Source organism: Talpa europaea (genome assembly GCF_964194135.1).
Source record: "Talpa europaea genome assembly, chromosome: 9".
Classification (NCBI taxonomy): Eukaryota; Metazoa; Chordata; class Mammalia; order Eulipotyphla; family Talpidae; genus Talpa; species Talpa europaea.
In genome coordinates this window covers 40,478,013-40,533,696 of record NC_140076.1, presented here as the reverse complement: position 1 = coordinate 40,533,696, position 55,684 = coordinate 40,478,013, and the positions used below count along the sequence as shown (strand labels likewise).

Sequence of the window (55,684 nt, the reverse complement as noted above, 5' to 3'; positions counted from 1 at the left end):
CGCAGAACCCTGCTCCCCTCCCCCGCCCACAGAGGCGGCACTCTCCGACCGGCAGAGAGGAGGGAAACAACAAACCAAAACGGCCAACAAGAAAAACGGACACAGCAAGTGGGACTGTGAGTGGAAAGGAACTATTGCAGCCACCACACCCCGTGAACGGGAGCTGAGGCGAACCCTGCAGGATTCGCCGCAGCGGTGAGCGAACAGCTCGGGCGCCATTAGAGAAGAACAAAGACCCCGGGAGACGCGCACACAGCCCGGGCTGCCGGTAAGCTTGCGCGGAAAGTGGCGCGCTCGGCGCGCTTGAAAAGCAAGTGCAGACCAGGATGGCGGCTGCCCAGGTCCCCGCGCCTGCGACCTAGGCTTGGGAGATGACCTAGGCTTGCGGGGAGACGCGCGGAGGTCCTCACTGAGGTGAAGGTCCCTCCCTGAGTAAGCAGGAACCAGGCGCCCAGGCACGGGAGCGGTGCAAAAGGCGCCATTCCCGCGCCACTGAACTGGGCTACAGCCCGCGTCCTGGAACTGAGGGCTTTGGAACTGAGACCCGGGGCACGAAATTAGGGGCGTGGGTTCCCCACGACGGTGGGGCACAAGGCAGACACAGCACCCCAAAGCCGTTGAGGTGTACCCTACCACCCCGCTTTGCTCCCTGTCCCACGGGGTGGAAAATCAGCTCCCCAAGGGCTCTAGGAGAGATCTTTGGCGCCACCTAGCGACTTGTAGCCAGCACAGGCTCCTGAAGGAGCTAGTGGCCAGCTGGGGAGTTAGCCCACACCCGGCCCCTTCCGAACAAGTAGTCTGAGCCCACAGGGAGAGCGAGCACCCACAGCCAGGGCAGACCAGGCGCGCAGAAGAGTGTGCCTGACACCGAACACGCAGGGAGTGTGTCCCACATCACCATTTTAGAACAGGGACATTTCTTCAGTAAAGACTACCTGCAGAAGGCTTCCTCAGGAGCCAGAGGTGAGCGGGGGAAGTTCGCCCACGCCAGACCCCCTCTGGCCTGCAGTCCAAGCCCAGAGGGGGAGCAGGAACCCACCGCCGGGGCAGACCAGGCGCACAGGGGAGAGTGTCCCCACATCGACATTTCAGGACAGGGACCTTTCTCCAATAAAGACTGCTTGAAACTGACAGATGACTCCTGGAGGAACCAGAGGGGAGCAGAGAAGCTCACCCAAGATGCCGGCCAGTCCCAACTACACAGTGTCCCAACGCATACGGCAAATTAGAAAACAGACAGTAGGGAGGAGAAGAACCACACGCAACCTAGCAACTCTCCAGAGAAAAAGCACACCACAAAAAGAAAACCAGCCCTCAGATTGCAACGACAGTAACTTGGAAGAACTTCTGAGCCTTCCAGAAAGAGAATTTAAAATTGCCGTGATTAAAAAACTGACAGAAGTCATAAAGGAAAACAATGATAAGGGAAAAATAATCAACGATCAGAAGAATGAAATTGAGTCCCTAAAGAGGGAAGTAAAAGAAATGCAGGAGATCAAAGAATTAGTGGAAGAACTAAAGAATTCTGGGAAAAGCAATGAAAGCAGAATTGATGAAATGGAAGAACGAATAAGTGCTCTTGAAGACACAGAAATAAAAAGAACCAAAACAGAAAAGGAAAGAGAAGTACGAAGGAAAAAGAATGAAGAAAGACTTCGGGAACTATCTGACTCCATGAGGAAAGGAAATATAAGAGTTATAGGAATACCAGAAGGAGAGGAGAGAGAAGTAGGAACAGAGAAAATATTCAAAGAGATAATTGAAGAGAACTTCCCAAATGTGAAGAAGGAGCTGAAAATTGATATACAAGAAGCAAGAAGAACACCAAACTTCCACGACGAAAGAAAAAATACAGCAAGACACATAATAGTAAAGCTCCCAAGAATCCAGGACAAGGAAAAAATAATGAAGCTGGCAAGAGGGAAGAAACAGATAACATTCAAAGGAAAGCCAATCAGGCTGACATCAGACTTCTCCGAAGAAACACTACGGGCAAGGAGAGAGTGGAGGGACATAGTCAACAGACTCCAAGAAAACAGATGCCAACCAAGAATACTCTATCCCGCAAAGCTCTCCTTCCTCTTTGAAGAAAGAATATGGACCTTCCCAGACAAACAGAAACTCCGGAATTTCATTGCAACTAAACCCCCACTCCAAAAAATACTACAAGGAGTCCTAAAGCCAGAACCTCAGAGGGACGAATAACAATGAAAGAAGGCCAAAAAAAAAAAAAAAGTTATTAAAAGAATAAATAAATAAAATCAAAGGAAAGACAAACACAATGGCAAATACAGATGTTAACATATCAATATTAACTCTAAATGTAAATGGACTAAACTCTTCAATAAAAACACACAGAGTTGCAGCCTGGATTAAGAAACAAAACCCAACCTTTTGCTGTCTCCAGGAAACACATTTAGCGACAAAAGATAAAAATAGGCTCAAAGTTAAAGGATGGAAAACAATCCTACAAGCAAATGGACCAAAAAAGAAAGCAGGAACAGCTATACTTATATCAGATAAAACAGATTTCAAACTCAAAAAGATAAAAAGAGACCCCAATGGTCACTACATTATGATCAAGGGGACAATACTTCAAGAAGAAATAACACTCATTAACATATACGCACCAAACGAAGGAGCACCAAAATATATCAGACAACTGTTGTCCTCTCTGAAAACAGACATCAGAAAAAACACATACGTAGTGGGAGACTTCAACACACCACTATCAACAATGGATAGATCAACAAGACAAAAAATAAGTAAAGAAACCAAAGCTCTAAATAAGGACCTAGAGCAATTGGGCTTAACAGACATCTATAGAACACTAAACCCCAAAAAAACGGAGTACACATTTTTCTCAAGCGCACACGGATCATTCTCCAGGATCGATCACATACTGGGGCACAAGACAAACATCAACAGATACACCAAGATTGAAATCATATCAACCATCTTTTCTGACCATGAAGGCATCAAACTAGAAATAAACCATAAAAAGAAGGCAAGGAACTTTCCTACCTCATGGAGATTAAAAACCACACTACTGGAAGACCACTGGACTAATGAGGAGATCAAAGAGGAAATTAAAAAATTTTTTGAATTGAACGACAAGGAGGAAACCAATATCCTAAATGTATGGGATGCAGCAAAAGCAGTAATAAGAGGAAAATATATAGCAATAGAAGCTCACATCAAGAAACAAGAAAGAACTCAAAGAAACAACCTAATCTCGAAGCTCAAAGATCTAGAAAAAGAACAACAAAAAAACCCCAAAACCAGTGGAAGAAAAGAAATAATAAAAACCAAAGCAGAAATAAATGAAATTGAAACTAAAAAAACAATCCAAAAGATCAATGAAACCAAGAGCTGGTTCTTTGAAAAAATCAATAAAATAGACAAACCCCTAGCCAGGCTCACAAAGGAAAAAAGGGAGAAAGCACAAATAAACAGGATCATCAATGAAAGAGGAGAAATCACAACTGACAAAGCAGAAATCAAAAGAATAATCAGTAACTACTATGAACAGTTATATGGAAACAAGTTTAACAATCTAGAGGAGATGGACAAATTCCTACAACTCTACAATCACCCAAAGCTAGATAAAGAAGAAATAGAACACCTAAACAGACCAATTACAAGCAGCGAAATTGAAATGGTAATCAAAAACCTCCCCAAAAACAAAAGCCCAGGACCTGATGGATTTACAAATGAATTCTACCAAACATTCAGAGATGAATTAGTGCCTATCCTTCACAAACTCTTCCAAAAAATTGAGAAGGAAGGGACAATACCAAACACGTTCTATGAAGCCAACATTACACTAATACCAAAACCGAACAAGGACAACACAAAAAAGGAAAACTACAGGCCAATCTCCCTAATGAACACTGATGCAAAAATCCTCAATAAAATTTTAGCCATCAGAATCCAACAATGTATCCATAAGATAATTCACCACGACCAAGTTGGATTCATTCCAGGGGCACAAGGATGGTTTAACATCCGAAAATCAATCAACGTTATCCAACACATCAACAAAAAGAAATATAAAAACCATATGATAATATCAATAGATGCTGAGAAAGCTTTCGACAAAGTGCAACACCCATTCATGATAAAAGCCCTTGAAATTCTTGGGATACAAGGAACATACCTCAACATCATAAAGGCCATCTATGACAAGCCAACAGCCAGTATCATTCTCAATGGTGAAAAGCTGAAAGCAATTCCATTAAGATCTGGAACAAGACAAGGACGTCCACTCTCACCACTGCTTTTCAATATAATACTGGAAGTCCTAGCCAGGGCAATAAGACAAGAGAAAGACATCCAAGGAATCCAAATAGGAAAAGAAGAAGTCAAACTATCACTATTTGCAGACGATATGATATTATACATAGAGAACCCCAAAAACTCCACAGAAAAGCTAATTCAACTCATCAATCAGTTCAGTAAAGTGGCAGGATACAAAATCAACATGCAAAAGTCAGTAGCCTTCCTATACACAAACAATAAATCTGAAGAAGAAGAAATCAAAAAAAACATCCCTTTTGTTATTGAAACAAAAAAAATCAAATATTTGGGAATAAATCTAACAAAAGAGGTAAAGGACCTATACAAAGAAAACTATAAAACACTGTTAAAAGAAATAGAAGAAGACACAAAGAAATGGAGAGACATCCCCTGCTCGTGGATTGGAAGAATAATCATTATTAAAATGGCCATCCTTCCAAAAGCAATATACAGATTCAATGCTATTCCAATCAAAATTTCAATGTCATTCTTCAAAGAAATAGAACAATTATTGATGAAATTCATATGGAATCACAAAAAACCCCGAATAGCCAAAGCTCTCCTGAAAAAAAAAGAAGGGAATGGAGGCATTACACTCCCAGACTTCAAACTATACTACAAAGCCATAATCATCAAAACTGCATGGTATTGGAACAAGACCAGACATACAGACCAATGGAATCGAATAGAAAATCCAGAAATAAACCCACAGATTTATGGTCAACTAATCTTTGACAAAGGAGCAAAGACTATGCATTGGAGCAAAGAAAGTTTGTTCAATAAATGGTGCTGGGAAAACTGGGTCGCTACATGCAAAAGAATGAAGCTTGACCACTACCTCACACCATACACAAAAATCAACTCAAAATGGATTAAAGAACTAGACATAAGACCTGAAACCATAAAATATATAGAAGGAAATATAGGCGAAACACTACGTGATTTGCACATCAAAGACATCTTTACAAACACATCACCCAAAGCAGTGATAGTGAAGGCAAAGATAAACAGCTGGGACTACATCAAATTAAAGAGCTTCTGCACAGCAAAAGAGACAATAACAAAAACAAAGAGAAACCCCACCAACTGGGAGAACATTTTTGCACCCAACACTAATGATAAAGGACTGATCACAAAAATCTGCAAAGAGCTGATGAGACTCAACAACAACAAAGAAAATAACCCAGTCAAAAAATGGGCAGAAGAGCTAAAAAGAAACTTCTCTGAAGAGGAAATGCAAATGGCCAACAGGCATATGAAAAAATGTTCAACATCACTTGCCATCAGGGAAATGCAAATCAAAACTACCATGAGATACCATCTTACACCAGTGAGAATGGCACATATTAAAAAAACTAGCAACAACAAATGCTGGCGAGGGTGTGGAGAAAAAGGAACTCTTCTGCACTGTTGGTGGGAGTGCAAACTGGTCCAACCACTGTGGAAAGCTGTGTGGAGATTTCTGGACCTACTAAACATAGAGCTTCCATATGATCCAGCAATTCCACTCCTAGGTATTTACCCAAAGGACACAGATACATCAATTCCAAAGAACACCTGCACCCCTATGTTTATAGCAGCACTGTTTACAATAGCTAAGCTTTGGAAACAACCCAAATGCCCAAAAATAGATGACTGGATCAAGAAGATGTGGTCCATATATACCATGGAATATTACTCAGCATTCAAAAAAGATAAACACATGCAATTTGCAGCAACATGGATGGCGCTGGAAGGGATCATGATCAGCGAAATAAGCCAAAAAGAAAAAGAAAAATACCGGATGGTCTCACTCATAGCAGGAATCTAGAAAACTTAAATAAGGGACCAGGAAAATGAATAACTATAAGAAAGTGAAAATCAAAATCAACAAAAAACTATGAACCAGAGACACTTTTAGGGGGGCGGGGGCGGGGGCGGGAGGGGAGGGAGGGATTGGGGTCAGAATGGGGGGGCTGCAATTGTATGGGGAATATAACAATAAAATTTATTATTAAAAAAAAAAACAAGATAAAATGAGATGATGTAGGAAAAAGGGATTTTGAAACAATAGACATCAATCAAATGCTAGTTATGATTGTATGGAGTGGATATGTTCTAGGATTTGAGGGGTATTTTCTATTGACATTTTTCATAACAACCACGTTACATTTTGAAAAATATGTTATAGCACATTATGTAAAGACTGCCACACAACAGATATTCAATACATATATCCTGTCTTAATTTAAAAAAAAAAAAAAAAAAACTTTCAGATGACTTGTCCCAGCTGATATCTTGACTGCAACCTCTTAAGAGACCCCAAACCACAATCACTCAACTATGCTGCTCCTGATTTCCTGACTCACAAAAGCTGAAAGGTAATAAGTGTTAATTGTTGTTTTAAGTCACTAAGTTATGGAAAGTTAAACAGCAATAAGTATCTAACTTAGATTTTAATAAATCTGAGGTTTAAAAGAAGCCATTTAGGGCCTCCCTGGTGATCTAGGGGTTAAGTCTCAGTGCTATCACCACTATGGCCTGAGTTCAATCCCCAACTAGGGGGCTAACCCACATATGGTGCAACAGACGTCTCCTGTCTCTCTTGCTGCTCCCCTCAGCAGTGTATTTCATTCAATCTGCCTGTTCTGCTCCCCACTCTTCCTCTGGTGAATTCTCTTCACCCCTGCACTTCTGGCCTACACTCCAGTTCTTCTAACAAATAAAACAAGCAATTTATCCAAATTACTTGAAATAAGGTTAATGAAAACTAACCTAATTTTAAAAAAGGTGAGTAAATGAAAGAACTTCCTTCCCAGATGTCAATACAATTAATACAGTAATAAATGTTGTGTGTAATTGCACAAAAACAAATACAAAATGTAACAGAACAGAAAGCTCAGCAAGGTAAATTGATGTCTGATAAAGGTAATCATAAATAAATAGAAGAAAGATAGGTTGCTTACCAGATATTATTAGTCAACATAGCTCAATAGATTCAGAAGGATAAAGTAAACCACAGGTGTTCAGCTCAAAGGTATTACAAAACATTCCATCCCTCTTGTTTAAATTAAAAATAATACAAATCATCAACCAACTGAACACTGAACTCAACTTGTACACAATACTTGTATAGCAATTAATTTTTTAGGGTAGCCTGACATCTAGTGGAACGACTGTAGTCATCTAAAAGATTTAACATGCGTACTTTTATTTAACATAAGCACATTTCAATAAGTAAAAGAACAAAATCTAATGTAAATGTTTAAAATTAAAAAAGAACATCAGCAAATATTGTCTGTGTCAAGCACTCTATCTATTAAAATGTTTCCACATACTTCATACCACTCATTAGTTCGAAATCAGTATTTAGTGCCTGCTCTGTGCCACATATTATAGAGAAATATATTTTAAAAAAGCAGATATGATCTCTGTCCTTTCGGGTTTATAAACTAACAAGGGTTATAATTAATACAATTACAGATTGTGTTTAGAGCTATGAAGGACTTTATGCGAGACTTTAGCAGTAAGTTCAGTAAGACATCTCTGAGTAAATGATGTGTGAGCTGACTTCTAAAGAATAAGAAGAAAGTGGGAGGGGCCTCCCCAGTGGCACAGTGGGTTGACCTGTGGACCTGTCCGCAGCCTCTGCAGCGCGGGTTTGATTCCCGGCCAGCCAGGGAGCTACCCACATGGCATGGCACACCTCTCCTATCTCTCCCGTTGCTCACCTCAGCAGTGTTTTCGGTCCATCTACCTGTTCTGCTCCCCACTCTGTCTCTGGTGAATCCTCTCATGCTCGTGCCTCTGGCCTATATCCCAGTTCTTGTATAAAAATAAGTAAATCTTAAAAAAAAAAAAAAAAGAAGCAGCAGCAAGTTGGAATTAAAACAGAGGTACAGTACATGTGAAGGTTCTGAGGTGAAAAAAGGTTTGTTGCCAAAAAAATTAAAAGAAGGTCAGTGTGGCTGCAGTTGTAAGGACCAGATGACTTGGGGAGGTTTCTGCAGTTCACACCAATCAGAGCCCTGTGAAAAAGAAGGCCATGTTAAGGATTCAGGATTTTATCATTTTATCATTAAATGATATAATGGAAGCTATTTGAAGTATTTATATAGAAAGAATGTATGATGGAATATGTGGTTGAGGAAAATGAAATGGAAGGGGATAAATGTAAATAAACAAGGGCAGAATAATTAAGGAGAATATTTCAATAGTCTAAACAATAGATGGTTTTTTTTTTCAGACTATACTGGCTGCTGTCGAGATATGTTTTGAAAGTAGATTGAGATGTGAGAAGTAAATTGGATATTGGAAGGAAACTATGGGTAAAGGACAACTAAGTACTAAAAATATTCTCAGATTTCCATTTGGAACAATTGAGTCGATGGAAATATTAAGGGAAGAAAGAGTGGAGAAAGAACAGAAATGAGAGTAAAATCAAGCTTTCATTATAAATGAATAACTCATAGACATTCATTTATGTGCAAATTTTTTCACAAATTTTTTCACAAGACTGTTGTCAAAGAACAATGTTAAACACCATAAGATACCTTCTTATACCAGTGAGAATGGCACATATCAAAAAACTAGCAAAAACAAATGTTTGTGAGGATGTTTGTGAGGAAAAGGAACTCTCCTGCACTGCTGTTGGGAATGTAAACTGGTCCAACCACTGTGGAAAGCTGTGTGAAGGTTCCTCAAACTGCTAAAAATGGAGTTTCCATATGATCCATTAAATCCACTCCTAGGTATCTACCAAAAAGACATAAAACCATTAATTCAAAAGGACACATGCACCCCTATGTTTATTGCAGCACTATTTACAATAGGTAAGCTATGGAAACAACCCAAATGCCCAAAAATAGATGACTGGATCAAGAAGATGTGGTACATATACACAATGGAATATTACTCAGCAATCAAAAATGGTAAACTCATACCATTCACAGCAACATGAATGGAGCTCGATGGGGTCATGCTCAGTGAAATAAGCCAGAAAGAAAAAGAAAAATACCAGATGGTTTCACTTGTAGGAGGAATGCAGAGGATCCAAATACCAAATAAGGGCTCGGGGGAAAAAGTAATTATAATAAAGTAAAAGTCAAAATCAACAAGTGGGGGGAGAAGGGAGTAGGATCAAAACAGGGGTGGGAAGAGCACAAGGGACTATAGTGATGGTACACAGGTGAATTGGTGGTGGGAATTTCACGGGGACTATAACCGAGATGGGAAAGCATACATTGTACAAAAATGAAGAATGATGTAAAAAATTTATAAAATAAAATTTTTTAAAAAGCTAACTTGCTAAAAAACAAAAGAACAATGGTAAAAATTATACTTATGAGGGGAAAAAAACTGCAGTCTAGGAAGAATGAGTCTTATTTGTATGTCTTTAGAGGTAAATTAATTAGCTGATAACAAAGAGTTCAGTCTAAGAAGTCAGTCCTTGTGAAAGTTTTCAGAGAGCAATTTTAATTATATTGGATTCTCCCCAAACTCTGACAGCTTGTTTGAAGTATACATGGCAGGCTGTGCATGGGTTATGTCTATCAAGGTCCTTCCATTAGCATCTTTGCCTTAGCTGACCCAGGCACCCTGCATTATTTTTCTCATCAGTATTTCTCAACTCTCTGCTTTTGGTCAAAACGAGCACCCCAAAATGAAAACTTCATCTTGAGGATTTCAGATACATTTTTCACTTAAATTATCAGTTAGATGTCACTCAGATAATTGATTTAAGACAACATTTTAGATCTCTACATTTGAGCCTATCAATTTGGCTCACTAGAGAACCAAGACAAATCTTGTAGGGTTGGTGCTTTGCAGATTTTGCTTATTCCAAGACGCACAAGAAACCACTAAAGCTTTGCAACCAAAAAAGTGACTTGATTAGAGCCTGATTTCAAAAATTGCTCACTAACTGGGTATTTGCTACTATTGAAGAACTACTGTTAGTATTGTTTTAAGTATGACAATAGTATTGTGGTTATGGTTAACTACAAAAAGAGTCCTTAAATATTAATGGATGAAATGAAAATAAAATTAGGAGTTATCTGTATAGGCAGATGTATATGAATGGAGGTGATTAAGTGTGAGAAAGAGTAGAGTGAGAAATAGTAAGAGTAGAATAAGGATTATGCCTTGAGGAATTTCATCTATTACATCCAGAGAGATAAGATTCAGCAAAAGAGTAAAGAGTGTCTACTTGAGAAGAAGGAAAGTCAGAGGCATGTTATGACATGGAAATCAAAGGAAGAAAGGTTTCAAGAAAGAAACACTACATGCAACAGTTCTTAATATAGTGCCTAGCATACGGCAAAGATTCAATAAATGCTGAATTTATTATAATGATGGATTGGAAGGAAGTGGTGCAGAATATCAAGTAATGGTAAAAAACCAAGACAGAGAAAGGTAGAAGAGGTATGATCCAGAACACACAGAAAAGGAGTGATCTTTAATGGGCAGAGTTCTAAGAGCATAGTAGGTTAGTTCTCAATCTTGGCCTTACATTAGAATAATCTGGGGGAATTTCTAAACAACCCAATGCCCAGTTTACACTCTGGGGATGGGGTCTCACCATCAGTGGTTAAACTTTCCAGGAGATGCCAGTGTGCAGCCAGCTTTAACAGAAGAGTGGCTGTGCTCAGAAGCAAATATCTGAGACACATGCTCCTTTGAAACATCCAGTAATAATGAAGGGAGGTGTGAGGAGAAGGATAAGAAGTAGAAATAATGGGATTCGGTTGAAGGAGTTCCTACCACATGGGTTGGTGATTTATAGTTGCTCTGTAAAAAGAAAATATCAAAGGTTAAGAATAAACACATATGAGAATTGAGCAGGCATCTTGAGAGAGGCAAAGATTTGCAATTGCAAACAGCTTTTTAGGAAGAAGTAAAAGCATTTCTGGGTAGCTACAAGGGCTCAATAGAAATGAGGGATTATACAGCCATATATAAGCTGTGTAATTTTCTCTGACAATGCTTGACAACTTGACAGCATGAACAGAGAAAACATTCAACTGAGAATGTAGATTGGTGTGTCAGAGGATGGAGGGAACTGAGTGTTGATGAGAATTTAAAATAAGGAAAATAAGAATGAGGCATATGATTGCTGACCTTGGTAACACACTAAATGAGTAAAGGAATCAGAAATTTAAAAGGACAGCGAATTGTGATCAAAATGAGGTTTTCAAATTTAAGATTTTAAGATAGAGTGTACATTGTGACTATACAATGAATTGTGGCAACAGACTCTTATCTGATCTTCCTATCTGCTTTTGCCCCTCTACAATCCATTATCCACACTGCCCAAAACATGATCTTTCTCAGTTAAAAGTCTGAACACCTCTTTCCACCCCTCAAACCTAATCCGCCAGATGAATTCAATAAAAATTCAGCTCAAGAAATCTTTATCCCTTCCTCTGTCTTGATAATTAATACCCACTTCCTCTATGCTCTGTCACTCTCACCCTATCTTACATGAGGTTTTATAGTTACAGCTCTTGAACTGTGTTTTACTTTACACAACAGCTTCCCCCACTAGATTTTGAGTTCACTGAAGGTTGGAATCAAGTTTTACTCATTTTTTATCCAAATTTCAACAGTCTTCCTGATAAATACAAGTAGAAGACGGCTCTGGCATTTCTCATTTGCTTATGCTTGTATTGTTACCTTTAATGTCTGTTTCTTTGGGGGGAACTCTTTAGGTTATTTGTCCATCTTTTGAAGGTTCATTTAATGAAAACTATATATAAGATATAATGTACAAATCCACTTAACCAATCACACAATATTATGTGACCATATGTTAAAGGAAACCATTAAAGGAAATAACTAATTTAAACTCAAGTTATGGCATTCCACTATTCCCATAGGACAGCTCCTGTGTTTTATTGTCTGTGACATCTGTCTGTCTGATAAATGAATGCAAAATGAGGACACCAGTGTTAATCATATTTTTTAATTAATGAAACAATATTTTGTCTAGTTATTAGATAAAAATAAATAGAAACCAAACTTCTAATATTTTTTCTGCCCCCAGTAGATCATCTTGTCGATCCCATAAAGTAAATGTACACATCCACTTTAGATGTCATTGGTCCAGACATGAGGTTATGTCAGCCACAAATCAAAAACTTAAAAAAAATTAAAATACAATTTAAAATTCCACTTTTCAAAAGTTTTTAAAATACCAAACATTTTTGGGAGGAGTTCAGATAGTCAGCATTTTGTATGATTTAGAAACCTTACAGAGAGTTCAAAGCTACAAATTAGAATTCATGTTACTAGTTACAAGGGGAGGTGAACATTTAGGGTACTGTGGATTCCTCCTTGACATTTCGTCACACTTATAACTATTTATTCAATTTCTCTCTTAGCAGATTAATTATAGCTCATTTGAGAGAAAGGCTATCTGTCTTATTATCCACTATATTCCTAGGCACAAGAACAATTCTATGTGGCACACAGTTCAAATGAAAAAAATATTTACTAAATGAAAGAGTAAATTAATGAAGTGGTATAATTAAAGTAGCAATTAGGAAGCTAACTAAAGAAAAAAGAACAAGAAGCAGCCGTAAACATTCAAGTTTGAGGACTATCTACAGTAAAGGCATCAGAAATGCCAGCAGAAAGAATGGGAAAGTTCAGGAAGTAACAGGAAAACCAGGAAACAATAAGGCCCTAAAAAGATGCATGTTTTAGGAAGGGAGTGAGTTGAGTCATTGTGGAAGTCTGAGAAAAGACCATTTGTTTAATCAAGATGATAATTGGCAACCTCAAGAATGCTACCGTGGTATCGTTATAGAATTGGAAGTCAACAGTTCAGTAAATACATAGAACTAGGAAGAAAACAGATGCTAAGGAAATAGAGGCAATACACTAGTCTTAGAAATTTGTGATTAAAGTAAGAGAAACAGTATTCTAGCTATAGAAGTTTCAATAGGAAGAAAAGAAGTTTGGGTTTTTTTCCCAAGTCTGGGAAGATATACATGTTTTAGAAAGAGGATCCAGAGGTTTTGTCCTCTAGAGACTGTGATGTGACCATTTTATAAAAATGGATATCGATTATGTTAAATATACTATTCTAAAGACAGATCTGAAAAGAGAAAGGGTAAATGCTTTCCCTCAAAGAAAAAGTAAAACAGGAAAATCCAGCAAGATGGCACAGAGGGAAAATGCTGGGCTTGCCTTCTCCATATACTCATAACAGCAGAACAAAGCCAAACACCCCAAAGAAAAATGAATGACCACAGCACACTCTGTGAGCAATGGTCTGGTGCAAAGTGGCAGGAAAAACTTTGGGTAAACTGTGTTTACAGTGATACTGAAACAGGGGTGGAGAGGCCTCTTTTTGAGGGTGGAGTCCCTTCATGGTTGCCAACTGAAGTAGGGGTGGAGAAGGCCACAAAGGAGGCCACAGGGTCTCTGAGACCAGAGCGCCACCAAAAAGGCCCCAAAAGGCCAAAAACCAAAAGCTAAAGGACAGCACCCAATAAGAGGACAAGTTGCTGTCTGTAGGTTCTCACCCGTGAGCACAACTGCAAGAGACCTTAGACTCCAGGAACAACAAACATGGGGTTTATTTACAAATGGGAAATAACACGCTCACTGTACACACAAGTGGCGACCGCCTCACCCGGGTACCAACAACAAACAGCTCTTAGAGGCACCAGGCCCAGGGCCTTTGGTGCTCCTTTCAGGCAACGTCAGAGACAGGACCAAGGCCCAGTCTGAGGCCCAGTACAGCTTCTCTTCCTTCTCGGAGGGCGGCTGCTGGATGTTTCTTTCTTCAGAAGCTGGAACTGTCTTCTTTTCTTCAGGGGTCTGGCGTGTCCAGTCCCACCAGAGTTGCCAACTGAAACAGGGGCTCTGGGTCATCTCCTTTTTCTGGGGGCTCCCTTAGCTCCCTCCAACCCAACCCTGGCTTATATCCTCTCTCACCCACAAGTCTGATTGGACCTTTTAGCACCAATCAGCTCACAGCTTACATCTGCTTGGTCCATTACAAATGGCAGTTATTGAGCTCTGAGGAACAACTGCCACAACTGACTTCTGGTGGGGCAGCAGGGTCAAAAGGATATCACTGTCCTGCCAGGTCCCACAACTGAGATGGCTGGGTGCCGGTAACAATACCAGGGCAGTACAATCCATGAGAAGTAGGGGAGAGTGTTGTGAAGAAGCCCGTTTGCTGACTCGAGGGGCATAAGACAACATCTTGGACTCTTTAGGTCTAGCAGTGCACTTGATAAGGGGGTAAAAAAAGTGGGTATCAAGGGTGGGGGTACACTATGGATGAACCATAGGATCAGAGAATAGAATGAATATTACTGGCTCGAGCCTGAGGCTCTCAGTACAGAATAGTTGGAGCTTAAACCATTTGGGGGAAACAAGTTGGATCATTTGTGTCTCCTCATAGGAGTGGCTACTGCTTGGAGCCAAGATTAGGGTATTCAAAGCACCTCCACCTCAGAGCTAAAACTAAGAAAATAAATAACAGTTGCATAAACCAGAGTTTAAATACCCATCAACAACAAGAACAAGTACCCAAAGATAAGCCTCTGTGCTGAAAAAGGAAATAGAACAACTCCTGGTCTGTGACCCTAGATCAACTATCTGTGACCCCCAGATCAACTACAGCCAGTACCCAGAGCTGCATCTACTATTCAAAAAACACCCTACAGGTAGAAGCTGACCTGAGACTCTACAAGACACTTAGACCAGACCACTTGGTCTAGAGAAGGGATCCCCATCACAAAATTCTGGAACCCACAACATAGCAGGAAACCTGAATCTATGACGCTCACTGGAAAGTAATCATTCAGTATCCTACTGCCCCAGTCCTTATCTACTACCCCTTGCTGGTACCAGTTTTCTTATTACTTCAGCAGTTACAAAAGCAACAGTCTGCAAGTATATTGCTATTACAACTCATAAAAACTGAAAATGAAGAGACGGAAGAATATAATGTAAATGTTGAACAAAAAAACCCAAGAGGAATCTCAATCCAACAGAACATTTCTGAAGAGGAGTTAAAGAAAACATAACAATGACTGTGGGACTAAAAAAAATACATACACATTTATAAAACAGGAATAGAAAAAATGCAGAAGAAAAAAATGAGGCAATTATAAGTAGATGTAGTAGAGCTAAGAAATTCTATAACCAAAAAGAAAATTCAAGTGAGGCAACTGAGGCCCTCAACAGCAGATAAACATAAGCAATGGAGAGAATTATTAAGCTTGAAAGCACAATTTCAGAAAACACACAAATAAAACAACATAAAGAAAAAATAATTTTAAAAGGTGAAAGTAGCTTTGAGATAACCTAGAGAGAAGTAATATCTGTATAACGGGGGGTCCAGGTGGAAATGAGAAAGAGAAAGACATCAAAATTTTATTTAAAGAAATAATTTCTTAAAAGCACCTAAATCTAGGAAATGAAATCTAGACATTTGGATCCAAGAGGCTCAAGGAGTTCCAAAAACAAATAATACCAGACAGACACATATCAAGATCTATTATAATAAAACTGCTGGACGTCAATGACAAGAACTGAAATCTATACTAAAAACATCAAGAGACAAAAGGGTAACCTATAAGAGAACAGAATCAGTCTGTTAGCAGGCCTTTCAGTGGAAACATTACAAGCATGAAGTAACTAGCAGAGATATTTAAAGTAAAAAAAAAAAAAGATTTCCAGTTTATAACTCTTTTCCCTGAAACATTAACATTCAAGACAGAAGGGTTAAGAGCTTCACTAAAAAGCCAAAACTAAAAGAATTTATCAACACCAAGTCACACATGAAAGAAATCTTAAAGGAGTTATTGCAAAGCAACAGGACAACAAATACAGAGGTAACAGGTATCGAAATTATGTAATATAGAGAAGGTGAAGGAAAGAAACAATGTGGCCCATCAGAACTAATGAGAGACCAGACTATCCTATGGACTGACAATCTATCATATACAATTTTTTGCAGAAACTTCAAAGAAAGTTTAATGGAAATAACACAAAAAAAGAATGGAAATGGTACCTAGACAAATTATGAAAGGAAGACTCAAAAATAAAGACAAGAAACATTTTTTTAAAGAAATAATAATGCAATGGCAATAAGCACTTATGTCTTAATAATTTCCTTGTATGTAAATGGCCTGAAATCACCAGTCACAAGGTATAGAATAGCTAAATGGATTTCAAAACAAAGTCCAACCTTCTGCTGTTTACAAGAAACCTACCTCATGGCACAGACTTAGAGTTGAAGGCTGGAAGACAGTCCTACAAACAAGTGGTAATTTAAAAAAAAAAAAACAACAGCAATACTTGTATCAAATAAAACAAACTTCCAATTAAAAAGGATAATAACAGATACACATAAATACATTTGCACTATATGATAGAGCACTGAGATACAATGATAATTAAAAACAAGACTACAGATATAGATTGACAATAACACAATACTACTAGGGGATTTTAATACCTTATGGACAGAGAACTATGAGCAGAAAAACAAGTCAAAGAAAAAATAAGGAAATTATAGTCTTAAATGAGAAGTTAGAACAAATAAGTTCAACAAATATCTACAGAACACTCCGCATAAAAACTGCTGTAAACACATTTTTTTCAAGTGCATAGGGAACATTTTCAAGAATAGACCACATCTTGGGACACAAGTAAATTGTCAATAAAACTACAAAGATCTAAATTATACCCACTACTCTCTCTCACCAAAATGTCATAAAGCTAAAAATCAAGTATTAAGGAAAAAAAAAAAAAAAACAGGAAAAACTATGACTACATGGAAACTAAACATTATGCTGCTTAGCAGCTCTTGGATAAAAAAGAAAAAAAAATTTTTTCAATAACTTGAGATGAACAAAAATGAGGGTATAAATTACCAGATTCTATGGAATGGAAGAAAAGTGATCTGAAGAGGGAAAATAATTATAATACAGGCCCTAATTAAGAAGCAAGAAACCCGCCCCCCCAAATAACATATCATACCTACAGCAACTTGAAAAAAGAGAAACATGACCCAAAGCAACAGAAAGAAGGACATAGTAAATATTAGGGTGGGGAAAAAATAAAGATCAAAAAGATGATTTTTAAAAAATCAATTAAACTAAGGTTGATTCTTAAACAGATAAACAAAATAGAAAAACTTCTAGCTAAACTAACAACAATAAAACAAAGTGATAAAATAGTAATAAAGTCACAAATGAAAGAGAAGAAATTACCACAGCTAGCCCAGAAATGCAAAGTATCTATAAACAACTATGGCAATGAATTTGATAACCTCACAAATTAAATATCTAGACAAATATAATTTACCAAGACTAACCTAGTCAGAAACATATGACTTGAACAAACCAATTCCAAGCATAGAAATTGAAACAATTTAAAAAATCTTCCCAAAAGTAAAAGTCTAGGACCAGACAGCTTTATAAATGAATTTTATTTAGCTTTTAAAGAAAAACTAAAGTCCACCTTGCTCAAATTGTTTCTAAAAATCCAAAAAGAAAGTTCCCTAATACATTTTACAATACCAAAATTACCCTAATAATGAAGCCAGATAAAGACAGCACAACTATATTATTGGCAAATAAAACTGGTGTAAAAAAATCAACAAAACTCCAGCAAATTGAATTCAACAGTATATCACAAGGACTATACATCATGATCAAGCTGGATTTGCCCCAGGAATGCAAGGATGGCTTAATATATGTAAATATCAATGTAATATATCATATTGACAAAAATAAGAAAATCATATACAATAGTATCAATAGATGCAGAGAAAGCATTTAATAAGATTTAGCACCCATTTATGATAAAAATTCTAAAAAAGATAGGTATGGAGGAAGCTATCTAAATATAACAAAAGCCATGTATCACAAATCAACAATCAGTATACGATACTTAATGGAGAAAAACTCAAAGCTTTCCCCTTAAGATCAGGAATAAGATAAGGATGCCCATTGTTACCACTTCTGCTAATTTTGTATTAAAAAGTCTGGTCAGAGCTATAAGACAAAAACAGGAAATAAGTCAGAAAAGAAGAGAAACTATCACTATTTGTAACAATATATTATATACAGAAAATCTTAAGGACTCCATAAAAAATGTATTAGAAATAATAGATGAATACACCAAAATGGCCAATTACAAAATCAACATACAAAAATCTGTAACTTTTTTATATATAAAAATAAACAAGCAAAAGAAATAAAGAAAATAATTCCATTTATATTTGCTTCAAAAAGAATTCAATAGTTTGGAATTACCCCAACTAAGGAGATAAAGGACCTATACAATGATTTAAATAGCAACAGAAGGAAAGATATCCTTCAGAGATGGGGAGAATTGACATAATCAATGACTATCTTGCCTAAAACTATATATAAATGTAATGCAATTCCCACCAAAATACCAACAACATTTTTTAATAAAATTGAGCAAAAAAGATTGAAATATTTTTGAAACCATAAAAGGGCTAGAATTGCAAAAGTAACCCTGAGAGAAAAAGGAGAGAAATGGAACATTACCTGACCTCAGTTGTACTATAAACAACAGTATTAAAAACAATATAGTACTGGCACAAAAATAGATACATGGCACAATGGAGTATAATTGAAAGTCTGGAAATAAATCCATGTACATATCAGTACTTAATCTATGATAAAAACAATTATGTCCCTACAAAGGGAAAGGACAGTCTCTAATAAATTGTGCTGGGATAATTGTAAAGCCAACCCTATTACACTGTTGTCAGGGCTATAAACTTATGTAAACATTATGGAAAGTTAAAAAATTAAGATGAAAAAATTAAAAATGGAAACCCACAACCTAGCAATCCCATTCTTTGGGTATTTAGCCAAAGAATGTGTAATCATCAACACACACACACAAAAAACCCTATTTATGTTCTACAATGTTCAAAGCAGAGTCATTTACAATAGCTAGGATCTGGAAGCAACCTAAACATCCATCAGTAGGTGATTAGGAAGCAACCTAAACATCCATCAGTAGGTGTTTAGGAAGCAACCTAAACATCCATCAGTAGTAGATCAGCAAGATGTGGTATATCTACACTACAGAATACCATTCTCATACGGGGAGGTGAAATGGAGCCATTTTCAGCAAAATGGAGGAAGTTTGAGAGAATTATGTGTAGTAAAGCAAGTCAAAATGATAACATACTGGATATCCAGATACCGATGATTTGGCAAAGTAAAATACTTACAAAAACTAGTGGACATTAATAAATATTGTGAGGGTTCTGAGGTTAAGAGGAGAGGGAGAAGAACAGCTGATGCAAAGGGCGGTGGTAAGGAAAATGTTAAATGGACAATAAAGGAAAACCAAGATTACTTTCTATATATTTCCTTATCCATATTACTGAAAAAAAACAAATTGAGATGAAAGATACGTGGATTATTTTTTGTCTGGGAGATTCATGCTACTAGAATTACTTTAGAAAAAAGTGGTTGCTTCTCAACATGGATGGAGCTGGAAGGGATCATGCTCAGCAAAATAAGCCAGAAAGTAAAAGAAAAATACCGGATGTTCTCACTCATAGCAGGAATTTAGAAAACCTAAATATGGACCAGGAAAAAGACTAATTGCAATAAAGTAAAAATCAAAATCAACAAGCAACAGAGACACACTACAGTGGGGGGCAGAGGGAGAAGAGGGATTAGGGTCAGAAAAAGGGGGTGGGAATTGTATGGGGAATATAACCAAAATGAAAATGCATACATCATGCAAAAATGAAAAACGATGTAAGAATTATATAAAATAAAATAATTCATACCAAAAAAAGTGGTTGCTTCTGTAGCCACCCAAAAGAATAAGAGCACATTAGCTTTTAACAACAGCCACTGCTTCTGTGACTGCTGGGTCAGTAAAACACTGAAGGCTGAATGTGAGCTTATTTCATTGCCTACTGCACCTGCATTTTATAGCAGGTCACAAGCACACAAAAGGTCACAATGACACACAAAAAAATTCTCTCCTTCATGTTTGCTCCTATTTATGACTTAGCTCAAACAGATTTCATTGTGAAAACTGTTAAGAAGTTACTCGAAATAATAGGCTTGTAAACAGATTTCACCCTATCTTCTTACTTTGTTGTTAAAATTCGCCACATTGACTCATCTCACTCACCAGTTTATACTTCTTTGAGTCCTTCACTTGGCACTTGGGTGTCCTGGGCCCTATGCTTTGCACACAGTAGGCACTTAGTGTTGTTCCTGTACTCCAGGGCGTGCCATGCCACCTTAAGACAGTCACAGACTCCTTGTGGCAGCAGAGAGTTACAAACTTCTAATGGGGGGGTGGGGGGGACGATAACGCCCCCCAAGGTTGTCAAGGAAACTGACAGCTTCTTGAGGACAGGCTTAGAGTCTTGCTCAGCACGGTATCTCCAGCACCTGAGTCAGCACTGCGCACAGCAGCGACTCAACGATGCCGAATAAACGAACAACAGGCTGCCTGGAGAGACTCAATTCAAGCCTATTCTGCCAGCATGAGCTGAGCACCACCCTGGCGCCTGGGACCACCGAGGCGCACGCGGGTACCACACGGATGAAACGAGGGCTGGTTCTAATTTCAGAGGAATTGTAATTCTACGCCATAAATTCCATATTTTCTCTTTTGTGACGGGGGAAACGCGGACAGGCCCGCGCTTGACCCTCAAGGGAACGGCCAACGGGCGGCGACCGGCGCCCCAGCACCGCGCGCCCCAGCACCGCGCGCCCCTCGCGCCGGGCGCGCCCCTCCCTCCGTCCCGCCCCCCGTGGGCGTCGGCCCAGCTCCCGGCGCGCCCCGCGGCCGCCCCGCCGCGCTCCTGCAGGGGTCGCTATTCCCGCGATAGCCTCTCCGCAGGCTCCGCCCCGCGGCCGGCGCTCCGTTCCTCCGTTGGGAACCCGGCCTCGGACGGCCGGGCCGCCGTTCTGTCCGTCTCTCCGCGTCCCCCCGGCCCAGGGCCGGCGTTACACCCCCGGCCGCACAGGCCCGGCGTCCCGGCCGGCGCCCCCTCTCGGGCGTGCGGCCCGTTTCGAGGCGCTCATCCTCCCCCCTCGCCCCGCCCGCCCTGCACTCCCCCCTCACGGAAACGACAGCTGCGGCGGCGGGGCTGGCGCCGCCTCCCGCCGCCTCCCACGTCTGCCCCCGCCGCCCGAGCCTGGCGTCCGGGCCCGACCGCGGCGCCTCCGCCTCCCTGCTGGGTCAGCCGGCGGCTCCGCCCGGCTGCCGCCCAGGATGAACATCATGGACTTCAATGTGAAGAAGCTGGCGGCCGACGCCGGCACCTTCCTCAGCCGTGCTGTGCAGGTACCGCGCGGGGTGGGGGGCGGCGGGGGGCGGCGCCCGGGAGGGCCCCGGCGAGGCCGCCCGGCTGCGCGGCCGAGGCGACGGCGCCCTGCGCGCCCGGGGTCGCTGGCCGCCCGACGGGCCTGCCGCGGCCGGAGGCCGGGGTGATGGGCGCGGCCTGGCGCCCCTGCGGGCCCGGCAGCCGTTTCCCGGCCGCTCCTGTCCAACCGCCGCTGCCCGGGAAGCGAGGCGGGGTGGGGACGGGACCCGGGGACCGCTGGGGTTCGGCCGGGGTTCGGCCTCGGGCCGCCTCCCGACTCCGCGGCGACGGCGCTCGAGTGACCGCCCTCCCGGGCGGGCGGAGGCCTGGCGAGCCCCGCGGGGTAGCTGAGACGCGGACCCTTCCTGCGCCACCCCCACCCTTTCCTTTCGTTTCTCCGACACGCCCCGCCAAGTCCAAGAAGGAAGTTTCCTTTTCCTGCCCCTCAACCCAGGGAGCTGCCCACGGTTCCCTCCAGCCTTGTCTCCCTCTGAAGGGGCTGTTTCTGGGCTTGGCGGTCGGTGGGAGAAACGGAGATCAGCCCTTGCCGGCCAGACTTTGCCACGGCCGCGGAAACTGGAGTTCGGGGCTTCCCACTTACTCTAAAAATAGGAAGCAGTCACAGGGGGGCAGGGAGAGATGGGGAGATTTTTGTTGTGTCTGTAGTCAAGTGACAGTGGTCTGTTTCGAAGACGCTGGAAGGGGGGAGGTTAACTCTCTCGCAGTATTCCGCAACCCCCCGAGGAAGTGTCATTACTGGGGCGCTCTCGGACAGTTTTGTGCAGTCATCACCCACATTACGCCAACTCGGTTAAATCTATGAACAGATGTAAATTTCACCACCACAGAGTTTATAAACAATCTGGTGTTTAAGTGAAGGACAGAGTGACAGTCGCAACATTCTCTTGTAAAGAGAAAACAGGAATTGTTTTCTAGTGTTGCATACCAACCAGATTACAAATACTGAAATGCACATCGGTTGTATTGCTTTACTACTTTCCTTGTCTCCTTTAACCCAGTTTTACTGACAGAGTCGACGTTGTGTTGCTGTATTCTTGCCATTAGAATCATAGAACTAGAGTGAGGTAACAAACTCTGCATATTGTGGGAAAAAAAAAAAAAAACAACTGTCAGACTTTTTGCTGGGCATGTGACAGGTTATCTCCAGTCCTTTCTGTAACTTTGCCAGGTAGATGATACTAAACCTCTTTTATATATGAGGAAGCAGTACCAGAGAAGTTAAGCAACTTGCTTAACTTGCACGGCTAGTAAATAGCTAGTAAATAGTTCACTGCTGTCTCAACTATTACTGCAAGCTGCTTCTCTCTTCCTGCCTAAGTATTGCAGGTTTAGAATATAGAGAAAAATAAAATGCTCCAGCCTAGACAGACCTTAAAGATCATCGAGTACAACTGGAGCATTTCAGTAACACTTAAATAAATAACACTAAGAGAAGAGAAATTCCTTCTAGGTCTTGATTTACAAATTCCAAAATCTGCATGGTAAGTAATTAGGTTAGCTGCCTTAACCTTATTCTTCTCCTCCTCCTCTACTAAAATATAAGGATTGTTGTAAAAACATTAAAACTTAAAGCTATTTATTTAAATTAACCTACTTATAATTTAAAAACAAGGTGCAATGAATGATTGAGGGCCTAAATTAATTTTGATTTGTCAGGCGTAATGTTGCCTGTTTTAGAGGCAAAGCCTTTGGTGTTATCTAAGTGAGGATTCCCCTGACTCTATATGCTGAATGTGGACTTGTCACTAAATAATGCCACTGTTAAATAGTTAGATACATTTCAGGTATATAACCCACACTGCTTAAATAAAACACATTCTAGAACTTCAATTATCAGCAGGCCCTCCTTTTAAAAAAAGTAATCTGCAAAATGCTCAAAGGATACACTTCCTAAATGAAGTTTAAATTTGTTTAAAAGTCTCTAGGAAAAAAGTTTTTAAATTCTATCCTGATTTATTAGCTATCATATAATTTTCATACCTTCTCCATGTCTGTCACTACTATTCAGGATACTGGTAATACAGCAGTGAATAAAGCAACAAAATGCCTACCCTCCTATTGCTTACAGTTTAGCAAGAGAGGACAACGAGTAAATACATCAGGTGGTGATGGAAAAAAGACAAGAGCGATGGCAGTTATTGCCATATTGTATAGACATGATGGTCAGGACAACTCTTTCTAGTAGGATCAAATTCAAAAAGACCTGAAGATGGTAACTTATTGCCAGTTTTTTGAAGGAAAAACATGTCAGGCAGAGTGATCAAGTACAAAAACTGAGTTTGCAGAGATATTAGAGAGACCATTGAGAACCACAGCTGATAATAAGACAAGCAAAAAAAGGCAGTGTAACTTATGTATAAGTTAGCAGGAGAAGTTAAGAATCTATCCAGCATTGTTTCTTAGATTGCTTTTGGGGTGTGAGAAAAGGATGAGTCAAGGACAACTCCAGGGTTTTTGCTTGAGCCATTTACTGAGAAGAGACAAATTTCAGGAAGAACAGTCACCTTTAATGTATCTTTTTTATTAAGGCTATATCTGTTGGAGATATATTTTGAAATATTTGTGTATAAACATCCTATTCCTGAGATTTGTGTTAAAATATTTCAGAAGGAAAATCTGAGGAGGTGATAATTGAAATAACATTGGACAAAATGTTGAAATGTTCAAAGCTGGGTTATGCGGTTTCATTATCTTATTATGCTTTTGTATATGTTTGACATTTTCCACAACACTTTTTTAAAAATAAAATATGTGAGGAAAAGATGGCTTCAAAATGTAACATGTCAAATTTGGAATGCTGTGGTACTTTTCAACAAAACACTGCTTTCTCATTTCAGTATTTAGTCAATAACAGTTTCTTCTCTAAATGAGTTTATATCAGTATAGAGCCACAAGTGCCAAGTTTTATGCTAAGAATAGCTAAGAGCTACACCAGTTACTCTTTATAAGCAATTAGGACAGTAGGAGTGGATTCAGATTTCACATTTCTAAATAATTTCAATTCAGATCAAGTTATATCTTAAGGAAGAGACCAATCCCTGGTTGACCAACTGCTATACATTTTTTTCATTTTTACTTTATTTCATTTTACTAAAAATTTTTAAGTTAAAATTGTTTCCTATTTTAAAAAAGTAAAATCAAACTTTTTTATATATTATATATCATATACTTATATGTATACTTATATTACTGTTATATATATTATATGCATTTTATATATATTCATATTTAAGCATATAAATGGGTCTCATCATTCCACTCTTATAAAATTGTTTATATTCCTTGGTACTTTAAAAAGAATGTTAAGGCAAAAATGTATAAATGAATTAGGAATATTTGTTCCCTAAAGGTACACTTGGGTGCTTTTTTGTGTTTAACTTCCTGATAACAATAGAATACAAAAGCATCAGGTAATTTATCCTCTCTTAGTAAGTTACTTTGTGTCATAAAAGCCATTTATTCTTTGAATCAGTCCTTCAGTCCAGACTTCTCTGTTGAGCATTAAATATCCCCTTCGACCTTGTCTTTCCTCTTATTCATATATAAACACTGTAGTCAAGTTGGGTTATTTTTGTTTGTTTGTTTGTTTGTTTGTTTGTTTGTTTTGTGGGACCCTCACCGCCACCAGGGGAGGCCCCAAGTTTTCTTTTTTTTTTTAAATTTCCAAATGATCTTGTGCTTTCCTAACTCCAAGTGTTCCAGGGCAGGAAGAGGTGCACCCCAGATCCCCCCAAAACCTGCCTGCTCTAAATGGGTTCTGCCATCTGCTGCATAAACACAAAACGTATGAGACTTTAATGGGAAGGAACTTTAATACAATTAGGAAACAATACAGGAAAGGCAAAGAATATAGTTTCTAAATTAAGCACCCAAAGTTACCCGTCCCCTCGTGGGTAAAACTCCATCCAAATGGGATTGGCCCAGAGCAAGGCCCCAAAGCTTGCCACAAGTTCATAGCCTCTTCCAGTGGGGACCCACAGAAAAGGGTCAGAAACAACCAGACAAGCCCGGGAGGAAAAAATCAAAATCAAGATAAAAGCTGCCATTGTTACCTCCCCACGGGTCTCACCCACATCTGTGTCACCCAGTCCATGACCAAAAGACAAGCGCAGTTTCTTCACGTGTCTCTAGGCTCCATGTGCCTCCTCCAGGTCTCCTTCTGGCTCCATCCTGCTGCCTTCCTCAGTCTTCTCTGCAGCTTCTTCTCTCTCTGCTCAGCTCCACCCTCCATTTGGGTGGGGCAGGGAACCTGGAACCTCCCCCTTTCCTGGGGACCACCGTTACACAAGCTTTTGTTCATACAGTTAAATTCATCTTGAATATTCTCTGTCCCTTTCTGCATGGTCTTTCCTTCCATAAAGATACAACCTCAATTCCATTTCAGACTACAGGAGCTGGATGTGAAATTCTGTATCATCTTCAATTCTGTGTGATCATCTGACATTTTTCTTCTAATGAACTGTTACATACGGTTCCTTGGAATTCTAAAAATTCTGTTATGGCTTTCACATCTCTAATAGGATTGTATGTCCTAAGGTATCAACTGTTTCTGCCCTCTCGTATCCATTATGGTTCTTCTTAATTTTTATATCATTTTCACCAAGCAAGGTAGTATCCATATGCTAATTTAATGTTAAATAATTTTGTTGGTATTTTAGTGGTTTTTGACCTTACATCTGCTGACCTTGAAGTTGGTTAATATCAATCTAGAATATTAAACTGTTTAAAATTTGACCTGTATTTATTGAGTACTTCCTAGCTGCTTGGCATTAAAAAGAATACAAAGATGAATGAGATCCAGTTCTTCCCTCAAGAGACTTCATAGTCTTGTCTCAAGTTGTCTTAATTAAATATTTTATTTTTGTAGTAAATATCTACTTTATGAATTACTATTTCCTCACTTCATTTGATAAATTTTTCAAGTGGACACATTTTTAATTCAAAATTATATTGAAACAATACTTTGCTTACCATTTTTAAAATAAGAGCATATACTAGGGGGAGCGGAACTTGTTTGCATTTTCTAACATTTACTTTGAACTGACTACTAAAGTTGCACTATGAACTTCCTGAATGCCAGCTACTTTTCTGAGGGAGAAAAGATTTTAAAATTTAGTTGCAAGCTTGGCCTTGATCTCCTTTTTAATTCACCAAGCAATAAAGATGTGTCTAAGTTGGAGATTTGGAGACCAATATGATACTGCCTTCAATTAACTCCCATCAGATTCTGTCTGGATGGAATTCTACTATGACCAGACACTCTCTCAAGCCCTTCTGTAATCCCATTTCCTTTATAGACTTTAAACTGCAGTAACTTCACTACATATGTCAAAATCTAATAAGACATATCTCATTCATAATGCACTCATTTTCTCATTATGTAAAACCTTTGCATATTTAGTGTTTCCCTAACACTATTCATATCCTTTAGTGCTACTGGTGTTAATTTAGTTATCCTACTACAAAGAAGATGGTTTGTTAAACCTGATGTTAAAATAATAATATATGAGCTTAGAATAGTGGGTCTTTGTCTCAGCTGCACTTTAACATTACCTGAGGAATATTAACAGACAGTACCACAGCTTAAATTAGAAATACTAGTTTAGATGTGGCATCGGTGTTTTTGAGAGCTCCTTCAAGTAATTTCAACGAACAGCCAAAATCAAGAACCAATTGAGAAAAATATACTATAGAGTTACAGATACACATCCTATAGTATATGTATAAAATATACTATAGAGTTTAATATACTATAGAGTTTAAAATCTGTTATACATCCCCCCCCCTCCAGAAATTTACATAACTTTCACCCAAAGAACTGAAGGTAAGAGATTACACAAATAGATGTTTTTGATCACAGACTGTTTTCTTGTAGTCCTTTTTTCTTTTTAGTAAAGCAGGACATGGAAACTGTACTCCTCATTTCATATAGGTTACGTGCCTATTCTGAAGTAAATGAAGGATTATAGTGCCTGGCATAATGCAGCTGATGCAAAGACACTCCTTAAAGCAGTGTTAGAAAAGAAATATGAAGAAAGGGAGATTGACTTTTTCCTACTGTAATGGAAGAACTATGAAAGAATTGTACATCAAATCACACTGTAGAGAATGTTGAGTTTGCATTTCTGTAATTATACCCTGGATTTTATTGTAGACTTTTCACAAAAGTTTTTAATAAATGTGCTGCTATAATTCATTAAAATGCATATGCTTAAAAAAATGCGTATGTTTAAAACCAGCTAATTACCAGAAACTAAAAAGTTTAGTGATTTTGGACATAAAGATGTTGAAAACTAAATTTTTAGGAGTAAATTTTAAATTTTTAGTAATTAGGAAAAGATCTTTTTTTTAGAAAAGAATAGGTCTTTTGTCCATCTGAAAAGGTATCATTATTTTATGTTTATGTTTGGCAGTATTAAGAAAATAATATCCTTGAGGACAAGAGCCATGTCATATGAGATTATGCATCTCAAACAGAAGAAAAAAATATTCTTCATACAAAATAATAAAAATAAATACACTCCATAAATATTTTTGATTAGTAATTTAAATCATCTTAATTTAGCAGAGATAACTCATATTTTATCATAGGAGATACTCTTTAAAATGTTTTAGAGAATAGTGTATGTATTAATATTGTGCTATTTTATTTCCTTAATATGTTGTACCTTCTGATTAGCAATGGAAAAAAATCCTTCAGTCCCCCAAACTGATAAAATAATGGAAAATGTTACGTTTTTAAAGTTACACATTTAAGTAATAAAATTTAAATTTATAATTTCAATGTAAATCTATAACATTGGCAATGTTCTAATTTTTTTATCAGAATTAAAGTTCTAATTTGTTATTCATTCTAGATAAAATTAAGGCTACCACCCTTAATTTGGTGATTATTGAATATTGTAGGAAGCTGAGGTGGACTATAGGATATAGCTGCCAAGAATGCTATAAACAAAGACACAGGGACATGGAAGGATAGAATGTTTAGATAATGTTGATAGAAAATATTAATATCTTGAAATCAGCAAGCATTTACTGGAAGGGTAGTATAGTGTAATAAAACTGTGATTCAAACAGATAGGAAAATTAATCCCAACACTGATACTTATTGGTGCATTTGATATAAAATGCACCAATTAGTGCCTAAGACTTTAGCTTTTTAAAAAATACACTAAGCCCTAACACTGTTAAGAATATAGAAGTAGGGCCTTCTTAGTGGTACACGGGGTTAAGTCTAAGCACTGAAGCTATCGGCAGCCACTGTGGTATAAGTTCGAATCCTGGCCAGGGAACTAACCCACATGGCACAGCAGACATCTCCTGTCTTGCCTGCTACTCCCCTCAGCAGTGTATTTAAGTAGATCTGCCAGTTCTGCTTCCTACTCTGTCTTCAGTGAATCCTTTCACCTCGCCCCCCCATGACCCTCCCACCTGTGGCCTACATCCCAGCTCTTGTATGTACAAGTGAATAAAATAAATCTTTTTTAAAAAAGAATACGCAAGTATAAAAATGGTCCTGTAAATAATCAAAAAAATTAGAAGATGATACATGGCTATATATATAACATACTGAAATGGGAAGTAAAGACTCAAGTCAAAAAAAAAAAAAAAACTGTTTCACTTTCAGAACATGAAAACAAGACAGCAGGTAGAATTTATTTATTTATTTATTTATTTTAAGGTTTATTTTACTCGTAGAAGAACTGGGATATAGGCCAGAGGTGCTGTAATGGAGGGGTAAGAGGATTCATCAGAGGCAGAGTAGGGAGCAGAACAGCTGGTTCTACTGAAATACTCTGCTAAGGGGAGCAGTGGGCCAGACAGGAAAGGTCAGCAGGTAGAATTTATTACTAGAGGATGAATACGTTGCTCATGAGAATATTCCTACAGAACTGCAATTTCTAAACAGGTTTTCTGTCATCAGACTCTTTGTCTCATTCATACTTCAGCCTTTTTTATTTTTCCCTTTCTGAAATAAACAATTTATTTTTCCCTTTCTGAGCTGAGCAGCTTTAAATGTTTGTTTTGTTTCTTCCTTTTTGAACTAAGAGTAAAAAACCTGCTTATGTTTGTGTGGAGTCATACTTCTAAGTCACTTTATTTTCTTTGTTACTTGTTCAGACTAATACAATTGAATGATATGTGACAAATACTCATCTTTGCTGTATTATACTTTCACATTCTTTTTCAGTCAAAAAATAAAAGTGTATGTTAATTAGAGATTCCTGTATGGTAATATCATAAGGATCCTCTATGGTGGTATTGTAAGAATCACCGAGAAAGTGTTAAATGAGCAAGCAGGGTGTTTGACCCAAAGATTGAAATGGTTTCTTTTCCTAATAATTAACTTTCTAACTGTTGGTTCTCTGAAATATTATCAGGAAAGACCTTTCTGATATCTAGCTTCTATAAGATAAATTAAGTGACTATTTCTTTAATGACTGTTTATAAACATTGTTAGTTATTTCTAGCCTGTAGCTTTAATTCTAGTGTTTTTCTGAAACATGGTAAAAGTCTGACATAATTTACATGCTAAGAAAAACTAGGCATCTATGTCTAGATAATATTTTTCATTTAGCTTGCCATAACAGAGACCATGTTTTCTAGTTCTTAGGCGGAGTGCCTTGCACAAACATTGGCCTAATACTGATTTTTTAATTGTTGATATGCTTATTGTTATATTAATCTGTTCTTGATTTTTAAACAAAATTAAGAATGTCTGCAAAGAAATGCTACTTAGTATGCATGAAGATGAATTCCCTAGAAATGCAGCTGTAAGATAAGTTGTTAGAGAACACTATGCTCTTACACCTTCCACGGTCTTGCCTAAGATCTTTACACTCATCCCTTAGATCTTTACCTGTCCTATTACCATTTGGTCTCAGGTTAGTCTATTTCCTCTTCCAGGCCCAGATTGCATATCCCCTCTGCACCCCCCTTTGAAGGCTTTTCTGTTCCCCCCTCTCCCTGCAGAATGAATTCTTTCCTCTTTACTTTCATTCACTAATTCACTCAGTTAATCTTGTAGTTGCTTTCAGGAAACAAGAGAACTGCCTCTGTTGTTCCTTTTTTAATGTCTTTGTAACCTTATTATCAAATTATTTATTTACTTGTTTGATGTCTGTCTTCCCCATTAAAATGGCTCTTCCTAAGAGCCAAAACCTAATCTGTTTTTTGGTCACTGAAATTCATATGCTTAGAATAGTGCCTAGCACATACGTAAGTGCTTAGCAAATATTTAATGAAGGAATGAATGGAATGGAATATACTGCTTATTAAGGGAAAATTGATGTGTGTAGTCCTAATTTTTAAGGTGCTAGGTGAAGAATTTTAATTTAATTTTAATTTTTTAAGGTGCTAGGTGACTGTACCCAGTGCTTGTATAAATAAATAAATAAATCTTAAAAAAAAAGATACTTAAAATAATAAAAATTAGGGCCTCCCTGGTGGCGCAGGGGTTAAGACACAACCTATGAAGCTATCCGCAGCCACTGCAGCATGATTTCGAGCCCCCGCCAGGGAGCAACCCACATGGCACAGCAGACCTCTCCTTACTTGCCCGCTGCTCCCCTCAGTAGTTGCTCATCCTTTATAGATGATGCTTGCCTGGATCTGTGCCCTTTCTCTCTTTTTTGTTGCTTTATCTGGGAAATGCTTTATTTAACCATTGGAGGTAGACGTGAAATTCTAACCTATACTACTATAGGAGGTCTATAGCTTAGAATTGTCAGAAATCTATCGAGAATATCAGAATATTCTTGTAAAAATGAGATTGTAAGGTTATCCAACCGTCCTTTCCTCAGTTATACAGTACTGCAAGTTTATGGACTTAGGCTATAACTTTGGAGGTCCTGTTCTCTGCTCTACCCATCGGGCCAGGGCTTGGCTACAGCCCAGTCACAAAATGACCCTAAGGCATTATAAAAACTATTGAAGCTGTTCTCACTAGTGCCTGAACTTTACCTTCAGTTGAGTTGTAACCAGAAATTTTATAAATAAAATTCTCGAGAGCCTTTCTGCTAAAAGTGCTAGGTGATTATCAATTGAAAATGTTAGATTACTGAAAGAAACAGATAATAAAATTCAGAAAAATAGAGCAGCAGAAGATACTTTAAGAAATGAGAGGAAAAAAAGCAAAATGAACATTATATTTTGTAAGCTAGAAATGAGTCATGACTAATGAATATGAAATTAGCGCTAGAGTTTCTAGAGGAGAACTACATGATAAGCATCTTGAATTATCACATCTAATATTTAATTAAAATTATGCAAAAGTGTCCCATGACAATGTTTTTCCCTCTTTATTATTGAATGGACAGTGCTGCCTTTCCTTTAGAAAAAAGATACTTAAAATAGGGCCTCCCCGGTGGCGCAGTGGTTGAGCGCTGGACTGTGAAGCTGCCCACAGCCTCTGTAGCGCCGGTTTGATCCCTGGCCAAGGGGCAAGGGTCCCACATGTCATGCAGACCTCTCTTGTCGCCCGCTGCTCCCCTCAGCAGTGTCCTCTGTCTGTCTGCCTGTTCTGCTCCCCGGTCTGACTCTGGTGAATTTTCTCACCCTCCCGCGCTTCTGACTGTACCCAGTGCTTGTATAAATAAATAAATAAATCTTTAAAAAAAAAATACTTAAAATAATAAAAATTAGGGCCTCCCTGGTGGCACAGGGGTTAAGACACAACCTATGAAGCTATCCGCAGCCACTGCAGCACGAGTTCGATCCCCGGCCAGGGAGCAACCCACATGGCGCGGGAGACCGCTCCTTACTTGCCCGCTGCTCCCCTCAGCAGTGTATTTCAGTCAATCTGCCTGTTCTGTTCCCCACTCTGTCTCTGGTGAATGCTCTCACCCACCCACCCCCCACACCTCTGACCTACACCCCAGTTCTTATATGCATATATAAATAAATCTTTAAAAAATAATAATAAAAAAAACTGTTGTGTTGAGTGTATTTAACTACATTTTATGATTTGTGAAAGATACCTCTATAGTATGAATAGGATATGTTCTGGAAGTTAGCATATAAATCAATTGCTAGAACATACGCTAAAGAAACAACTTAAATGATAGTTTCCCAGAGCATGCCATGAAAGCCTGTCTACCTTTTGTGATTAAAGTGCCAATAATAAAAAGCCACAGTGAATACAAACAGCCCTTTTAAAAATAAAATAGGAAAGGAAGAAAATGAATAAAATAAAAATAATGATTACTAGGCACTAAACAAAATGATTTACATATATAAATCACACTTAATTCTCAAAGTACTGTAAGATATGCATTGTCTCTCTTTTTTGACAGGATAGCGAAGGAATAAATACTCAAAAGCTTGTTCAGGTCACAGAGCCTTGTAGCTCAGATTTGAATTATGATCCAATTGACTCGGTGCTCTTATTTCCTTACCACTATCTTATCGTACCTTTACGTGTAAGAAATACTTATATATTTTGTGTACCAGGCAGTATGGTAGATTTTCTGCAGAATTCCCACTACACATTTTTGCAGAACTAAGGATACATGTTAACTATGTTATCTGTAAGATACAGTCGTCGTGAGTGCCACAGTAAAGTTACAGATAAATTACCATACGGGCATTTACATGCACTGGTTTACAGACAAGTATTTGTATCTGTGGAATTGTTTGGATTTGAGTTTATAATAGAGGTTCCTAAAATGTGTTTGAGGTATATTTATCTATATATGTATAATCAATAACAGTTCACTGAAGAAAAGCTTGGCCAGGCTGAGAAGACAGAATTGGATGCTCACTTAGAGAACCTCCTTAGCAAAGCTGAGTGTACCAAAGTATGGACAGAAAAAATAATGAAACAAACTGAAGTGTTATTGCAGCCAAATCCAAGTAAGAAACTTTACATCTATCTTATTTACTAATTTTATTTTATGTAAAAATAAAGTTTTAATAACTATTGGGAATCAGAATTTTTTGGTTTGTAGCTTTGGGAATCTACCAGTGAGTGAGTGAGTGAGAGAGAGAGAGAGGAGAGAGAAAGAGAAAGAAAGAGTGTTTGTGTGTGCGCGCGCGCGCGTGCATGCGCTTTTGATGAAGAAATGGGTGATAAACAGTTTTCTTTGTACTTTCTAACAAACTGACAAATAACTTTTTTTAGCCTCTGTAGAATCCTCTTGAAAGTTAAATTTCACACAGTGACTTTGAATTTCTTTAAGAGTTATAAAGAGCTGTGGGGGGAAAAAAATCATCTTTTTCTCCAGGGTGTGAAAAATTAAAGGAAATAATCAAGGGAAAATTATATAGAAGCTTAGTTAGTTATCAATTACTTATGTTTGTTAGGTTTTATATTTTTACATAAGGTATTCTCTTCGATTTTCAGACAATTCAGATTACCCAATTCAATGATCTTGCAAATATAGTTAGTACACAGTATAATTGTTTATTGAATGAAACTCAAAAATAAACTTTTTATCCAATGTAGCATAGTTAATTAAAAGTGGAATTTGAATTATAACCAAGTATATTGACACTCAATTTTTTTCAGTATGAGCTTTACATATCAGAACTTGAAGGGCAAAGGCCATAACCCAAGCTACTTCTCCATTTCCTTAGTATTGCTGTGATCATGTTGTGAAATACTGTAAACCCACTTTTAAAGACTAACTTAAAGTTCCAAGCTGTAAACTTTTTTGCTACTACTACATAAACCTCAAGAAATACAAAACATTGGTAATTCTGTGCCAGCTTAGTTATACTGTGTTAACCTTTAAATAAGCCTTTCACACTTTGAGTGAGGCCTGTTATCATTGGACACCATGTATTATTTCTTATAAATTTAAAGTCACTTAAATTACATATCATGGCACTTAAAAAAAAAAAAAAGAGATTTTCCTTTTGTTCATTCTTTGCTTTGTCCAGAGTTTTTGACATATGTAGTTATCCTACATATTTTTCTCAATGGCAGATAAGAATGGTATCAGTGTAAAGAAGTCACAATCACTCATACAATACAACTTTATGTTAATGTTTCACTAAGTAGTAACAGTGCTTGTGTGTGTGTGTGTGTGTATGTGTGCATGCATGCACACACGCACGCACTCTGGTTATAAAGTTACATACAGATTTTTAGTGTCAGATCAAATCCTCTTTTTCTTATAAGCTCTGTTATTTTTAGTGTGTGATTTTCCACAACTTGGGGTTTTTCAGAAATATATTTTGTACATAGCAGAATTACTCGCATATTTTAAATTTTTATTATTACCTATTGAAATAAAACATTAATATACCAAAATTTTATTAACTGAATGAAATCAACATTGTATTCAACTTTAAACATTTGATCAGATAAGTAGAAAGAAAAGCAAAGTTAAGAATTGCTCTCAGTAAGAAAATAAAATTCTGAAATTTAATTAGTATCTTCTAAATAGTTATGTATTGAACTCATTTTGATTTTAACTAAATCAAAGATGTTTTAATTCCAGCTTTAAAACTCTTTAAAACTCTTTTGATGATGCAACGATTTTTCGAGTGTTATTACAACCACCTATCTTGTGTATAAGTATGTACCAGTTTCTAAAGTGTTTATGTTACTGGTTTAGCTCATTAGTAAAATTTTCAGTTTACTATATTAAACTTTCACTTGTAGAAGAATTATTTATATGAGCTTATGGTAAGGGAAGGAACAAGGTTAACTTACTTAGATTGTAAAATTAATTAATACTAAATGTATTTGTTCACTATTACACTAACCAAGTGTGTTAGTAACCAAGTGTAATTACTCAGATTTTTGGTTCATTTTTACTAATGTTCTGTTACTGTTTTTAACCTTTTATCTTATATTTTAAGCTTATTTTTTAATGTTAAAATATTTTGAGTGAATACATGTTCAGAGGTGTCTACATATTTATGTACTTTAAACATAAGTTTTTGTTTAAAGCCACAGTTTCATAATACTAATCTCTAGACTGACTATTGGAAGCCTGGGTGGTTCTATTTCTTTAATTCCCATGCCTATATTTAGAATTAGGGGTGGAAATGGAAGCAGGAAAGTGTGCTATAGAGAAAAGAGAGACAGACTATACAAATGAGGCAAAGGCGGCACATTCATTAGATATTAAGTGAATACTCAGCACATTTCTGTAATTTACAATCCCATGAAATATATAATAGTTTTACTTTATCAAATTTATAAAATATAAATTTCTCAGAACTATATAATACTCTTAACATGTTAATTAAAGTTTACATATAGGGTATGTGCTTGAAAGCTTTCTAACTTCACATTTACTTTATAAGTTGCAATCTTTTTAATAGTACTAAACTAAACAGTCTTTTACATAATTTGGTTTTGAAATCATTGGTAATTTTAAACCTTTCTCCTAGATGCCAGGATAGAAGAATTTGTTTATGAGAAACTGGATAGAAAAGCTCCAAGTCGTATAAACAACCCAGAACTTTTGGGACAATATATGATTGATGCGGGGACAGAGTTTGGCCCAGGCACAGCTTATGGTAAGCAAAAGGCAAATACAACCTAATAATATCTTTATTTCTATATTAATATCATTAACATTTAATGTTAGAATCAATTTTAGCTTTAAATTTTTTGTTAAAATTTTGAATGTAACACCTCTGTTGTAAATTTCTTGTGGCATTTTGCAATTTTTGTTTACATATCTCTCTTCTTTTATTGATTTCTTGATAGCTTATTTCTGTATTAAAGCACTTGTCACATAGAGAGTGGCTGAACAAATCATTAGTGCTTTTATTACACAGTATTGTCAGTACCACAAAAATGTGGATAATCATTATTTTTAATCTCTGGTTATTTGGATTATATGGCATTTCTGTTTTTCTCTTGTATATAATTTTCTATAATCATGTTTTACAGAAATGCCAACTTTATTAGTTGTTGTGCATTCTTTGATGTATATAACTCAGAATCTCAAAGTTGGACATTTATTTTATCCTGCAAATCTAATTTTCTTACAACATGACGCAGATTTCTATAGCTTTTTTTCTTGGTGTGCATGGCAAATAGCTCTCTTTATACTAAAACTTCTACAAGAAATTTGGTCCTTGTTTGGAAATGAAATAGTAGATAAATTATTTGCTTTAGATAGTCTTGATTTATGAAATAGCTCATAAATGCTTGGATTAAATGAACTTAAGTTTTAGTACTTGACTGCATCAGCATAAATAACCTAAATAATGTGAAATTAATGCCACTGATCCATTGCTGGTGTTTAGATGTGCAACTTCAAAACTTTTATATTGTGTTCTTCAAAGGAGAATTCTTTCAAAAGTCAGAAAATGCTTAAAATTTCTGTACTTCAATTTCTAAACACTGATTGTTAATCTTAGAAAAACTTCAGACATTAAGCAGATTTTTTAATTGCCTGGTTGTGCCTGATGTCGTTAGATCCTATGGTCAAAATAATATATAAAGTCCCCAGCCCTTTCTTTTACCAAGCTTAAGCCCTAATGGAATAGAAACATTTTTTTCCTCTCTTAGTCTGCTTAATCTGTTCACATCTCCAGTAATTTCAGGTGACTTACACATTTTATTAGAATTGGGTGTGTGAATCTGTTTATTTGTAATTGTTTCCAGCTATCAATTGAGTTTTCCATTGTGCTGAGCATTATATAATAATATGTATTATTTCAGTCAATTCTCATTTATATACTTCTTAAAATGCAAATCACACAATTCATCCATGATCACACAGCTAATAATTCAAATATATCTAATCTCAGTCTTAGAGGAAGAATTAAAACACACACAATTAAAACAGAGGTAGAACTAGTAATGGAATCTTGGTCTTGTGATTTCACTCTGTTTTCCACTATACTTGCCCTATTTCAATATTAGGGTACTATATATGTGTTGTAAAACATGGATCAATTTTAATTTAAGATATAGTATATATATATTACTATTTCTAGGTACTTCAGTACATAAATGTAGAAACAATACAAATTTTGATTTGATCTATTTGAAAATATATTTTAAGCTTTATACTGTTACCAACATAATACACTATTTGAACTGTGACTATAAATACTTAGTAGTATATCTGTCCACTTTTGTCCCATTGGTAAAATCAGTACAATTAACTATGCTGTGGTAAGAAGTTAATCTTTGTTGTTTTCATTTAGATATTTGTAATCTTAAATTTACTTTTATTTATTTTTAAGTAAACAAGTAACAACTAACTTTAAAGCAGATCAAATAGCTAATTTATCTTTATATGATTTTATTTTTTACATTACCAGACAGTGGTTTTTTTTTAAAAAAAAAAAAAAAAAACTCTTTTCCTTTCTAGGTAATGCCCTTATTAAATGTGGAGAAACACAAAAACGAATTGGAACAGCGGACAGAGAGCTAATTCAAACATCAGCTTTAAATTTTCTCACTCCGTTAAGAAACTTTATAGAAGGAGATTACAAAACAATTGCTGTGAGTTGAAAAATACTACCTTTCTTAGTAAAATAATTTACAACTGTAAAGTTTTTAATGATTAAAAGCTAAAGATTGTATAGATGTGGCAAATTAGAGCATTTAAATAACTGCTAGTTAAGTACTTTCAACAGAACACAAAACTAAACCAAAATTAAGAACAAATGATGATATAGACTCTATTTTTATGTCCCTATAGTATCATTAATTACTAAGATGCCTTTTCATCCATTCTTATTACTAGCATTGAAATCTGTGGAGAGGTATTTGGAAAGATAACAAAATTATATTACACAGTAGCACCATACTGTCGCCATAGTAGCACCCTAATTTAAATTAGGGACCAGAAATCTAATCACTGGAAACCGTATTTTTGGCTTTTATACTTCCTATCTTTTTGTATCTTTAGAAATCCATTATCTGTGTTATATCATTTCCCAAACTCAAGATTTTTGTAAGACTGCTCTTTATTGTAACTGCTTCTTCAAACTTTAATCCTCAGATTTCTTATTACAAAATATTGTAGAAACTCTTATTTATAATAAATTTTTCTTAGGGTAAACACATGTTTGGACTCAGACAGAGGAAGGTCGACCAAGTTGAAATATCATTTAAAACACATTAGATTGTCAGTAGGGTGAAGTTTGAGATATGAAATCTTGTGGACTTATTATAGAAACTGGACGCTCCCATGACCAATTCTAAGCTATCACACTAATGTTTATTCATAACCAGGGGATTAGATAGCTGAATGGTCACCTAGTAGCTAATTTTATAATCATAAACCTTTGCCTATCAGATAATATATACTTAAAGGAGAATAATACCTTTAAATGTGTATCTCTTTGTGGATTTTAGCACCACTAGCCTTTTTTTTTCTCTACTATATTTATAGAAAGAAAGGAAACTATTACAGAATAAGAGACTGGATTTGGATGCTGCAAAAACCAGACTAAAAAAGGCAAAAGCTGCAGAAACTAGAGCTTCAGTAAGTAGTATTTTTTAATAGAAAAATACTTTATGTTAATAACTTTAAAATTTGTAAAATAATTTGACTTATATACCACATTATATATCCTCACTTCTCATGTAAGCCACAGTCTATCATTGAGACTAGAATATGACTTTAGGATATTGTTTTTGTGATTTTAAATACTTAACAAAGTTAATACATCCAAAATAATTTTTAAAAAAAGTCATATCAAGAGGCAGTATTCTTATTTCAGCAATACACCTGTTACTAAAACAAAAATTATAAATATTTTTAAAGTTGTCACATGTTCTTTAAATGCCCTCGGTGGTGATGGCAAGTATGTCCTTTGGAGGTATTTATTATACTTGAAATAGAAAAACAGTAATTATAGTGAGAATACATCAAGTTTGAGAATGTTTGTGTGTGGCTTAAATATTAGATGTGGTGCCCATATGACTCACTGACTAAAGATGTCACCAAGAATAGTGGCTTAAAGACTCCAGGTGACTATTTTTAAAAGGTGGTGACCCATTTGGATAAATAAGTTCTGGTATAGCTTTCCTAAAGTCAACCCTCAGAAATAATCTTTTAAAATAATAAAATTCAGTGATTTTATATAAACTTAAATTTATTAAAAGGTTTTTTATTTATAAGCTTCTTATTTAATATTTATACTATCTGACCTCCAATCTAAATTTTGAAAAGATTACTCAGATTTCAGTTGAAAATAGTACAATATAAACAAGTCTATTTATTAGAGGAAGCTAAAAAGTTAATTCTTAACTTGAACTAAGGGGTGGGTTTTGTTAAAAGGCACAATATTTCCACTGCTTCCTGTTTCCAACTCACTACCACTGCTACCTCAAGAATTGTTGCCTTGATGAGCATATTATCACAATGCTGGCAGAAGTCTAGTGTAGCTCTCTTGTTTGGGGAAAGAAAAATTTGATATTTGATTTAGTATGAAATCTAAAATTGGTAAGTTGGTGTTGGGCAGTGATGTCTTAAGAGACTGTCCCAGACCCTTAAATGAATAAATTATTTTCTTCTAGACAGTGTCCCTAAGTGTTAGCAGCTGCTGGAGAAGAGCAGTATTTCACAGGACATTAATTCCAAATTCACTGACATTTACATCTCAGTATTTATCATGATCATCTTCAAAAGCAGCCTTACTTCCCTACACAGATTTTTTGCAGAATCAGAACTTTTACAAATGAATCCTGGAGATGACAAGAAACTAAATTATGATATTAGTTTCTAGTTGCTAATAATAAACTTTTATTGTAAAATATAAATTGGTTTTTAAGATACTAATTTCCTAATCAGGAAAAATGTTAAGCAAATAAGCATCATTTGGAAATAAACATTTGAACTAGAACAGAATCCCTTCAATCAAAATGCTTATATATGCCCAGTAATGTTTAAGGAATAAGAACAGTGTCAATACACAACTTTGTTAAGCACCATTACAAGCTTATGATAGTCTAGTTTTTTACCCGGAAAATGTTAGAAAGCGCATGAATTTAATTGTGTTTTAGGTCCTTTGATTTTTCTAAATTATTTTACCACTGCTATTAAAATCTGTAAGACCTAAATGTAATAGTTGACAAATTTAGAGAGTTTTTTTGTTAATGTATTCAGAAATGATCTTGACAGTTTTACTATGTTGTGTATTTTTGGGGGCAGAATTTTTTTACATGAGAATTTGTATTTAAAATAAAAATGAAAGACTTTACAAATGACTTTACTCAATAATTTTACATTCACCTTTTATAGAATTTATATATTGCAGAAAATAAAATTTAAGTGCAGCCAAATATTAAAAATATTAGTCTAGATAAAAATGTACATTTCCTGATTATTTGTGTTATTTCCCCCAAGATGATCAGCTTTTCTTCAAACTTTATACCAGTGAATCTGAAATACTTTGGGAAGGCAAGGTTCTCTTAATTTGTAATCACTTAAAATCTTGACACATGCCTAAATTTTGTGATCTTTTTTCATTTTTTTCTGTATTTCTCTTCCATTTACTTGAAGAATACAGAAAAATGGAAACCACGAGGAGTTTAGGTTTGCGTTTTGCTGCTTTGACACATTGCTTTGGTTCCTAGTGTGCAGTTGAAGTGGTTTCTCTAACTTCACAATTTCTTTGATTTTAATTCTTAAGTTTCCATGGATTGTTTTGTGACTAGTTATTCCTCTGTAAGTAAGATTTGGGACTGTGCATATCAGCCCGTATTTTTTTTAAATTATTTACTAGTTTCTTGTGGCTTCTTTTTATTTTTTTTAATGTTAATTCAATAAATTAGGCACAATACTGAGTAGTTCACAGATAAATAATGTAAAATCTCTGCTCCTTGAGTTTAGAGTCTAGTATAGTAGATTGAACTTTTGATGATTAATTCTCTCAGTTAAAAAAAGTATGTCTGTTTTCAATATTGTTACTTAACTAATATGTGTTTTGCATGTTTTAGAGTGGTAAAACAACATCAAAAACATTTCTCAAAAATAAAATAAGTGTTTTATCAGCTCTTCTAATACTTAGTTGTGTGTTTTTTATTGTGTAGAAGTAACTTGGTTCATTGTGTTCATTGGTATAATGTGTTCTTTGTCTCTTACTTATGCACTTAAGCAACTAAATTCAGCTCGCCTTGAAGGAGATAACATTATGGTAAATTTCTCTTACATGCTCAACTTCCTGCATGTAAAATGGCTGAAGGTTTGTTGGCCTACTGTGTTTTCTACATCTTAAATAAAGTGCCTTCTCTTGCTATTCATCTGCATGTGAAAGTCTTTTCAAAGATATGCATTCATTATGTCTAACATAATATAGGGAATAGTAACTGAAGTAATATTGGAACGTGAAGAAAAGAAATTGTCTGTTCTAACTGAAAAATAAATTAGCTATGCCAAATTCAGATTTTGGAATCTGAATTTATACATATGGTGCTTTTTTAATGCAATGAAATATGTTAAGTTTAGGTGGCACAACTTAGAGAAGGGTGTAAATAAGGTATACAAATTGACTTTGCTTCTTAGTATCTTCAGTATTTACCTTATTTTTACCCAAACTCAACATAGAATTTCTTCAGCAATTCCAGTCAAAGACAAACACCAGTAGTTTATACTGGCAAGACTCATTTCCCATCCAATGCTAATTCACTTAAGAAAGTTGCCAGGATAGTGATAGTGTTAGGCTAGAACTGGCAATAAGTAGTGTTATATAATAGCCAAAATATTTATTGAATTCTATTTTAGAAAATTTTCAAGATGTTAGGAATTTTAAATTTTTATAACAAAGCAAATTTGCAAAATCTGAACATAGCCCAAAAGAGTATATAAATGTAGCCATAAAGATTTTATACATAAAGTGTTTGCTATTATACTTCTACACATATAATTTCCATAGACATGGCATGTCTGTGGTACTGTTATAATAAATTAGCAATTGCTTGACTGTTTTGATTCTAGTAGCATTAAACTAAATGCAGGGAGGAAAATCCATGTAATATACAGAAATGTAAAATGCATTTTATTGTTTTTTTTTTTTTAACTATTATAATTATTGAAGCCCTGGCTAAATTAGGGCTTTGTCCAGATAGCAAGAGAATGCATTAATATATTTCCATTGTCCTACCTGTAGGTAACTGAAAATGAAAAATGTGAGACTAGTTTAGTCATTGGTAATTTAGTATTTAAATCATAGGTTTTCCTTAATGTTGTAACACTGATTATAACAGGTTTTTCAAATTCATTTTATCTTGTTTATTGTGCCCACACCCCCAAAATGCCTGTGTCAGATTTATCCTCTGTTTTAATTTCCTAAAATGCTAAAATGTTAGCTCTAAATGAGAAATTAGAAATACGTTAGGCCAAACCTATCATTAATCATTTTCTAAAATAGAAACTAGAACTAAGAGGGATTATTTACTCTCCATTTGGGCAAGCTGCTATTTTTATTAACTTACAGAATTAACATAAAATTCAAAAATCAATAGTATTGATATATATGAAGGCATACTTTCACAGTATATTAAGCTACACCGATTTAGTTACCAGTGTTTAACATGTTGATGTGATTCTGGAAAAGTATGTCATTTTAATTAAAATATTTACATTTTTCTATACTAAGTTGTAGAAAATACTAAATTCCAACTTTCTTTCATACTCTATATTTTTCTCTAATTTTTAATGCTGGCTAGATTTGGGCAGAGGAAGTGACAAAAGTAAGTAAATTATTATAGACTTATGAAACAAATTTAATTGTCATTCACTCAGTAAATATTTATTGGGCAACAACTATGGGGCAACTCACAGTCTTTGTATTATAGATTATAAAATCTGAAAATTTTTATGGAAAGCTTATGTCTGTCTGGTTGGTAGTAGCTCCATAGAGCAATAAAACAATGTAGCAGAGATGTGGTTGCACACACTGTTTCTCAGTATAGCATTCAGTAGTAATCTTTACAATGCCTTGCCAAAAGACAGTTTAAACTTGGTCTATTCATATGACAATTATATAAAATATAGTTAACAACATGTCCTGTTATTTTTAGAGAATGGTACATGTCATGTCACACAAATGAATTTTCTATGTAACTAAAACTGGTTCTCTCCATTTGCAAAGTTAATTTTTAATCACTCACTCTAGTTGAAAATGTTTGTATAAAAGTACTTTATTGGGCTGTACTAGATACAGGATAACATTTAATTTTACTTACAGTTAGAGTGATTTATTATGTTCATTATTTTACTGTATAACAATTAGATTCATTGTTTTTGAAGTATGTAGTCTCCTCCCTCAGTGTCAAACTGTCACTTTTAGAAGCTGCCCTTGTGACTGCTCATAGCAGTTCCTCTGCCTGTGTTACCATTTCTGATCTTCTCAGGGCTGCAAAATCAAGTATCTCAGCAAGAGTTTAAGGAATAAAATTAATGACTTTAATGCAGATTTGTTTCAAATACTACTTAAGGTCTTCAGAAGCAGTTTTGACTTACTCTTGTTCAGGCTTACCAAAATCTGATCTCCAAATGAGAACAATTGCTGGAGACTAGGGGCAGGTAGTAATTATAGCTTCTGACTATTAATAATTTTATAAATGTTAGCTTTTTATCTCCTGAAGGTGTAAAATTCCTGGCTAAGCAGTCTGTTTCCTGACTTGGAAATAAAAGGCAAATTCTTATGTTCTCAGTCCCCTTTGTGGAATCTATTTATGAGCTTAGTTATTATGGTTCCATTATGGCTTCTGATTTTTTCCTAAAACTCTAGCACAGAAAGGGGCACCAAGTAACAGAAATTAAACAAGAAAACCTGGGTCTCTTCCCCTTTGGTTTGCATACAGGGCCGCCAAAAACTGATTTGATTCTGCATTCTCTGCCAGCTTGAGACATATTTGATATAATAGAAGAAACTCATGAAACAAATATTTACATTTTATATGAAATAAATTTAAGGAAATAAAGCAAAATAGAAATAAAAACATAATTTTAAATTTTCATATTCCTGGAATATTTTAAGATGTAAATTCATAAAAAAAAAATAGGTAACTACAAAGAGCAAATGCCTCAAGTTAGCAAGTTCTGATATTATAAACCAACAAATTCTTGCCCCTTTTCCAAGTTACATCCTAAAAGAACTCTCATACCCCAGTTATTCTACACTCTATACTATTCACCACACACACACACATACACACACTCTCTCTCTCTCTCTCTCTCTTTCTCTCTCTCTCTCTCTCTGTCAGTTAGCCCAGGAGCAATAATTCTAAGAGTAGAATGTCTTTTCCATACAATTCTGCATCTTTATAAAGTTGAGAAATCTGGAGAATAGAATAAAAACCCCTTAAATTCATTATCTCTTTAAACCTCTTTTGTATTTCTAATATGGACCATTTTCTTCCTAAGTAAATTGATTATGCAGGCCCTAATTTCAATGATATCAACCTTAATTATTATGATCAGGTATTTGTGTCTGAAATAGAGATGGTTTGGGACAACTGTCAAACTCCCCAGACGTATACTGAAACTTCTTCAAGAAATAAGATCCGTTTCTTTCCTATCATTTGCCTTTTCTAAATATAAAGCTTAGATTGTATAGAAAAATGATTTCCTAGGCTTTGTAACATGGTGCCTTTCTTCCCAAGTAGTCACATTTTGCTTAGGCATTTAAGACTTATCCCTTTTCCTTAATGAGATTATTTTCTGTATTTGTGTATGTGTATTTATGGTGTTCTTAGCTTTAAAACATTAATTTCTTCTTCAGACTCAGGCCCTCCTGATCTCTTTTATCTGAACCTACCTTGCTTGCTAATAACCTTGTATAGAAATTGTCCCATATAGTAGATGTTTCTGTCTTTCCTGTTAAATGCTATTTAATTAGTTTGTACTTTCACAAAGAACTACATGCAACTAGCTATGAAGTTCATTTATTTTTAGTTTTTTTGTGGCTACTTCTATTAATCAAAATTTTTGCATTCAACCAAGCAGAACAATAAATATTGCAAATATAAAACTGAAGTAATTTTTTTCTTAACGCTTTCCTTAGGAAGAATATTCATTCTTTTCCTAGGACTTTGTTCTGCTTCACACTAACTTCCAGATGAAGCTGACTTTAACCCTGTTATTAAAGCACCATGTATTCTTGTTTCAGTCAAATAAATTTAAACTCCTTACTTACTGAGTCATTCAATCTTATTTCCATAAGTAATTGATTCTAGTGGTCAATTCTTAGTCCCCTAGCCAGGTCTCTAGCAGTGGCATGAGACTCAGTATACCAACTGATTATCTAATTTGCTGCTACTTTCTTGTTAACTGGTTCACTGGATTAATACTTACTACTAACAAGTGAAGGAAAGGGAGATGAGGTGAGAAAAAGACTAGGACCTTATTTTTATACTTAACTGCAGTTTGAAAATACTATAATGAGTTGGATATGGCAGGGAGGAGGGAGCCATTAATCCTACAGATGTAATATGTTATAATGAAGTAATCATTGTATCATCAATGATTCCCAGTAGGGAAATAAGGTAACTATTGTGAGAGCTGAGATTTTATTTTCTCCTCTTTACTTACTTCAACCAGCTCTGGCTAAAAGTTTGAGAGGACATTGTTTGGAGTATTGACTGTTTTTAGATCCTGTGGATTTTTAGTGACTGTTTAGTCCCAAGAGTAAACTTATATGAAATGGTTGAGGTCAGTAGTAATGTGCCACTCTTTCCAACTCCCAGGTTAGTGACTTCAACTTGGTAGCTTGAAATCAGCTGTGTTGAGAGTATTTATACCATGATATTCAGCACATTAGCGCTTTTGTTTATTTGTTTTTCAGGGAGCTGATTTACCAGAACACCACTTATTTAAAAGGTCACCCATACATTATAGAAAAATTCTAGCATAGTTTATGGATAATATTTTTGCTTAAGGCATATTTTATGCAAAGTTTGAAAGGAAAACAAAAATTAATTCTCCTGTAGAACAAAGAATCCTTTGAAAGAATCTGAGAACTGGGGCCTCCCTGGTGGCGCAAGGGGTTAAGACGCAACCTATGAAGCTATCCGTAGCCACTGCAGCAGGAGTTCGATCCCCAGCCGGCTAGAGAGCATCCCATGTGGCGCAGCAGACCTCTCCTGACTGGCCTGCTGCTCCCCTCAGCAGTGTATTTCAGTCATTCTGCCTGGTCTGTTCCCACTCTCTCTGGTGAATCCTCTCACCCCCCCCCCTACACCTCTGACCTGTACCCCAGTTCTTGTATGCATAAGTAAATAAATCTTTAAAAAAAAAGAATCTAAGATATACCTGTTTATAGAACTAAACATAAGCGGTTATAAGCCTATATCACTTTGCTCTAAATTTTTTCACTTGAGATTGAAGACTATCTTTATCTTCAAAGTACTATAACTACACTAATTATGAACATTTGCAATATTTTATACAAAAACTAGTAATACTCTTAAGATTTTGTAAATGTTAAAAATTAACAAAATTGATACTAGAGGATGTGCTAAAATACATTCACTAGCCGATAATTTTTCTAGGTGTTTATGTGTATATCGTTAAATTTTGGCAGTAATAGATTCTTTTAAGCCAGCTATTGGTAAGGAAACAGTCTGTCTAGACTGAGGAATATATAAAAAGCTAAGGTCTAGAAACCAGAGACCAATTTATATACACAGCAGAATCAGGGAATTGCCAGATTATCATTTGGGGTTTAGAGGATTTTTGTTAACTGCCAAAATAAATGTACATAAAACAGACTAAGTCTTGTAATGAGAGTCTAAAACTATTTTCCAATTTAAGTCTGAACAGGAATTAAGAATAACTCAAAGTGAATTTGATCGTCAAGCAGAGATTACCAGACTTCTGTTAGAGGGAATCAGCAGTACACACGTGAGTGTTCAGTCTTGGAAATTCATTTGAAACAAAAAATTTGATAAGTCCTAAGGCAATTTAGAGAGGAAATAATGAACTATTTCAGTCATGTACCAAGGGGTAAATTGTGGCACTTCCAAAGATAAAACATTTTATGAAAAATAAAAATTATTTTAAATTTTACTTATGTCTCATCCCTTGTTCTCTCACCATCATCATATCCAATTGCTAGATTTTGTTAACAAACAGATTATTGTTACACTGTTGACCAGTGTCAATTTTAATAAACCTTGTAGTAAAATGCTAGATACTGGTGATTTTTTCCTGAGTTCCATGTTGTGTTCTGTCTCCTCTTAGCATTTGCCACTTTAAGTACATAATAGAGCCTAGAAGTGACTGACTTTCCCTTACAGGCCCATCACCTTCGCTGTCTGAATGACTTTGTAGAAGCCCAGATGACTTACTATGCACAGTGTTACCAGTATATGTTAGACCTCCAGAAACAACTGGGAAGGTAATATTTTCCTTTTCACATGCAAAATTTCTGATAAGGGAAGAAATGCAGATTTTTATGTATGAATTAATAAAGGTGATAATTAGGAGAATTAAAGGTTTTTGTATATAAATGGTGTGGAACCATTAAGATGAGACTTTATGTGACATTTGAAGGCGGAATATTAAGAGAAGTTATTACAAGGAATAAAAAAAAATATGTCATTTTAGTATTCCCTTCTGTGTATTCTTCAAACTAGACCTGGAACAAAATTGCATATCTAGAAGCTAATTTTAGATCTTAAAACTGAGTTGTAGTCTAATATCACCGGTTATTGTAATAAGATTTACAGAAAAATTTGCACTTCTATATATTGAAAGTTTTGTTAGTGGTATAAATACCTGAAAGCAGAACACCACTTTTTTCACACATCGTTACAACTACTTTAAGCCAAAGAAGCCTTAGTACTTTCTTTTCGCTTTGTCTTACTACAAAGTGCAGGAATGGGGTTGCTGTTGGTTACTATTCATATTTGTATTCTTCTTAAAGCCACACAATGTTTGAAACTTAGCCTTTTAAAGAAAATATACTTATTGCTGCACTTTAAGATAAACTCAACATAAAAAAATCCATTCAGACAAAACCTAGTTATTGCGGTAAGCTAAATAATAGGTAAAGGGAAGTAATAAAGGGAAACCAGGGCTATTATTCTAAGGAAGAAAGTCTAGCTTGTCTCCCTGCCCTCAGAGAATTCTGATAGAGACTGGGGGAAAGTTTTGGCCTTTATAATCTGTTGCAGGTTGTATTTTATAAGACAGTATAGAGAAATATGCAAAACTTAAAAATTCATCCAGATCCACATTAAAAATTCAAATGTTATTTCTAAAAAGTAGAGCCAGGTTTTAATGTAAATCATTCCAATAGCAGTGTTGGTAGTAAGTAGTAGCTGAATATCAGAAATCACTTAGGTAGGGCTTCAGCTGTCCCCACATACTCTTCTGGGCATGGTCAAACCCTGGGTGCATTTTTTTTTTTTTTTTCAAAAAACAAATATGTATTTTTTTTTTTTTATAAATTTTATTGTTATATTCCCCATACAATTGCAGCCCCCCATTCTGACCCCAATCCCTCCCCTCCCGCCCCCGCCCCCCTAAAAGTGTCTCTGGTTCATAGTTTTTTGTTGATTTTGATTTTCACTTTCTTATAGTTATTCATTTTCCTGGTCCCTTATTTAAGTTTTCTAGATTCCTGCTATGAGTGAGACCATCCGGTATTTTTCTTTTTCTTTTTGGCTTATTTCGCTGAGCATGATCCCTTCCAGCGCCATCCATGTTGCAGCAAATTGCATGTGTTTATCTTTTTTGAATGCTGAGTAATATTCCATGGTATATATGTACCACATCTTCTTGATCCAGTCATCTATTTTTGGGCATTTGGGTTGTTTCCAAAGCTTAGCTATTGTAAACAGTGCTGCTATAAACATAGGGGTGCAGGTGTTCTTTGGAATTGATGTTTCTGTGTCCTTTGGGTAAATACCTAGGAGTGGAATTGCTGGGTCATATGGAAGCTCTATGTTTAGTAGGTCCAGAAATCTCCACACAGCTTTCCACAGTGGTTGGACCAGTTTGCACTCCCACCAACAGTGCAGAAGAGTTCCTTTTTCTCCACACCCTCGCCAACATTTGTTGTTGCTAGTTTTTTTAATATGTGCCATTCTCACTGGTGTAAGATGGTATCTCATGGTAGTTTTGATTTGCATTTCCCTGATGACAAGTGATGTTGAACATTTTTTCATATGCCTGTTGGCCATTTGCATTTCCTCTTCAGAGAAGTTTCTTTTAAGCTCTTCTGCCCATTTTTTGACTGGATTATTTTCTTTGTTGTTGTTGAGTCTCATCAGCTCTTTGCAGATTTTTGTGATCAGTCCTTTATCTTTAGTGTTGGGTGCAAAAATGTTCTCCCAGTTGGTGGGGTTTCTCTTTGTTTTTGTTATTGTCTCTTTTGCTGTGCAAAAGCTCTTTAATTTGATATAGTCCCAGCTGTTTATCTTTGCCTTCACTATCACTGCTTTGGGTGATGTGTCTGTAAAGATGTCTTTGATGTGCAAATCACGTAGTGTTTCGCCTATATTTCCTTCTATATATTTTATGGTTTCAGGTCTTATGTCTAGTTCTTTAATCCATTTTGAGTTGATTTTTGTGTATGGTGTGAGGTGGTGGTCAAGCTTCATTCTTTTGCATGTAGCGACTGGGTGCATTTTAAAGGTAGAATGAGGAGGATTTACTAGCAGATTTTATGTGTATAAGGCTTGGAGGAGTCAAAAATTACTGCAGTTTTAACCTGAGCAACTGAAATGGAGTTGTGGATAATTAAAATGGTGAATGCCACAGGAAAGCAGGTTGCATTGGGCAGGGCACATATGGTATATCAGAAGCCCAATTTTAAACATGTTAAATTGGAGATATCTATTAAAGCTTCTAAATGGAGATAACCAATTTAAGTGTATGCAAACCTGAAGTTTGGGGGAGTCAATTGGAGATTTAAAATAGAAAGTCGTCAGCATCAACCACATTTAAATCTGAGACTAAATGAAATCATCAGGGGAACAAGTATAGGTAGAGAAAAGGACTAAGGACTGAACTCTTCTGAAGTACTCCAACAGGAGGAACCTGCTAAGGAGTGGGCAATAAGTTAAGACTTAAATCAGTTGCAGAGCCTAGAGGTCAAATGAAGATGATGATGTAGAAAAGCAGAAGGGAGTGGTCTGTTATGATCACTAGATAGGTCAGGTGAATTGAGGGTTATTACTGAACAGTTATTGCTTACCTCAGCAAGAGTGATTTTGGTGGAACAGTAGGGACAAAATCTTGTTTGAAACTTAAGAGTGTAAGGGAATGGAATTGGGTTGCTAAGTTTAGGTAAATCTTTCCAAGAGTTTTAGAGTAAAGTGGAACAGTAGCCAGAGGAGAAAGTATAGTCTGGTTGATTTTTATTTTTTAAGACAGAAGAAATGAGAACTTGTTTTTAAAATAGTGGGAATGATGCAATAAATGGAGAAAATGTAATATGGGCAAGGGAAGAATTACTAGTGTGATAATCTTGAGGCAAAAGGGATGAGATTTATGGACAGGTGGAGAAATTAGCTTTAGGAACATAGACATTTCAGTAAGAGGAGAGATGAGCAAGAGTATGGAAGTTTCCTGGTTCTCTCTCCGGTTAAAAGGAACTAATCATCGGGCCTCCCCTGGTGGTGCAGCGGTTGAGTGCTGGGCTGCGAGGCAGGCCGCAGCCTCTGCAGAGCCGGTTAGTTCCCCAGCCGCCAGCGAGAGAGACACAGACAGACACACACACACACACACCCCTACTCATGGGCTAAGTATAAGGTCTAGGGATAATTGCAGGAATTTTGAGGATAGATGAAAGGGTATATAATAGTAATTAGGAGAATGGAAAGTGAATGTACTAGAAAAAATGCAGTGTAATTGCCAGGTAGGGTTGTGGAACTATATTGAGTTTCCTACTTATAAATTGAATGTAAGATCAGACAACATGGTTTTGTATTTTTTCTCCCATCACAGTAGATACCTACTGAGTTCGTAAAGAGATACTTTCTTTTACCAAGTGAGTAAGATGAAGTAAGTGGCATGGGAGATGAAATCATATTACAGTAATCAGCCATGAACTTGAAGGGAGTGTTAGTAGGCTCATAGACAGTAGATTTATTGTAGGACCATAGAACCAAAATAAGCTTGTTGAAGTGAGAGTTGTAGGAAAAAAGATGGTGATCAGAGAATGAAATGCTGGAAATTATTATTGGAAGGTTTACAGTTATTGAAATGAATAAGGTCTAGATGAGAGAATGGGAATGGATAGCTGAACTAGGATCAGACAAAATCACTAGAAGAGTTGCGTTCATGGCTCTGAGACTTGTTCTTCCAAAGTGTTGGAAAATTACCAATCTGGATTTTAAAATCACCAAGGATCAAGATATAGTACAGTGACTCAAAAGTTAAAATCTAGAAATGAAAGGAACAGAATGAATATTGCAGTAAGAGATAGTTTGGGGCAGGACTGTGTAGAAATGGTAATGAGGAACATACAGCTACTCTATCCATCTCTAGTATCAATGATAAAAAGAATGTAGAAGATAAAAAAACAAGCATAAGATGTGGAGGGAAGTCTTCAAAAGAGGGTAAAGGTAAAGGGAATTTTGCTGCTTGCTATGATTTCCAGATGACACACGGTCATAACACAAAAAAGAAAATTGTAATTCATGGAGTGATAGATTTCATCCATCCTACCAGATGAGACCTTTTATACTTCAACTGGTATATTTATTAAAATTCAAATATAAATTTTATAGTAATTTTTAACCTTAGAAATGGCTGGATTAAAATGATTATAGGCCAGTTGTTTTACATTTTCTTCCATTTAAATAGTACTACTGGAAAAAATAGTAGCCATACAATTCCTTGAAAATTCTAATTATCTTTAAAATTTTAAGCACATTGATCACAAGGATTTCAATGTTTGCTAATAAATCTTTTATTATTTCCCCTAAAACAGTATAAATGAACTTGGGAAATTTACCCTGTTCTTATTGACTCCCATTGGGTCTTCAGTATGACCTATGATTTGAATATTCATCTCCTCACTTGTCTATATTTCCATAAAGGAATGGTATTGTTTCATCTTTGTGTCTTCAGTGTCAACTTATGGTAGTGATGCTAGAGTCCAAGATACTCGTATTTGTCACTTGAACAAATAAGAAATGGATTGGTTTTATTAAAAAGAAAGTTCTGTATAATTTTCTCAGAAAATTAGCTTGAGAAAGCTTCATTCCTGTGGTGGAATCTAACATTTGAATAGTTTTTCATTTATATTTTATTGAACAACTCATAAAGGGAAGATTTATTGGTAAAACATACTAATAGAAGTTTTTTGGAAGTGTTTTAAGATAGACTCATTTTTTCTGGTTAGAAGTAACTCCTTTTTAAAAACATTTAGTTTATATTTGTAGACAACTTTGAAACAAACTTTCAAGGATTTATTTTTGAAAACCACCTGAATTTTTTCTGTGTAATTGGCCCAAGAGGAATAAGCTGGGTAGCAAGCATACTGTGTCCTTATTTTTTTTTTTAACATTTTTAAAGGACCAGTTTATTAGGAATATGGGAAAAAAAGAGAGAGAACCTACATAGTCAGAAGTGGGCAGAAGAGCTGTATTTTGCCAGAAGTGGTAGTGATAATTGTCCTTCAAATATTATTAACATCTAAATCTTTAGCCAAAGCAGAAGTTGATAGAAAGTAAATAGTGCCACCCAGTGGTGATATTCAGGAGCTTTGGTCACTTTGAAATAGATAATTGGCCATTTTCTTTTCAACAGTTTTCCATCCAATTACCATAGTAACAACAATCAGGCTTCTGTGACACCTGTATCATCTGCTTCATCAAATGTGATTGGTTCTTCTGCACTGACATCAACAAGTGGCCTAGTAATCACCTCTCCTTCCAACCTCATTGACCTTAAGGAATGCAGTGGCAGCAGGAAGGCCAGGGTTCTGTATGATTATGATGCTGCAAATAGTAGTGAATTATCACTTCTGGCAGATGAGGTGAGTAATATATGGGTATAAGAAGAAAATACAGGTTGACATAACTTCTAGTATTATAGTGAAATGCAAATTCCTCATTACTTACTTGAAATTGGTTTATCTTAATACTGTCATTGATTTCAGATGGTTATAGTAACAGTTTATAAAATCAACTAACATAAAATTATTTTAAACTTTTAATGGTTAAATAACTGAAAATTTCTAAATCTGTCTCAAATAATAACCTTTCAGCAAAAACAATGTTTAGTCTTTTGATAGTGAATAGTTTAAGCAAATGAAATGCAATTCGTAGTTTTCTTTATTTTTTAATACAGTTAATAACTGGAAAAATTTTATTTTATAGGTGATCACTGTGTTCAGTGTCGTTGGAATGGATTCAGACTGGCTAATGGGAGAAAGGGGAAATCAGAAGGGCAGGGTGCCGGTAACCTACTTAGAACTACTCAATTAAATAGGTGGGCTATGGAAAGATTACCCATCATGACACCATATTTATATACAGTTAACTCTAAATAAAGCAGGTTTATAAGTATCGTCCATGTTAATGTCTTAAGAAAGTGAAAAGAAGATACCAGCGATCAGAAACTGGTCTTTCTGCCAATAAAGTTGCATGGTAAATATTTCATTACAAAATTTGTGTTAGAGCTTTCATGCCAAGAATGTTTTCTTAAAAATCTTTCTACTGAGGTTTCACTAATAAGCAGCTTCTACTTTTGAACCCCAACTTAAAGCAGAACTGTTTTCTACTGAATTTTTCATTAATGGCAAGTTTTTCCTCTTATGTAAAATAAATTTATTGTGAATTGATATCAATGACTCATTTATTAGATATACTTAATAGCCAAAGGATAAAATTAAAATTTGTTTTAAACTTTTGGATTAAAAAGAACTCTAGAGTATAAACCTCTTTTATGAAGAATGTTTCTGAATGTTTCTATAAACAGAAATGCAGTTATACCAGCTTACTTTGTTTTACAACAGAAATTGAATAATTTTAATACTATATTTTGATGGGTTATTTTGAAGGTTTGTTTTATAAGAACTACTGAATAGTTTCTTTTAAATTTAAAAATTAGTCCTTGAGAATTGTTACCATATTTCTCTGGCATATTTGCAGCTAAGGTTCTAAAACATCTGGGACAAGTTCATTTCACTAAATAGTGTTTTTAAGATTGTTCAGTTGGCACAATTTCATGCATAATCTGAGTTAGATCCATTAGGAACAAAAATCCTTATAAATATAATTAATGTGGCTACATTCATCATAAAGCAAATTGTATACAAACAGAATAAACTTTTGGTTATTCTGAGCCTACTAATAGAATTTTGAAACTTTTAAAATGAATTTAGGCTTTTCTTGATCAGGATCTCTAGTTATGAAACACCTGCTAATGAAGTGATTAATGACACACTTGTAATCAGAAAACCACTAATTTGGACTAGTGCCATGAGTCAGCAGCTTGCTTCCATGTTAGAACTTCTGCTCTCATTCATTTATTTAAGCATTTGTTGAGGGTCAGGCACTATGCAGATAAATTAAAAACTACCCTGTGCAAGATGCCACAGTCCTGTCCTCTGACAATCTTAAGGGACCAGTGGATACTGAAAAATAAACAATTGTCATGTAACATAATCAGTTTCATGATTGAAGAAATCTGGGTACTGTGTTTGAGACTTGGGGAATCACCTAATTCAAATTTGGGGGAATGGGAGGTGTTTTGATGAGGCATAAGCATAATGTGCAAAGGCATAGTTCATTTCTTCAGGTAATGTTAATGTATTAAAATGATAATTTTTAGTACTTTATAAAACAAAGAATACTTGAAACAGCATTTAAAAATAATCCTTTTGAGTTAAGAGCCCCAAATTAATCAAACATATTTTGATTTGTTTCACAAGGCCAAACTTTTAACAGTAGTACTCTTAAAGAACCCCAAATACTGCTAAAGCTAGTTAACTCGAGAACCATGTGAGTGAAACTTTTGCCCCACAGAAAAGAGGTTCTACAGCCAGCATAGATTATTATCTATTATGTCCTAGGAGGCCAGCTTTAGAATTTAAGAGAGCCTAGAAAAAAATTCAAGTCAACTTAAACAGCAATGACAAATTAGGTTTATGGGAAGTAGATTTGAAAGAATATGAGTAATGGAGTGAAATGGT

General features: G+C 36.1%; 1 protein-coding gene across 5 annotated transcripts; it reads left to right on the top strand.

Moving 5' to 3' along the window:
• Nucleotides 1-21,543: 21,543 nt before the first annotated feature.
• Nucleotides 21,544-53,975, top strand: SH3GLB1 (SH3 domain containing GRB2 like, endophilin B1; the record flags this gene model as incomplete). 5 transcript variants are annotated; one of them, XM_084241900.1, is made up of 11 exons in its annotated part: nucleotides 21,544-21,615; nucleotides 33,367-33,508; nucleotides 36,002-36,130; nucleotides 37,945-38,078; nucleotides 38,974-39,066; nucleotides 41,684-41,722; nucleotides 43,254-43,277; nucleotides 47,344-47,433; nucleotides 47,829-47,929; nucleotides 53,296-53,524; nucleotides 53,868-53,975. In XM_084241900.1, 11 exons carry the CDS (start codon nucleotides 21,544-21,546, stop codon nucleotides 53,973-53,975), a joined length of 1,161 nt encoding a protein of 386 aa, XP_084098026.1. The 5 variants fall into 5 exon arrangements, with proteins under 5 accessions (XP_084098026.1, XP_084098024.1, XP_084098027.1 ...); XM_084241898.1 differs by having other exon boundaries at nucleotides 41,684-41,770; XM_084241901.1 differs by lacking the exon at nucleotides 43,254-43,277.
• Between the last annotated feature and the right edge of the window lie 1,709 nt (nucleotides 53,976-55,684).